Genomic DNA, 71,431 nt, shown 5'->3' with positions numbered 1-71,431 from the left:
ACATGTACCCTAAAACTTAAAGTATAATAATAATAATAATAAAAACACTGCTGCCAAAACCTGGAAGGTCTAACCCTGGATTGATGTTTCTCAACTGAAAATATATTAAAAGCTACTCTAAATGGAAATCTGCCCCAACCAGAGACTTTAAACTGAGGCTGTCTTGAGAGTCCCAAGAAACAGTGTCTTGAGGTAGACAGCTCTCCCAAGAACTTCAGACCAAGTAGATGACATCACGAGGTGGTTAATTTCCACCCAAGATGCTGGAACATTACCCTGTAGGATTTCTTTGCCAACGTCCTATTCTTACCCTTTTTACTGTCCTTTGCTGTGTCCTCTTTTTTCTCTGTCCCCTCCAGCATCACCTTCACTCTCTGCATAACTTCCTCCATTGCAACTGCAGTTTTCCATGATGAGGGTTGCTTTGTGTAATCTCCTCTTCCTCTTCACCCAAGTTATTCTCCCTCTTAACAATTCCACCATCTCTGCAAGGACCCCAGAATCTAAGACATTCATTCATTCAACTCATCTCAACCTCAGTCTCACAACCCTGCTTTTCATTGCAGGCTGTGTGTTTCCTTCCCTTTGGCAGCCTGCAGTTTTCCCTAAGTTCCTATACCTGTCTCAGATTTAAAGGCATCCTTTTGCTATCACTCAGGTTCCTTTAGCTTTTCTCCACAGCACCTTTTTAAAAATTTTTTTAATTTTACTTAAAGTTCTGGGATACATGTGCAGAACGTGTAGGTTTGTTACATAGTATATGTGTGCCGTGGTGGTTTGCTGCACCTATCAACCCATCATCTAGGTTTTAAGCCCCGCATGCATTAGGTATTTGGCTTAATGCTCTCCCTCCCCTTGCCTCTCACCCCTGGACAGGCCCTGGTGTGTAATGTTCCCTTCCCTGTGTCCATGTGTTCTCATTGTTCAACTCCTACTTATGAGTGAGAACATGTGGTGTTTGGTTTTCTGTTCCTGTGTTAGTTTGCTGAGAATAATGGCTTCCAGCTTCATTCATGTCCCTGCAAAGGACATGAACTCATTCTTTTTTATGGCTGCACAGTAATCCATGGTGTATATGTGCCACATTTTCTTTATCCAGTCTATCACTGATGGGCATTTGGTTGTTTCCAAGTCTTCAAAAGGAAGCTTTTTTCAACTTCAAACTTTTCGAAAAGGACAATCTATGCTTAACCAGACTGGCTTATTCTCTCACCTCAACTACTCTATTACATCCAAAGTTTTCCAGACACTAGATGAGCCAAAGGGTCTATGGAAACATGTTACAAGTTTAGGCAGAAAGAACCCCAGCCCTAGAGGGAGGCTGTGACTTTCCTTTCTCATCAGGTTTTCAAGAAGGCTTAGAACAAGAGGCTAAGAGATTGGGAATAAACCAAAAAAATCTTGATTGCTGCAACAGATCATGTATGGGCAACTTTAATGCCTAGAGCCACTGCTGTGTGGGCCACTCAGTTCACTGGAACTCCTCCATGTTCCATGTTCTGCTACATGAAATAACCATGACTATGGACAATCTTACCAAAACCACCACCATCATTGCCAAAGGATGATAAGTACTTCTGCAAGCAGAGTGATCCTTCATAATCAACTGGCATAGGACATGATCTTGGCTTCTCGAGGGGGCACCTGTGAAATGATCAGAAGCAACTGGTGTACATATGTTCCCAGAAACCTCTCTGATGTCTCTGCCATCATGAAAAACAGGCTGCAAACTTGGAAATTTGTCAGATTTCTACTGTCATCCTCATTCCACTATATGAATACACTTTAGACCAAGGGCTAGGAATCTTCTTGACTGGCTCCTTCCAAACCTCAAATCTCAAATTTTGGTTTTACTCCCTTATTCTACCTTTTTTTTTTTTTTTTTTTTGAGACAGAGTCTGGAGTGCAGTGGCACAATCTCAGCTCACTGCAGCCTTTACCTCCCAGGTCAAGTGATCCTCCCACCTCAGCCTCCCAAGTTGCTGGGACTACAGGCACGTGCCACCACGTCCAGGTTTGTTTGTTTGTTTGTTTGTTTGTTTGTTTGTTTTGAGACAGAGTCTCCTTCTGTTGCCTAGGCTGGAGTGCAGTGGAGCGATCTCAACTCACTGCAACCTCTACTCCCCAGGTTCAAGCGATTTTCGTACCTCAGCCTCCCAAGTAGCTGGAATTACAGGCGTGCGTCACCATGCCCTGCTAATTTTTGTATTTTTAGTAGAGACCGGGGTTTTGCCATGTTGGCCAGGCTGGTCTTGAACTCCTGGCCTCAAGAGATCTGCCCACCTTGTCCTCCCAAAGTGCTGGGATTACAAGTGTGAGCCACCGTGCCTGGCCTTTTTTTGTATTTTGTTTTGTAGACATGGGGTCTCACCATGTTGCCCAGGCTGGTCTCGAACTCATGGGTTCAAGCAATCTGCCTGCCTCAGCCTCCCAAAGTGGTGAGATTACAGGCATGAACCACCATGCCCAGCCTTATTCAACTTTTCAAAACTATTATTTTTATCCTATTCTCATTAAGTGCCTAGTCTCAAAGTCCTTCTGACAGCTGTCAGTCTGATAGCATGCTCGACAGATAATACAGTCGTCCTTCAGTAACAAGAATGTGAAGGCTAATACACTCATGGACATTCTTTGGAGAAAATTCAACCTCACAATGCCTCTTATTCCATCCCTAATAGAGTTTCAGGATAGACTTTGCACTTATTAATACATCTGGCTGTATGTGAGTTGTCAAAGAAAAACACTTAAAACAACAGAGGAAACAGATCAAGGGTTCACAGTCATGCATTGCTTACCGTCTGCTTAGTCTTGACCAAACTTGAGCCAGGCTTCTCTCTCTCCTACAGGCCCCCAAACTCTGATTGTCCCTAAGCCTGTGCAAACACACGAAAAGGAGGAGTGTGCCCCTGCTTCTCAGCCTTTCCTGGGAATGGGCCAATCACGGTGGGACATTTTCCTGGCAGGCCCCACTGGACATTCCCTCTTATTTGTGCAGCTTCCTCTCCACAGATTCTGCTTATCTCTGCCTGCCTCCTTACCCTCTACAAGAAAAGCCTTTTTTTCCTGCCTGGTTTTCATCGCCTTGGAGACCTTATGGTCACAGCATACTCCCTATTGCAATCATCCCCCTCTCCCTGTTGCAATAGTCTCTTCTCCTTCCCCACAAAAATCTTTTTGAACAAAAGTTTCTCCTTAATAAGCCCTGATTTGTTTTTCTTTGACAACTCACATACAGCAAGATGTATTAATAAGTGCACAGACCTCTCCTTCAGCAGCCAGTGGGTAATCTAGGACTATGCAGTTATCTTACACCATGGCCCCCATGGTTGGACAGTACAGCAGGATTTGACCAAGAGCTCTTGGTTCTTGGGCCATCATCTAATTCACGTAGACAACTCCTTGGACACAGCTATCTGCATTTCTTTTTTAAATTGTGGTGTGGTGTCCTGCACATATGCTGTTCCTACTGCTCCTAAAATTAGTGATTCTAAGGTGGTTAGTTCCAGGGGAGGTATTTGGAAAGCTCGTTTATGGCATCAGAGAATTGCAGCCAGCGTGGTTTATAGAGGCGAGTCCTCAGAGAATTCCATTGCTGAGTAAAAATCTACTGAAATTTTGAGCCAAATCCAAATGCAGGAAATATTTTACAGTGTCAGATAAGCGGGAGCTTGTAATAAGCCCTTTGATTCCCTTACAGACCCACCAGGGTCCTTCTCCTGCCTGCATTCTCTATGTTCCTATGAAGGGAAGTTTGTGTGGCTTAGGACAAATCCAGGTGGTGTTAATAGGAACTTATAATGTTACAGGGAAACAAATGTGCATGTTATCCACCCCATATTCAGCACCTGGGTCAACTCAGTTGGTTATGGGCTCAGCCCACCATTGTCCACATATTTGCATGAGATTAACCTCTGGATATTGCTGTTGGATGTCTATAGCCAGGGAATTAGGCTCATCTTGATGAGTGAGGTTTGTTGGGGAGCTTGGCTGGGAGAGAGAAATTACACTATGTGGATTAAAATCAGGTTGGCAGAAGTAAGCACGCAGTTAAATTTGCCATTTGTGGATGACTGTGGCTAAGGCTATATATATGCATGCTAGGTTTGGTGGGCAATTATTATGTTCCTCTTCGTTCTGATTGGTGTGCATTGGTATTCAAGTTTCTTGCCAATTGCCCATATTAAATAGCATCTTTGTACTTCCATGGGTATGGGATAAACTTTGCAGGTGTTCTGAGCATTTTTTTAAAAGTTGTTAATTTAGCCCCATACCAAAGTAGATTCTGTACTAAGGGGCACTCACATATGGGATCTTCACAGGGGCATCCAAGTTATTTCAAACATAGACATCAATTGTATTCTATGTTTGAGCCATATCTGTCCTGTGTTTAAAAGATTGGGAATTCCCAATTGTGGGGGACAGTTGCTCCACTCCTTTCATCCTTGGGGAAACTGTTCTAGGGCAGCCATTTGTACAGTTTTTTTTTTAGATGGAGTCTCACTCTATCGCCCACGCTGGAGTGCAGTGGCGCCATCTCAGCTCACTGCAATCTCTGCCTCTTGTGTTCAAGCGATTCTCTGGCCTCAGCCTCCCAAGTAGCTGGGATTACAGGCACCGACCACCACATCGAGCTAATTTTTGTATCTTTAGTGGAGATGGGGTTTCACCATGTTGGCCAGGTCTCCAACTCCTGACCTCAAGTGATCTGCCTGCCCCAGCCTCCCAAAGTGCTGGGATTACAGGCGTGAGCCACCACGCCCAGCCATTTGTGTAGCTTTAATAGCCTCCGGGTTGGCCCCTTGGGAGCAAGTGGCGTAAACAATTAGTTGCCGATTTGAGTGGAGAAAGTCCCAGGTAGAGAGCAGTTAGATTTCTCCATGGGATCAAATGTGGCTTTTTTTTTTTTTCCTTTTTTAGAGAGAGGATCTCACTCTTGCCCAGGCTGGAGTGCAGTGATGTGATTACAGCTCATTGCAGCCTCGAACTCCTGGACTCAAGCAATCCTCCTGCCTCAGCCTCCTGAGTAGGTAGGCATAGGCGGTGCCGCCATGCCCCACTAATTTAAAAAAAATTGTAGAGACAGGGTCTCACTTTGTTGCCCAGGCTGGTCTCGAACTTCTAGGCTCAAGCAATCCTCAGCCCGGCCTCTCAAAGTGCTGGGATTACAGGGGTGTGCCACCTTGCCCAGCCCAAATATGGTTTTGGTAAGAACTGTCTTTGCTGTAACACCCAAGAACTTTGATGGCTCACTGTGGGCAGCCACTGTTGCAATTGTTGCAGAGCATAGAGCCCATTTCCACTGAGTGTGATGTAAAACTTGCTGTTGGGATTGTGAGATTAGGTTAGGAAAGAATTCCTAAGCTGGTTGTAATCCCTGGTATTGTAGACATGCCTTGGTGCAGATAACATGGTGTAACATGCATCGCTTTTCTGTATATATTGAAGAGGCCAGGGAGAGGCTTCATGGAAAGATGCCCTTGGCCACTTGGTTAGTGCAATTTCTTAGCAAGCGGGGCTTGTACTGGAAAGGGACAGAGATCATTATGAGAAGCAGAAAAAGAGGCCAGGAGTTGTAAGGGTGTACACTGGTGGCAGGGTTTATACTTATCATCATCCCAGGGATTTGTAAGAGCTAGAATTTGATTTCTGTAATCCTTAGGGCTTACTGGTATTGGCTGGATTCAGCATTTTTACTTTGATTGCACCAGTCATGAGCATCGTGGTTGCACTGTCAGATCCACAGTATCTCCGGGCATGCCTTCAATGAGACTCCATAGGTATGGCCCATTGCCCTGTTGGATGGCAGTTGTTAATAATGGTTTTATTGAATTTGAAGCAAAAGTTGCGCTATAGGACTTACAAGGCACCCATGATTCACAAGTGATAATCTGAGTCTGGCTTAGTTGAAATGGGTGTTGATTGCAGTAGCAGAGAGAGGAGAAGGCATGCTAGCCTCAGGGTTGATGTCTGGTTGTGTTAGTAGGAATGACCAGCTCAAATAGCCAACAGTGTGGTTCCCATCATCCCCAGATGCCCTGTGTCATGTGTTACCCCATGGGGTACATGTGAAATAGTATTTCCAGACATACCTTGGTCAGCAGTAGGGTGTAGATGATCAGGGTAGGGTGTTCCATCAGTGGATGTGTACTTGACACTGGTGAGGGTATGAGCTTCTCAGGTAAGAAAAGGGCACAGCAACAGAGTAGGGGTTAAAGTCAGAGGTCACCTGTGGCCAGGAGTAGGGATTAGATTGTCCTTTGGGTATTGCTCAAGTGGTATTAGTGGTTCAGAGGTGATGAGTGCATGTCCTGGGTGTGGGGAACAGGTCCAGGTGTGTCCCACGGTACCTTCAGTGGAGGACATGGGCGGCGGATGAGGGCGTCTCTCTCCGCAGATGGTGGCAGGTGGTTTGCTGCTCCACCGGGTGAGGAGACACAGGCTGAGGATGGTTCTAGTGGGTGGTCCTTGTCAGATCCTCATTGGGATTGAAGGGAAGTGGCTCGGCCCTGCACTCTCCAGGAGGCAGAAGGTAAATATGAAAGTACCAGATGAAAGTTCCTTTGCTGTGGGAACTACATCAAGGCTCCTGAGTCTTGTGAAAGCCGGTAACTATCTCTGGTGTGGGCGTGTACACCGGCAGGGGTGGCAGTGTCCTGTTGGCAGTCTCCTCATTTATCGTGAATTTCAATATGGTGTAGTTATGGCATAGGCATGTGAAATAATGATCAGGCCTATGGGCAGTATTTTTTTTACCACTTGGTGGGGCATTTTCCTACAGGTTCTCTCAATAGTCCTTGTTTTAAAAGCCCACTGTGGGTGGAGCACATTGGCTCATGCTTGTAATCCCAGAACTTTCAGAGGCTGAAGTGGGAGGATCACTTGAGCCTAGCTGGTCAAGACCAGCCTAGGCAACATAGCAAGACCTCATCTACAACTCTTTTTTTTTTTTTTTGAGACAGAGTCTTGCTGTGTCCCCCAGGCTAGAGTACAGTGGTGTGATCTCGGCTCACTGCAACCTCTGTCTCCTGGGTTCAAGCGATTCTCCTGCCTTAGCCTCCCACGTAGCTGGGACTACAGGTGTGCGCCACCACACCTGGCTAATTTTTGTATTTTTAGTAGAGATGTGGTTTCACCATGTTGGCCAGGCTGGTTGCAAACTCCTGACCTCCGGTGATCCACCTGCATCGGCCTCCCAAAGTGCTGGTATTACAGTCGTGAACCACCGTTCCCGGCCTCCAATTCTAAAAAAAAAAAAATCCCATCATGTCTGTCTCTGATACCTGCCTCTTTAGGGTGATGGGGTAGGTGGAAAACCCAAGTAATGTGATTTTGTAACATCCACTGCTGCATTTGTTTGCGGTGAAGTAGGAGCCTTGATCTGATCATACACCTTGTGGCAAATCCAAATGCTGTAAAAGCTGATGTGCTAACACTGCAATAACGTAAATAGAGGCTGCTACCTTGCATGGGTAAGCCAATAGATGACTGTGTAGGCATCCACCGCTGTTCAGGCATATTTCACGGTTCCAGCTGCTGCAGGGAGATGCCCAATGGAGTTGAATTGCCAGTTTTAATGTAGCCCTTCTCCTCTCCAAATGTTTCCTCCCACGAGGTGGTCCCAATGTCTGGATTGCTGACACCTGGTACGGTCCCTATGACTTTGTTTAAATGTCCCTCCACTGGATCAACTCCTCTCTTAACAACATATTTTCACAACCTCATGGTGCCCAAGTGCCTTGACCTCATGTGTCCATTTGTAGAAGGGGTCAGGTGGCTTGTCTCCAGGGTCTGAGGACTCGCCCTCCTTCGCAGCCCTGCCTGCTTGGCTGGTTGGGTTAGCTCATCTTCAGCATGGTATCGCACCTCCTACACATCTTGTTTAATGTGAGCAGAGGTATGGTACACAACCATGGGCAGAGCAGGGTGAATTTGGCAATTTCCACCCCTGCCCCTGACCCCATCTCTTTATCCCAAATGTCTGGGCCTTGTATTTTCAGCCTTGATTCTGTTAATGCCCCAACTATGTAGTCAGCCCATTAGCCTCTGACCTGGAGTCAGTGAAACACCTTGGGAAAATATTTGCCAAGAGCATGGTCTGTTGCTAGGAGTATTGCACGCAGCTCAGCCTGCCCGCACTGGGGCCCCTCCCCGACAAGGAAAGTGGACTGGTGGCCTGGGGTGCGGGGCTGCGGGTGTCTGGCTCTCGTATTCCCCATGTTCGCTCCATCTGTAAAGAAAGAGCATTGCTTTTCCTGTCTTGAGAGTGCTGTGGCCTTCCTCCCTTTGGCTCCCCTTGAGCAAGGGGTGGAGGCATTTCTAGGGTTTCTAAAGTTCGTGTCACAGTCAGGGCACGTGGCAGTTTGCTCATGGAGGTTGTGGCACTCCAGGAGGGCCGAGTTTAGCTGGAGCCAGTGGAGCTCATTTCTATTTTGATCAGGGTTTTAGGGGGAGCTTCTCCCACTGCACGGGGCATACTAGGAATCTCAGCGTGTAGGGTGATGGGCTATGTCCCAGGAAGGGCTTCCATTTCCAGAAGTGCCCAGGGCGCTGCCAGGTGGTGCCTTTCTCATGGCGAATACCTTTGGGCTGAGGCTGCAGCCGCCTACAGCTGAAGCCCATGGGTAGGTGCTCGCTTGTGCATTTGGGGCAGATGCTCCAGGAAGCAAATTTGGAGGCGGCTGGACCTTCTCACTGTGAGTCCTGCCCTCGGGGCAGGTCAGGGAGCTGAGGTAACAGCCTGCATGCGTTTATGTGGCTTCTGTTGCTCAGGTCCCACTGGAGAGTGGAAGAGGTAAGGGGGACTCCACAGATAGCGCCCAGCAAATATTGGAAGTGGGGGATGTGGTGGCGCCAGAATCCAAATACATCTGCTGCAGTTGGGCGTGTGGGAGGCTGCAGTTCTGGGAGCTTGTCTTTTTTTTTTTTTTTTTTTTTTTGAGATGGAGTTTCTCTCTGTTGCCCAGGCTGGAGTGCAGTGGCGTGGTCTCGGCTCACTGCAAGCTCCACCTCCTGGGTTCAAGCAATTCTCCTGCCTCAGCCTCCCAAGTAGCTGGGATTACAGGCGCCTGCCACCACACCTGGCTAATTTTTTGTATTTTTAGTAGCGATGGGGTTTCACCACGTTGGCCAGGCTGGTCTCAAACTCCTGACCTCGTGATCCACCCACCTCGGCCTCCCGAGTAGCTGGGATTACAGGCATGAGCCACCGCGCCCAGCCAGAGCTTGTCTTTTACAGGATCAGGTACAGTTTGCCCTTCTGAGTTCTACACGTTGCCCCCGAATTCAACAGACCCGGAGGGGCCATGGACCTTTTAGAGGGGCAGTTGTCCATCCCCTCGCAGTGAGGTGCTTGCTCAAGACTGCGACCACCTGTGGGACAGCGCCTTGGTCCCTTTCAGTGACGAGGATGTTGCCAATGTGATGGCAAAGCCGAGCTCTGACGGGGGTGCAGGCAGCACTCAGGTCCTGTGTGCAAAGCCTGTGTGCAAATCCCGTGTGCAATCGTGGTGGGGGGCAGCTACTGAACCACTCCAGAGTCGACCAGTACAAGGTGTCTTGTTGGCCCTGAAGGGGAAGGCGATTGTGGTGAGTCTCCTGGGACATTTTCACAGAACAGAACATGTCAGCAGACTCTTCAACTCCAAACTATTTAGCCAGGTTGTTTTGAATGTCGTCTTAAGGCAAAGATGTCTGGTAGAAGTGCTCTAAGCAAGGGGATAGCCTTGTTTAAGGCTCCGTAGTCTGGAGTTAGCCTCACACATTAGTAGTGGCTTTCAGCACAGCTCGTACTGGGGAGCTGGAAGGTGAGATGGTAGGAGTTCGTTCCCTTTCCCTAACCAAGTGAGCGCAGCAGGACTTGCCTCCGCTGCTATGGGGTGTGTGGAACCCCACACCAGCAGGGGAAGGGGCTTGGTTAACTGGCTCCCACCTGTCAGTGGCAGCAATAGCACAGGACCCTTAGGCCGTTCTCTGAGGTCACCCGCTGACTGAGAGGGCCCGTTCCAGCGATGGGAAAAGGGGCAGATTGGGGACAACAACCAGGACAGAAACGTCTTTTAGCAACCCTGGGCCAACCTGAATAGGGAAGAGGGTGATGATGCTTTCCTGGTTCCTCTTCCCAAGCGGGCCACCTCCTGGGGAGGGCCCTTTAAAGCTTGAATGTTGCCTGGGATGAGGGAGATTCCAGCACCTGTATTGGCCTGTGGTGTTGATTTGCTGAAGGGCAAACCACAGTTAATGTGGAAAAGGCTGATTGTCTGCCAGAGGGACCTGCTTCCATGACCACGGGATCTGTGTGGGGTGGGTCCCTGTCACTGGCAGAGATCAAGGCAGGTGTTGAAGGTGAGGCTGCCTTGGAAGCAGAGGCCTGCCATGGCTGTCCCCTCACCCTGGCTCGTATTGTGTTGTTGCACTGATTTATCAGAGCACATCCAATTTGGGATCCTCTTGTCCCTTGAGGCTCCATACAACCCGGGATGGTGAATTTTACGTGTCAACTTGCCTGGGCTACAGGGTGCCTAAACAATGGATCAAACTGTCCTGGGTGTGGCTGTGAGTGTGTTTCTGGGTGAGCTTAACCTTTCTCTGGAAGACTAAGTGAAGCTGACCTCCCTCCTAGATGTGGGGGGCCCCACCCAGCCAGTTGAAAGCCTGAGGCAAACAGGACTGCTGACCCTCCGTGAGTCAGAGAGGACTCCTCCTGCCTGAGTGCTGGGGCTGGGACATCAGTTTATTCCCGCCTTGGAGCATGCGCTAAAACGTCAGCTCTTCATTGGCCTCAAGTCTGCTGGCCGTCACACTGGACCTGCACCACCCACTCTCCTGGGTTCCCAGCTTGCCAACTACAGGTCTTGGGATCTGTGGGCCTCTGGGCCCATGTGGGCCAATTCCTTACGATAAATCCCACATATCTCCACATAGACGTAGACATATCGCCTCCTATTGGTTCTGTTGCTCTGCAGAACCCTGACTAATAGATGACCTCTTCCGTGCATCTCAGGGTTCCCGCTCAACTGGGGGCCTGGCTGGTGGTGGTTTATTTGCACTATGAGGGGGCGGCCTTGCCGGTGATGTTCCTTGTGATTTAGGCCAGGTGGGGCATTGTTTTCATAACTGCAGGCAACACTGGGCTGTGAGTTTGTCCTCCATGAGATTCTATTCCATCCAGGGCAGCCATGGCCTGGTGGATTGTTTAGCCTTAGCCATCGCTGACAGAAATCAGGACTTGTACTTGTCAGGTGCTCCCTGAGAAACTACTGTGTGGGCTCAGCACTCCATTCAGCCTCCTCAGACTATAGAGTCCTCATGCCCTGCCATCTGTCACCAGATAATCCCACTGGAATGTGCAGAGCTGATGGAGGACATCTTTGGCCTCAGCTAACGTTTTCCACCGCCATTCTGCCCAGGGGGTTGTGAGGCCTCGTGTAGGGTGGGCAGCTTTCCAAGCCACCAAAATTCACAAAAATGCAAAATCCATACTGACCAGGTGTACATGGACTGCAATGCAAAGCCTCCTGGGAGTCACTCTCAGCTTCTGTACTAACTGTGCAGAATCCTTTAGTAGGGAAGCCACTTTTCCATACCGTCCTGGGGCAGCCAAGTGCTTCACTTCAGCCCCTGTCAGGTGGAGCTTGCTGTGCTCTGTTCGATACATTGTCTGTAGCTTTTTTCTTTTCTTTTCTTTCCTTTTGACGGAGTCTCGCTCTGTCGCCCAGGCTGGAGTGCAGTGGCGTGATCTCGGCTCACTGCAAGCTCCGCCTCCCGGGTTCACGCCATTCTCCTGCCTCAGCCTCCCCGGTAGCTGGGACTATAGGCGCCTGCCACCACGCCCGGCTAATTTCTTTTTGTATTTTTAGTAGAGACGGGGTTTCATCGTGTTAGCCAGGATGGTCTCGATCTCCTGACCTCATGATCCGCCCGCCTTGGCCTCCCAAAGTGCTGGGATTACAGGCGTGAGCCAGCACGCCCGGCCATCGGTAGCTTTTTCATTTGGTTCCCTGGCTAGGTCCTTACGGACAGGCAGGGGCTCCGGGTGAGACAGAGGGTGTCTCCTCCTCCAAATGAGAAATGGCCTCTCCTTCTTGACCCTCCCCTGTTGTCTCTTCTGTTTTTTTGACTTTGCTGTTGGTGACTGGCAAAGGAGAAGGTCAAGTTCCTCACTCTCTCATGGTGGTATTGTGTCGCGTCATCCTCTAGAGGGCGCCAGTCCTCTTCTCCGGGGTCTTCTACGCCTTCTGGTCTCCTCTGATGAAAGAAGATTATATGACCACAAGGTGGCGTAGCACAATAAGGGTTATTATTATTCTATGCCCCGATCATAGACTAGAGTAGACAGCCAGGCTTAATGTGGCTACTATGAATGAGAGACCTACCCTCTGGGCCGTGTCCTGGCGAGAAGCGCGCAAGCCCAACATGGGTCCCCTGGTTTGGATTCAAGAGGACAGCCACCTCCTTTGGAGTCCTGGTTGGGACAGCAATATAAACGTCTTTAGTCACGTGAAGTAACAGTTTTGCCCCACCTCAACAAATTTGGGGTCTTGATATTGCTCCGGAAAGGAACAGAAATGATGTCATCTGTAATAGCAAATTCAAATGCGACAAGAACAGAGGCATGCTAGCTGTTTACAAAAGCGCCTCCCCCAGCTGTGCTTAGGGGATCCACGTCAGCCCGACATCGCTGCTTTATAGCCATGTTCACGTGTCATATGCGTCTCAGGGTACCCAAAATCACAGGGCCAACTCACGGGGCTCCTACCACTCTAGCCAGTCATGGGGTCAGGATAGCCTACCCTCAGTCCAGAGATGTGTACTCCCCCAACCTTTTGTGTTCAGACCCACAGGCCTTATAGCGCCCTGTGCGTGCCCCAGCATTTCCCTGCCTAGTGGGGCTCCAGGCGGGCAGGGTGACCTCCTTCCCCAGGCAGTTCCACACCTGATCCCAAAAGTCAGTTCTAATGAAGTGGATTCATTCAAATACTGGTGTTACTGCTTGGCCAGGCTAGTGAGGCACAGAGAAAACCCACAAATGTAGAGTATGTGACACAGCACAAAGCAGTCCCATGCCAAACTGATGCAATGGCATTCCAAGTTTAGAGTTCCACCGCTTGAGACCATCCAGGATTCTTTTACCAATTATTTGTCCTACTGTCTCCTATCTATTTCATGATTACCAGAAATCCTTCCCTTTTCCTCTTTGTCACTTACAGGGAGTTTGAGCGATTTAGGGCGCTGATGAAGGAAATAAATGACCACAAGGTGGCGTAGCACAATAAGGGTTATGGGGTGATTCTGTGACAGGTTTGCATGAAGTCCCTCACAGCCCGAGCCTGTACAGAGGTTATGGCCACTGGTCAACTATTCGGAAGGGCAGAACGACAAGGGAAGTGCTGGGGCATCAAGACGGGGGCTTATTTGTCTAGGTGATGTCATTCAGCAGCAAAGAGAAAATTCTCTGGGTCAGAGAACTCTGAAGGGCAGCAGCAGCAGCTTTGGGTATTTTATGGCCTGGGGCCTAACTTATCTATTCCCCAAAGATGAAAGATGTAGTACCAGGTTTTCTGGGGTATGTAAAGCAGGAAGACTCTCAGTGGCTAAAAATCTATGTGTTTGGGCTATTTATGAAATATTTGGGTATGTAAAAATTTGTTTGGTGCCAGCAAACTTTTGAGTTAAGGGGTCTCAGCCTGCAGTGAAGAAATAAACAACCTGGGGGTCAAACATAGAGGCCATCTTTGGCTTACTTATATAACAGTAAAGGCATAATTCATTCTATCTGGTCCTTAGAAATTCTGGCATAAAAGTTTAAGGGTAGAGAGTTATAGTAACAAGATAAGGATGCCTACTTTTGTCACTTCTATTAAAGATTGTACTCAAAGTTCTAGCCAGATAAATTTTCAGGCAAAAGAAAGAAATAAGAGATGCCCAAATTAGAAAGAAAGTAAAACTATTTCTATTCCCAGATGGTATGATTTATATATATATAGAAAATCCTAAATAATCTGCAAAAAAAACAACTGTTAGAACTCATAAACAAATCCTGCTAAATGGCAGGATGCAAGATCAACATACAACTATCAATTGCTTTTCTATACACTATCAATGAAAAAGCCAAAATGGAAATTAAGACAACAATTTTGTTTACGATAGGATAAAAAGAATAAAATACTGAGAAATAAAGTTAGCCAAGCAGATGCAAGACCTGTACAAAACATTGCTGAAAGAAAGTAAAGAAGGCCAGGTGTGGTGGCTCACGCCTGTAATCCCAGCACTTTGTGAGGCCGAGGCGGGTGGATAACCTGAGGTCAGGAGTTCAAGACCATCCTGGCCAACATGGTGAAACCCCGTCTCTACTAAAAATACAAAAAAAATTAGCCAGGCATAGTGGCGGTTGCCTGTAATCCCAACTACTCAGGAAGCTAAGGCAGGAGAATTGCTTGAACCTGGGAGGCGGAGGTTACAGTAAGCCAAGATCACGCCACTGCACTCCAGCCTGGGTGACAGAGCAAGACTCCATTAAAAAAAAAAAAAAAGTAAGGAAAACTAGATAAAAGGAAAAACTAAATAAAAAATAAAACTAAATAAAAGGAAAGTGTTCGTGGATAATTAAGGAAAACTTAACATTGTTAAGATGCCAATACTCCCCAAAGCAACCTACAAATTCAATGTAATCTCTAACAAAATCCCAAATCCCTTTTGTGCATAAAGGGGAAAGCTAATCCTAAAATTTATATGGAGTTGCAAGGGTCCCTGGATAGCCAAAACAATCTTGAAAAAGAAGAACAAATTTGGAAGACTCACACTGCCCTATTTCAAAACTTACTGCAAAGGTACAGTAATCAAAACAGTGTGGTGCTGGCACCAGGATAAACATATAGATCAATGGAATAGAATTGAAAGTCCAGAAAAAAAAAACCCATGCAGCTCAAATGATTTTTGATTAGGGTGCCAAGATCATTTAATGGGGAAAGAATAGTCCGTTCAACAGATGCACTGGAAAAATAGATATCCACATGTAAAAGAATGAAGTTGTACCATGACCCCATACCATATATAAAAGTTAACTCAAAATGGATAAAAGACCTAAATACAAGAACTAAAACTGTAAAATAACTAGAAGAAAATGAAGGAATAAATCTTCACGTCTTTGGACTTGGCAATTGTTTCTTAGATATGATACCAAAAGCATAAGTAACAGAAAAAAAATGAATAATTGGACTTAATAAAAATGAAAACTTTTGTGTATCAAATGACATTATCAGGAGAATGAAAAGACAACCCAGAGAATGGGAAAATTATAATCTGATAAGGGTATCCAGAATATATAAAGAACTCTTACAATCTAATAACCAAAAAATCCCCAGTTAACACTGGGCAAAGACTTGAATAGATATTTTTCCAAATAAGATATACATGATATACACATGGCCAATAAGCTCATGAAAAGATTTGTCATTAGTCATCAGGGAAATTCAAATCAAAACCACAATTAGATACCACTTTACATCTGCTAGGATGGCTACAATAAAAACCAACAAAACAACAAGTGTTAGAGAGGATGTGGAGAAATTGGAACCCTAATACACTGCTGGTTGGAAAGTAAAATGGTGCAGCCACTGTAGGAAACAGTTTGGTGGTTCCTCAAAAAGTTAAACACAGAAATACCACATGATCCAGCAATTCCACTCCTAGTTATATACTTAATAAAATGGGAAACAGGTAGGTATTCAAACAAAAACTTACACACCAATGTTCATAGCAGCACTATTCATAATAGCCAAAAGGTAGAAACAGCTCAAATATCTATCAACTGATGAGTGGATAAACCAAATATGGTATAGTATATCCATACAATGGAATATTATTCAGCCACAGAAAGGAATGAAGTACTGTTACTGATTAACCTTGAAGACATTATGCCACGTTAAAGAAGCCGGACACAAAAGACCACAAAGTGTATGATTCTACTTATATGAAATATCCATAATAGGCAAATCTATAGCACCAGAAAGCAGATTAAGTGGTAGCCAGGGGCTGGGGGGAAAGGGGAATAGGGAATGATTGTTTAATGGGGATGAGGTTTCCTTTTGGGGTGGTGAAGACAGCCTGGAATTAAATAGTGGTAATGGTTGCACAATACTGTGAATGTCCTAAATGGCACTGAATTGTGCAATGTAAAATAGTTAAAATAGTAAGTTTCATGTTATGTGTATTTTACCACAATAAAAAGAAAGGTGTTTATATGGGGTACAAGATGCGTGAATGGTGGCCATGAAGCAGAATGAATGAAAGAAAATGGCAGTGTGACTGAATGGCGGGAAATTGGGGGCACCGTGGGAGAGAATACATGTTAATGATTGGTAGAGTGGGAAGGAGTAGGAGCCATGAGGGGCAGAGTGAGCTGGAAGGGGAGTGATGCTGTTACTTTATATCTGAGTGGGTCCTGTGCTCCTGGAAAGCAGTCATGGTTACAAAATTCTCACAGCCCCTGGCTCCCTTTGGGGTTCCAGCAAAGGGCTAACTGCAAAAGTCCCTGGATTACCTGCTTGGGCTGCCATAATAAAATGCCACAGACTGGACGGGTTAAACCAGAAGTTTATTTGGCATAGTTCTGGAGGCTGGGAGAAGTCCAAGATGAAGGGGCCAGCTGATTTGGTTCCTGGTGAGGGTTCTCTATAAAGAAAGCCATAAGGCTTGCAGACAACTGCCTTCTTACTGTGTTTTCACATCACCTCTTTTTTGTGCAAATGGAGAGAGAGTGAGCAAACTCTTGGACGTCTGTTTTTATAAGGGCACTAATCCCATTAGACCAAGGCCCCACCCTCATGACCTCATATAGCCTTAATTACCTCCCAAAGGCCCCATCCTCAAATACCATCACATTGACAGTTTGGGCTTCAACGTATGAATGGGGGGGGGGGGGGGGAAGGGGCGCAATTCAGTCTATAGTAGTCCCTAATGTATTTACACATTCTGAGATAAGACCTATCTCTATCTGTCCTGATTGATGACTCAAGGATGACTCTTTTGCTTACCTGCCTCTATACAACCCGAGGTCTCTTTCCTTGTCTTTGGGATGTTCCTCATTAAGAAAAGTTTTCCCTATTGCAATAAGCTGAAAGGGCTCACCTGTGCATTTTCTTTCAGGTGATCAATTGGTAGAATATGATTAATAGGGGAGAGTGTTTGAGGTCCGGAACCTGATCACTGTCTGTCTCCTGTTTATTCCCCTAGGCCTCAGGGAGGCCTCATAGGACTGGGACCCTGGAATCTCCGCCCTCTCAAATCTCTCTGCAACAGTTTCCCAGGAGGAGGATGGAATGTAGTCCTGGCGGGGTCGCGATCAGATCTGTCTTCTCACCTAGTCTCCGACTAATATTCCACCTCACCTGGGCCCCTTTATCCCTGGGCTTATGTCTCCAACTCTCCCTGCGCCTATGTTTACCAATGTCACTTTCTTCACGTTTCTTTCTCCGTGGGCAGATTGTACCACACCTCCCTATTTGCACCAGTGGTATCTCCCACAACGGACTGTACCAACCTGAGCCTTCGCCACCGCTAGCTTAATAGTATCTATCTCCCTACTGTTATTTTCTTGAGAGGAGTACCAGCTCCACACGTTCTCCCCATCTCCCCACTGATACTGACCGGTGGAGGAATGTATTATCACCGGCTCTGCATCCTTTTTCCCCGGTAATAGGTACCAGGGATGTCCGTACCATTTCAGGCGTCCCCCGTCTCCGCAGTGGTATCTCCCGGCGGAGGGGTCTGTGGTCCTGAACTCAACATTTTTACATACCCGTTCTCTTGAAACCCCCCCAAACACGCCCATAATTTGCCCGTCACTAGCTTTGCACAAAGGGCCCCACTTTTATCGCCAAGTTTTCAAAGTCCTCTCGGAGTTCTATCTTTTCCAAACTTTAAAAGGCATATTACTCTCCTGTACGGAATGGTAAGGGCTGTAAAGATGCCTGCTCCCTTGACAAGCTGGTTTACTGGCACGGCCATTTTTCTTGCCAGCCAAATACGTACAATCATTGCAGTTAAGGAACAAAAAAGTTTTGGTGTTCTATAGCACTGCTTAATAACTATAGTTAGCAATAATTTATTGTACATTTTCAAATACCTAGAAGAGAGGATTTTGAATATTCCCAACGCAAAGAAATGATAAATATTTGAGGTGATGCACATGCTAATTACCCTGATTTGATCATTACACATTGTATGCATGTATTGAAATACCACTCTGCACCCTACAAATATGTACAATTAAAAAAATTTAATCATTAAATTAAAGAAAACCACAGAACAACTTTGGCTGCTAGCACCGACGGCTTTGGGAACGGTACTGCGCATGAGCAAGTATAGTGACTGGCAGTACCTAATTAATGCAGGATAAAGGTCGGAAAAAGGTGGCTGTCAGAGGAAGTTGTGACTGATTTTGGAAACACAAGGGGACCTTGCCTGAATAAGCATTCGGATCTTAACATCAGAGCAGGGTATGAGGCGGGGCAGAGAGTTTACATCGAACGGAAGTGAGAGGGCTGGTGGTCTGCGGACAGAGTCGTCATTTAACCTCTTTGTGCCTTAGTTTCTCTAACTGTAAAATAGGGATGATGATGTTAATGATAATAATAATAATACCTGCCTTGTATGGTTGTTGTGTAGATCAATTGAGTCAATATAAGTGTTTACAACAATGCCTAGCACATACGTAAGTCTTATATATGAGTTTAATATTATTATTATACTATTATTAATACCATAAAATGGATACATATAAACACATAAAATGGAATAGGGAAGTAGAGCAAAACCAAGGCCAGGTTGAAATGTCTATATGTAGATCATAGGATTCTACATAATTATGTTGAGCTACAGTTATTTTTCTGAGCTTCCTAGAAGCCACAACATAGAGGGGGAAAAAAGCTCATTTGCTTTATTTATCTCACCCATACAGAGAAAGTAAGCCACTTCCTCAGAAGCAAAGATTTCTTTGATAAGACAGTTCTCTGATGCGTCAGCCAAGTCCCTTATCAGCAATCTTGTGATAAATACAGAGATAGGATTGCTCTGCTGTGACTTAAAATATGTCTGCATGTCAACCAAAGGTGTCCTGCTAAAGCAGAACTAAAAATATGTGACTCTTCAGGAAATCAAAGCCATGTCTGCACAAATAGCTCTTATGTTCTGGCTCAATATATGGACCTTGATCATCAGGAAGAATCAGTAAACCTCATGCCCTTCAAATTCTTTTCTGATCTATATGTAGTTTTTCCACATCTGGGGTTTCAGAACAGCCTGAGCAACCCAAAGGTCTGCCCTTTTCCTTTTTAGGCTCAGAATTCATGATGTCCCTAAGCATGTTCAGTACTTTCCCTTCTGCCCTTTTTAAGAAAGTCTATATTATTTTGTCATTTTTTTCTCTTCCTACAGAAGTGATTTAGAAGTGGCACACCAAAAATCCAAACTCTTGAGGAATATACAATCTGAAAGGGGGAATTCACTTATAATCTCATATCACCACTCATTCCAAATAACCAATTTCTGATGAATTTGGTTAATTTCCACCTATACACCTCTCTCTCCCCCTTGTTCTTTCTCTTTATATTTACATACACATATAAATATATACGTATGTAAATGTCTTCCTTTTGCTAAAATCTGCTCATTATGTAAAACTGTTTTGCCATTCCATTTGCCCAGAATAGTATTAATAATGGTCATAGTGGTAATGATAATGATAATACAAATGATAATGATAACAAAAGTGACACAACAAGAGCCGACATGTAGTGAGCTCACACTGCACCTGACACCATACTAAGCATTATATATGCATGATCACTTTTAATTCTCACAATGACCTTAGGAAGTAGGTACCATTTTTATCTACCTCTTACAGCTAAGGAAGCTGAGTACCAGAGTGGATAAGCAGATTGCATGGGCTTGCACAGCTGCTCACTGGCATAGCTGGAATAGCCCCTACTTAATGAACACTTGTTGATGGAAGGTATTTCAGTATCAGGACATAGAGATATTTTTAAGAGATGCTTTTTTTTCTTGTATGCATGTACTACGATTTATTAATCAGCCCCATATTGAAGGACTTCTGTGTAATTTCTGCTACAGTGTGGCAGTGATCTCTCTTGTCGTCTTTTTCTTTAACTTTTATTTTAGGTTCAGGGGTACATGTGCAAGTTGGTTATATAGGTAAACTCATGTCACGGGGGTTTGTTGCACAGATTATTTCATCACCAAGGTACTAAACCCAATGGTTATTTTTTTTTTTCATCGTCTCCCTCCTCCCACCCTCCACCTTCAAGTAGGCCCCAGTGTCTGTTGTTCCTCTCTTTGTGTCCATTAGTTCTCATCATTTAGCTCCCACTTATAAGTGAGAACATGCAGTATTTAGTTTTCTGTTCCTGTGTTAGTGTGTTAAGGATAATGGCCTCCAGCTCTATTCATGTTGCTGGCCTCCAGCTCTATTCATGTTGCTGCAAAGGACATGATCTTGTTCTTTTTAAAATTGTTATTATTATTTTTTTGTAGAGACGAGGTCTACAGATGAGGTCTTGTTATGTTGTCCAGGCTGGTCTTGAACTCCTGGGCTCACATGATCCTCCCACCTTGGCCTCTCAAAGTGCTGGGATTACAGGCATGAGCCACTGCACCTGGCCTGATCTCATTCTTTTTGATGGCTGCATAGTATTCCATGGTGTATATGTACCACATTTTCTTTGTCCAGACTACCATTGATGGGCATTTAGGCTGATTCCATGTCTTTGCTATTGTGAATAGTGCTGCAGTGAACATATGCATGCATGCGTCTTTGTGGTAGAACAATTTATATTCCTTTGGCTGTATACCCAGTAATGAGATTGCTGGGTTGAATGGTAATTCTCTCTTTAGCTCTTTGAGGAATTGCCACGCTGCTTTTCACAATGGTTGAGTTAATTTACATTCCCACCAACAGTGTATAAGCATTCCCTTTTCTCTACAACCTCAGCAGTACCTGGTTTTTTTTTTATCTTGTCATCTATCTTTGTACACAGTGGTGAGCATTTCTAGAGTGTCTGGTTCAAAAGGTGGGCACGTTTTGAACTTTCATAGACATTGCCAAATTGCCTTTTGAAAAGTTAGTACAAGTTGACACCCCCCACTAATAATGAATGAAAATACCCTTTCTAATCTTCTTGTCATGGTTTTAATCCTTGCCATTTTTTTTTAAATTTTTTTAGTATTTATTGATCATTCTTGGGTGTTTCTCGGAGAGGGGGATTTGGCAGGGTCATAGGACAATAGTGGAGGGAAGGTCAGCAGATAAACATGTGAACAAAGGTCTCTGGTTTTCCTAGGCAGAGGGCCCTGCCGCCTTCCGCAGTGTTTGTGTCCCTGGGTACTTGAGATTAGGGAGTGGTGATGACTCTTAACGAGTATGCTGCCTTCAAGCATCTGTTTAACAAAGCACATCTTGCACCGCCCTTAATCCATTTAACCGTTTCTGGACATAGCACATGTTTCAGAGAGCACGGGGCTGGGGGTAAGGTTATAGATTAACAGCATCCCAAGGCAGAAGAATTTTTCTTAGTACAGAACAAAATGGAGTCTCCTATGTCTACTTCTTTCTACACAGACACAGTAACAATCTGATTTCTCTTTCTTTTCCCCACATTTCCCCCTTTTCTATTCAACAAAACCGCCATCGTCATCATGGCCCGTTCTCAATGAGCTGTTGGGTACACCTCCCAGACGGGGTGGCAGCTGGGCAGAGGGGCTCCTCACTTCCCAGATGGGGTGGCCGGGCAGAGGCGCCCCCCACCTCCCAGACGGGGCGGCGGCCTGGTGGGGGCTGCCCCCCACCTCCCTGACAGGGCTGCTGGCTGCGCAGGGGCTGACCCCCCCACCTCCTGGACAGGGCGGCTGGCTGGGCAGGGGCTGACCCCCCCACCTCCCTCCCGGACGGGGCGGCTGCCAGGCGGAGATGCTCCTCACTTCCCAGATGGGGCGGCTGCCGGGCGGAGGAGCTCCTCACTTCTCATACTGGGCGGCCAGTCAGAGACGCTCCTCACCTCCCAGACGGGGTGGCGGCGGGGCAGAGACACTCCTCAGTTCCCAGACGGGGTCGCGGCGGGGCAGAGGCACTCTTCACATCTCAGACGGGGCGGCGGGGCAGAGGCGCTCCCCACATCCCAGACGATGGGCGGCCGGGCAGAGACGCTCCTCACTTCCTAGACGGGATGACGGCCGGGAAGAGGCGCTCCTCACTTCCCAGACTGAGCGGCCAGGCAGAGGGGCTCCTCACATCCCAGACGATGGGCGGCCAGGCAGAGATGCTCCTCGCTTCCTAGACGGGGTGGCGGCCAGGCAGAGGCTGCAATCTCGGCACTTTGGGAGGCCAAGGCAGGCAGCTGGGAGGTGGAGTTTGTAGCAAGCCGAGATCACGCCACTGCACTCCAGCCTGGGCAACATTGAGCACTGAGTGAGCGAGACTCCGTCTGCAATCCCGGCACCTCGGGAGGCCGAGGCTGGCAGATCACTCGCGGTTAGGAGCTGGAGACCAGCCCGGCCAACACGGCGAAACCCCGTCTCCACCAAAAAATACGAAAACCAGTCAGGCGTGGCGGTGCGCGCCTGCAATCCCAGGCACTCGGCAGGCTGAGGCAGGAGAATCAGGCAGGGAGGTTGCAGTGAGCCGAGATGGCGGCAGTACAGTCCAGCCTTGGCTCTGCATCAGAGGGAGACCGTGCAAAGGGGAGAGGGAGACGGAGAGGGAGGGGGAGGGGGAGATGGAGAGGGAGAGGGAGAGGGAGAGGGATGAGGGAGAGGGATGAGGGAGAGGGAGATGGAGAGGGAGAGGGAGAGGGAGAGCTAATCCTTGCCATTTGATAGTTGAAAATATCTCATTTCTTTTGTGTGTGTTTGTCAATGAAATTGAGTATCTTTTCATACGTTTTTCTTTTCATATTTCTTTTGTGAATCATTCTTTCCCAAATGCTACTCTTTTTCCTGTGGGATTTTTAAATCTTTCTCTTACTTTTTTTTTTTTTTTTTTTTTTTGAGACGGAGTTTAGCTCTTGTTGCCCAGGCTGGAGTGCAATGGCACGATCTCAGCTCACTACAACCTCCCCCTCCCAGGTTCAAGTGATTCTCCTGCCTCAGCCTACGAAGTAGCTGGGGTTACAGGCATGCGCCACCACACCCAGCTAATATTTTCTGGATTTTTAATAGAGATGGGGTTTCACCACGTTGGCCAGGCTTGTCTTGAACTTCTGACCTCAGGTGATCCACCTGCCTTGGCCTCCCAAAGTGCTGAGATTATAAACGTGAGCCTCACGCCCGGCCTTTTTCCTTTTTTCTTTTTTTCTTTTTTTTTTTTTGTTTGAGACAGAGTCTCGCTCTGTTACCCAGGCTGGAGTGCAGTGGCGCAATCTTGGCTCACTGCAACCTTTGCCTCCGGGTTCAAGCCATTCTCCTGCCTCAGACTACTGAGTAGCTGGGATTATAGGTACGTGCCATCATGCCCTGCTAATTTTTGTATTTTTAGTAGAGACGGGGTTTCACCATGTTGGCCAGGCTGGTTTCGAACTCCTGGCCTCATGTGATCCACCTGCCTCAGCCTCCCAAAGTGCTGGGATTACAGGCATGAGCCACTGTGCCCGGCCCTCTTACTGTTTTTTAAAACCTTGTATGGAAAACTAACTTAGTTAAAAATGTTTTGGGTCAGACCTTTTATTGAAGCAGAACATACAGAGAAAAGTGTATAAAGTATATGGTTTAATGAACTTCTGCCAAGTGAAAACACCTTTGTAACCCATACCTGTATCAAAAAGCAGGAAATGACAAGCCACCCAGAAGCCTTCATCATGCCACTTCCAATCACTATCTCTTGATTCACAGCTAACGACTTTCTGATTTCTATCACCATAGATTATTTTTGCCAGTTCTTGAATGTCATATAAATGGAATTATACATTATTATTCTTTTGGGTCTGGCTTCTTTTACTTACCATAATGTTTTTGAGATCCATCCTTGTTACCTTATGTGTCAGTAGTTTGTTCTTTTTCCATACTATTCACTATTCCTTTTGTATAAATATAACACACTTGTTAATCCATTCCCCTGCTGGTGGATATTCCATTTTAGCTATTACAAATAATGCTTCTATGAGTATTCTTGTGCATGTGTTGGTGAACATATGTGTGCATTTCCATTGGATATATACCTAAGAGTGGAGTTGCTGGATCCTAGGTTAGGTGTATCATCTACCTCTTGCAGATGAGATAAATTAGATAAACTAACTTAGATGTTAATTTAGATGTTCAGCTTTAGTAGATTCTACCAATCTGTTAAGTGCCTACACCATTTTACTTCCACCAACAATGTATGAGAGCTTCAGTTGCTCTACATCCGGCCAACACTTGGAAGGAAATTGGAAGGGTAGCAGATCCAGGATTTAGGGGGAGAAAGACTCAAATAGAATGCAAATAGCTGGGCCTGGTGGGGTGGCTCACGCCTGTAATCCCAGTACTTTGGGAGGCCGAGGCGGGTGGATCACCAGGTCAGGAGTTTGAGACCAGCCTGACCAACATGGTGAAACTCTGACTCTACTAAAAATACAAAAATTAGCCGGGCGTGGTGTCGGGCGCCTGTAATGCCAGCTACTTCGGAGGCTGAGGCAGGAGAATCTCTTGAAACTGGAAGGCGGAGGTTGCAGTGAGCCGAGATCGTGCCACTGCACTCCAACCTGCGTGATGGGAGCAAAACTCCATCTCAAAAAAAAAAAAAAAAAAAAAAAAAGAATTCAAAGAGCCTTTCAGGAAAGCTGAAGGTTGTTGGTCTTAATTTCAGTTTTCTGTTGGCATATAGTGGTATCTCACTGTGGTTTAAGTTTGCCTTTCTCTGATGACTAATGATGGTGAGCACCTTTTCATACATTTATTGGCCATTTGGATATCCTCTTTTGTGAATTACCTGTTCAAATCTTTTTTTCTGTTTTTTCTACTGGATTATCTATCTATATTTATCTTATTGTTTGTAGGAGTTCTTTATAGTTTCTGTAGTATAAAAGTCCTTTGCTATATATAGGTATTGCGAATATCTCAGAAAAGCCCTTTTTGAAATGGTTAAAGAGTAGCTTCTCTCTGAAGAATATTTTCTTTATTTTAAAAAGTATTATCATTTTAATTTTTATCCAACCAATTGAATAGAAGCATTCCGTTACAGGGATCGTGTCATTTGATGATGTGTCTTGCGGATTTCACCCAGGAGTGGTGGAATTGACTGGATCCTCCTCAGAGGACCTTGTGATTCTAGAGAAATATAGAGAGATATAGAGATGTGATACTACAGAACTACAGCCTTCTGGTCTCTGTGGGTGAGGATGGCTTCTCTGAGTAATTCATGGTATATCCAGTAGAATAACTTTCCATCTCTGAAGTGCTTCAATATTTTGACCTCAGGTTCTAGGGATTAAAGATGCTTAATCCCTCCTAGACTGAACAAGGTGTTTCTATTTTCATCTCCTATGTGAAATTTAGCCTCATGAATATGTGCCTTCCTAACTTTTTGAGGTCCCAAAGCCCACACAGACGTGCCCAAGTCTTGTATCATTTTCCGTTACAGGGTATCCCGTGACCAAACCAGATGTGATTGCCTCTTTGGAGGAAGGAGGACTTTGGATCACAGAGAGAGAAGTCCCAAGTTTGAGTTGTACAGCTAAGAAAGAAATGAGCAGGCCAGGCACAGTGGCTCACGCCTGTAATCCCAGCACTTCGGAAAGCCAAGGCGTGTGAATCATTTGAAGTCAGGAGTTTGAGACCAGCTAGGCCAACATGGTGAAACCCCTTCTCTACTAAAAATGCAAACATTAGCTGGGTATGGTGGCCATGCCTGTAGTCCCAGCTTCTTGGGAGGGTGAGGCACAAGAATCGCTTGAACCCGGGAGGCGGAGGTTGCAGTGAGCCGAGATCGCACCTCTGCACTCCAGCCTAGGTGACAGAGTGAGACCTTGTCAGAAAGAAAGAAAGAAAGAAAGAAAGAAAGGAAGCAAGCAAGCAAGCAAGCAAGCAGATGGGAAGTCATGAGAAGGATACTGCAGTGGGTCAGTGAGGGCTGGACATCTTTGAAAGCTCAGAAATATCTTCTTTTTTTTTTTTTTTTTTTGAGACGGAGCCTCACTCTGTCGCCCCAGGCTGGAGTGCAGTGGCGGGATCTCAGCTCACTGTAAGCTCCGCCTCCCGGGTTCACGCCGTTCTCCTGCCTCAGCCTCCCGAGTAGCTGGGACTACAGGTGCCCGCCACCATGCCCGGCTAGTTTTTTGTATTTTTAGTAGAGACGGGGTTTCAACATGTTAGCCAGGATGGTCTCGATGTCCTGACCTCATGATCCGCCCACCTCGGCCTCCCAAAGTGCTGGGATTACAGGCGTGAGCCACTGCGCCCGGCCAGAAATGTCTTCTTAAAGGATATGAACTTCTGTTGCTAACTGTAAATTGTTAGTTTTGTGAGCTATTCTCTCACAGTAATGTTGGAGTGAGATGGTGAAGAGCTAGCCTCACCACAATCTGGCCTCGTCCTTCTGCTTATTCTCTTGGTCACCTCATTTGTTTCCAGCTTTCCTAAAAGGCTATTTGCGTTCTATTTGAGTCCTTCTCCCCACAAATCGTGGATCTGCTACCCTTCTAATCTCCCTTTCCCCTGTTCATGGCTCCCTAAACCTATTTTTACCTTCTCTCCCCTATTTTATTTTTATTTATTTATGTATTTTTGAGACACAATTTCACTCTGTCGCCCAAGCTGGAGTGTAGTGGCATAATCTTGGATCACTGCAACCTCCGCCTCTTGGGTTAAAGTGATTCTCATGCCTCAGCCTCCTGAGTAGCTGGGATTACAGGTGTGTGCCACCACGCATGGCTATTTGTGTGTGTGTGTGAGTTATTAGTAGAGATGGGTTTTTGTCATGTTGGCCAGGCTGGTCTCGAACTCCTGACTTCAAGTGATCCACCCGCCTTGGCCTCCCAAAGTGCTTGGATTAGAGGCATGAGCCACCGTGCCCAGCCTCTCCCCACTTTTAAAGTATTTTTCTTAAACAATCAAATTCACTTATATTTATCATCACTTTCCCATTCCAATTTCTATTAGAGCAACTTGGGTTTGTTTGTTTGTTTGTTTGTTTTCTCAAGCTCAGGGTGTAGGAAAGAAATGTACTTGGAATTTCTTTCTGACTGGTATATAGGCTTGAAAGAAAAGTCAGTCCCACCAGAGACCTACTTCTGACAAAGCTGTATTCACAGGCTAGAGTGTGGATTATTATTATTCTTTCTAGAAGCCTGGCAAGCTGATGACCAGCTAAAGAGGCACCTTTTGTGGCCTTGAAGGTATGAGGGCTGTCAGTTGGAAGCCAAACCTCACCATAAATCTAGATGCAGGTATTAAAGGAAACCCAATTTAATTAATTAAATAAGCATAGTCCTTGGAAATGATACTCAGGAAAAATGTCTCCAGATTTAATACCAAACTCTCATAGAAAAATTAATAAAATCTACTATTATTAAAAATCGCTGTTTTGTCATAATGGAGAATAAGTGCCATACAAGAACAAAAGGGTTTATCAAATTATAGGAAGTTACAGATTTAAAGATAGCCATTAAAAAACAACAATTAAAAATATACTTTAGGCCGGGTGTGGTGGCTCACGCCTGTAATCCCAGCACTTTGGGAGACTGAGGCGGGTGGATCACCTGAGGTCAGGAGTTCAAGACCAGCCTGCCCAACATGGTGAAACCCCGTCTTTACTAAAAATACAAAAATTACCCAGGCGTGGTAGTGGGCGCCTGTAATCCCAGCTACTCGGGAAGCTGAGGCAGGAGAATCGCTTAAACCCGGGAGGCAGAGGTTACAGTGAGCCACCGCACTCCAGCCTGGGTAACAGAGCGAGACTCCATTTCAAAAAAAAAAAAAAAGAAAGAAAAAGAAAAGAAAAAAGAAAGGAAAGAAGGAAAGAAAATAAGAAAAAACAAGAAATCAGTACCCAAAGTGTTGGCACTCTTTATGGACCCACAGGGAGATGTGAGATTTGATTACCTAGGCTGGTTGGGGTGCAAGGCGGGGGAAATCCAGTTGGCATTAAGGAAGGGGGCTCCGGCATTCCTTGGCATGCAGTGGCAGCTAGCTGTTTTCATGCTCATCTGTGATTATCCTGGTTGAAGTGAACACTTCAAGGTCTCAGGTGCTTGAGTATCCACCCCAATCAAAGAGTACAAAGAACATGAGGGACTGCTTCCTTATGGGAGTGGCTGCTTCCAAAGGTGCTGGCCATTGCAAAGAATGGCAAATTGAAATTCCTAAATTCTCTGCTCAAGACACAAAGTGACACTCAGGCACTCTGTAAGAAGAAATTATTACCACGTGTGTCCATTGAATGTTTTGCCTACATTCCCGCTCTGTCATTTTAAACTTCAGACTTTGATCATGAAAGAGGGGCTGGGGGCTGGAAGAATGGTGTTATGTGGGAGGATGTGGGGAAACGTACCTTTAACTCCTGATTCCCACTGAGCTTCCTGTGTAAGCACAATCCTATTAGATTCATTCTCCCCTGAAGAGACTGTATCTGCCTTAAATAAAGACCCTTTTTTTTTTTTGAGACGGAGTCTCGCTCTGTTACCCTGGCTGGAGTGCAGTGGTGCGATCTCGGCTCACTGCAACCTCCGCCTCCTGGGTTCAAGCGATTCTTCTGCCTCAGCCTCCTGAGTAGCTGGGACTACAGGTGCATGTCACCACACCCGGCTAAATTTTTTTTTGTATTTTTAGTAGAGATGGGGTTTCACCATATTGGCCAGGCTGGTCTCGAACTCCTGACCTCATGATCCACCTGGCTTGGCCTCCCAAAAGTGCTGGGATTACAGGCATGAGCCACTGCACCCCACCGAGAGTGATTCTTTTTAAGGGAAGCCAATTTTCATCTCTCCCATCCCACTCCTCTATCTCCAAACCTACAACTGTCTTATGTACCAAGCACTTTATGCGTTTTACAAATATTAATTCATTTAATCCTCCCAATAACCCCATCAAGTAGTTACTATTATCATCCTTATTTAACAGATGAGGAAACTGAGGCTCAGAGAATTTAAGTATCTCTTCCAAGGCAACACAGCTAGTAGGTGGTAGAGATGGCTTCTGAACCCAGGAGAACAACATGCTCTTGATTCACAACACTATCCTCCCTTCCTTCCCCACTCTGAGTGATCTGGTATTTCTTAATTAGAGCTTTGAATACATGGAGGAAGTGACGGAATGAGGGTACCTCCAGGCATTGAATAAATGAAGAGAGTCAGACATCAGAGCATCTTTTGCATTGTTTATAGATACCATCCTTTATTAAATGCACAAGAGAAAGAAATGAAAGGAAGATAAAATCTGTCTCTTCGAATCTGAGTCATGGATGAATTTTTGGATCAATTTTCACATGCATATCACACCCCTTGAGCCATTCAGATAAATCATGGCCAGAACAGTGTAGCCTCCAAGAAGTCCTGGGAAATGAAGGAAAGGAGAGAGGATGAAGTGGACAGGTTGATGGGGTGGCAGTGACACTATCCCTGGCTGCCCATGGCCTGGGCCATCCCCATGAACTTACCAGGCAGAAAGCCCATTCTGTGAGGACACAATCTGCTTGGCACACCTGATGTCATCCAGAATATGGCGATTGAGCAGGTCTGAGGGGGAAGAGAGGGACATGGTGGTCTGGTGCACTGGGGATAGGATAACAGTGAATGGAGGGCCCAAGGGTTTTGGGTTCCTTGGGGCCTGAAGAACCTCAACCACTATGTTGACTGATTCTTGATGACCTTGATTCTCTTGTCAGTTGGTTATGAATGATCTTAATCACCATGTTAGCTGGTTCTGTACAACCTTAACTCATGTTGACTGATCCTGGATGATCTAGATTGTCATGTTGGCTAGTTATGAATAACCCCAACCTCCATACTGTCTGGTCCTGGACAACCTCAACCTCCATTTGGGCTGGCCCCAAATAACCTCAGTCTCCATTTTTTCCTGTCTTGGACAACCTCAACCACCATTTTGGCCAACACTGAACAACTTTAACGGCTATTCTATTTTGTCCTCAACACCACCAGTCTTATCTGGAAAGTTCTGTCATTTCTGCATGGAGGTTATCTGTTTCTGTTTCTAGAACCAGACACTCTGCTTCTTTCCTCGGGGCCTGGGTAACCTCAACCCCAAATCAGGACAGTTTCTAACTCTGTTCCACATGGAGGTAAGTTTCCTGTTTCCTGAGTCTAAGAAAACTGCAGTGTCCATTCTGGGTGAGGATTGGGAGCTCTGAGCTCTTCTGTCCTAAACAACCTCTCAGGATAGTCTGGGTAGGGGTAGAGGATGGTGTCTTTAATAGCTCAGGCAACTTTTCTCCTTTTCCCATCATTTTTCTCTTGTTGCAGGAGATTATGGCTTAAACAACCTTGCCCTCCATGTGTGGGAGAGTAGGGCCCAGCAGGGCTTCAGTGGGTCCCCCAGTGCTGACTTACCATGACAATCCATGTGGCAGAGGTTCTTGGTGGGTGTAATGCCATTGTCACACCACCAGGCAGAATTCAGTTGGAAAATGCCATATTCACTGCTGCCATCAGGATTGTGGTCCACGAAGGCGGTGTCAAAGCCACTCTCATAATGAGCCATGCACAGCCCTGGGGCAGGGAGAAGGGAGGCAGGGAGTAGGTATAGAGCTTGGGAATAGGGAAGGATAGGATGGGGGGAGGACAGGGATGGTTGTCATCTCAGTTGTGAGGGTGGTGATCTTGGTTTAGTGGTGGTGATGTTGGTGATTCTGGTGAGACATCAGTGATGGTGGTAGCGATGGTATTCATGATGGTAACAGTGGTGATGATATTGATTGTAGTGATGGTGTTGATGGCAGAGATGGAGGTGATGGTTGTGAAGGCAATAATGGTGGTGGTGTTAGAGTTAGTTAAACTACTCAGCATAGTCAGTCAGGGAGTGACTCAAGGGATCATGCCCAGGCCTGGAGAGGTGATAAAGGACAAGAAGGGGCCTGGGTCTGAATGTGGCGGGTGGCTCAGGGTTTGGATGGGATTTGGGGCAACTGGATTCTCACAGTCTCCAACGCCGTAGCCCTTGTAGCCGTTCAGCCCTGCTCTCTCCAGTCTTGCCGCCAGCTCGCAGCGTTCATAGATCTTGGCATCCACAGTGACAACCATCAGCGTGGCCAAGGTCACTACCACAGTGCCCCAGGCCTTCATTATGGCACCTGTAAGCCCTCCCAGGTGACTTGCTCCAGACTCACCCTGTGGTGTTCGGAATTAGGGGCATTCTGGAACTCTGGGCTCTATGAGCAAAGGTCTAAGTGGTAGATTCTGGAACGCGCAACACAGAAGCCTCAACATCGCCCAACACTGTTGCATTGGGGATTAAAGGCCCCACCTCCCAACACTGTTGCATTGGGGATTAAGTTTCTGACATCTGAATTTTGGAAGGCACACATTCAAACCATAGCACTCATCCTTGGTACCTTGTTCACCTCTCTGCACTTAAAGTGCTGTTCCATCCTAATTTACTGGAATGTGCCCCACATTTCATATTACAAATGGCATATTACATATACATTCTTATGCTTGACTGCTTTTTCAACTTCATTCTCATTCTGCCTTTTGTTCCTCCATTCACTTACACTGCCTTTCAGCCACTTATATTCACCCATACTGGGCCTCATATTATCGCAATTCCTCACAGTCTACTTAGCATTACCCAAATTCTTTCATGTCATATTCCTTCTTCACCCCACTCACTCTCACTCAGACTCATTTCCTATCTTTGCCTCTATTTCCCGCCCCTGCATCAAATGACTCTGGCTTACTCGCACGTGGCCCAGCCTTCAGCTTCTTTCATTGACCCGGGGCCTCATTATTTCCCCCCTTCACTCCCCCTCTGCCCCTCCTTCACCTCTATTCTCTCAGATGCTGTCCCAGGAACACCCCCATTTCCTGGAGCTCTGTCCCTATTACTCCCAAACACTAGCTGAAGTTACCCACATACACTTAGCCTACGCTAAGTGAGCCAAGATCGCACCACTGCACTCCAGTCACTGTTCTTTCTCAGTTTTCTCTTCATTGTTTCCATTTACTCTTACTCTGCCTCTCACTGCCTCATTCCTTTAAATCTATTCCCACTGTAACCCCTATCACCCTCTTCTTGCTCATATTCTGCTCCTGATTCATGGCTGCCATTCTGCCTCCCAGTACCCGCATTCTGTCACGCTGTGCCTCAAATTCGTTACTTTTGCTCACATCGGGCTCCCCATGTTTCCTCGCTTTACTCACCCGAGGCCATGAAGCCTTCATCCACTCTCTGCCTCACAATACCCACGTTCACCCATCCTCTGCTCTTCACTTTCATTCCCTCTCACTCTGCCCAACATCACCTCCATTCATGTGCACTCTTCAGCTCATTCACATTTGCCGATTCCCACTGGGATCCCTGTGCACCCACGTTCCTGGGCTACTACCCTGTATAACGCCCATGTAATCCCAGTCATCTCTAGTCATCCTTCTCCCTCGTAGCACCCACACTCAAACTCGGCCTGCTTCACATTCTACCATGTATCCATCTCCACTCTTTTATTCTGTCCCTCCCGCACCCCATTCTTCCCTTTCCATCCCACATTACCCCCATTCACTCCTACTGTCTCCCTAAATTCCCCTCTCTTCATTCATCTTGTGCCTCATAAAACCACCATTCATTCACACTCTAATCCTCAGTACTCACATAAACTCCACTCACATTCACCCCCTTCAGTTGCCCCATTCATTCAGAGTCTGCTCCCACTTTCACCTTTTTTCCGCTGAGACTGTGCCTCATTTCCCATCATTTACTTAATCTCATCATAATCTCAAATTCATTCATAATTGAATGCATGCATAGTCATTCCCTCACTTTGGCCCACATCCACTCCACTCTGGTGTTCATTCACCTCCATTCCATTGCCCTTTGCCTCTCCTTGCTCTCATTTACTCCCAATTTGCCCTTCAGTCACCATTATTCATGCCCCTCACCCACCAGTCCCATGTATCTCCTGTTCACTGACACTCACATTGGCCAACACAGAAGCATCTGATGGATTGCTCAGGATTTGATCTGGCTGCACGCACCAACCCCACCACAAACACCAGTGGCTTCAAGAGGAGGGAAGCAGATTCCTCTTTTGGAGGCAGGTAATCCAGGGCTAGTGTGGTAGCTCCAAGGTCACCAGAGACCTGGCTCCTTCTGTGCTGTTGCTCTGTCAGCCTCACCTGCTGCTTCTGGTCCAAAATGACCGCTCACAATTGGCAAGGCTTTTGTGGTCTTGATAAAATGTATCATAAGAGCAATTGTAATGATGACTCGCCAGCCACGTGGGGGCTTCTCTCATTGTCTTTGGGTGGGAATGTCATATCATGCAGACTCTGTGGTGGGACCAGCCACCTGTCAGCTTCTCACTCTCCTTCACCTAGCCACCTGCTGCTTAGGTTACTGTATGAGGAGGTCACACCTGTAGGGAATGACGGTAGAGGATACCCAGGACAGAGAGTGGGAGTCCTCGCTCTGCAGCAGCAAAGTTAGCCTCACATAGCTTGTGCATGCACACTGTGGGCCCTCAGATAGTTTCTGAGGGGCTGTATCACTGGCTCCTCTGCCCCCCAACTCCCACCAACCCTAAAAGATTTCCTCCTTTGTGTAGGTGTGTGTGTACAAGGTGGTTGGAGATGACGTTTAGGTGCTAGAAGGGGCGACACTTGATGGGCCCTAAAGGACCAGCCCTTTCTATTTTCTACCTCCTAATGCATTGAGAGAGTGGATAAATTGTATACCCAGGAGGTGCTGATGTGTCAGGGAGCAACAGATGTGAGTTCCTTTTTTACTTTCTTTCTTTCTTTGTCTTGTCTACTGGGAAGCTCCATTCCTTTTGTTGTTGTTGTTGTTTGTTTGTTTTTTGTTTTTGAGATGGAGTCTCACTGTGTTGCCCAGGCTGGAGTGCAGTGGTGTGATCTTGGCTCACTGCAACCTCTGCCTCCCGGGTTCAAGCGATTCTCCTGCCTCAGCCTCCAGAGTAGCTGGGATCACAGGCGTGCTACCAAGCCCGGCTAATTTTTGGTGTTTTTAGTAGAGACGGGGTTTCACCATGTTGGCCAGGCTGGTCTTGAACTCCTGACCTCAGGTGATCCGCCTACCTTGGCGTCCCAAAGTGCTGAGATTACAGGCGCACGCCACCGTACCCAGCCCAATATATGTGTATTTTTAACGTTACTATATAATGCTAGATTGCTTCAGACTGGTCTTTACAGATCGGATCCTTCTTATGGTTTCCCATATGTCCAGAATGAAATATGAGCTCCCTGGCCAAGGAGGCCCTACAGCACCTGGCCCCAGCCTACACCCCCTACACTCCCAACACACTGACACTGTCTACTCATCCAGAAAAAGCAACCTGTTAGCCACCACTTAATATACCCCTTCACCCCCGGTGTGTGTGTCCCACATCGCCGTTTATTTTTCAGCTTGTTTGTCTGCATACCGACCCACCGTCCTTCAAACGCTACAACGTAAACTCCCAGTCCTGGCCACTGGATGAAGCCAGTGGCTTTTCCCTACCTCCTACTCTTTGTGCACGCAGAGCAATTTAGCCACGCATCCCGCCTTCCCGTTATTTTACACCTGCAACCCTGTTGCTGCCCTCCAAGTTCAAAGTGCGAAATTGCCGCCTGCTAGAATCTTTTCCTTAGTTGGGCACTTCCCCTCCCCGCCCTGCCGTAAGAAAATTGGTGTCTGAAGTCTTAGGAGTGCCTGCCTCTGCATAACTAAGTAAACAACCGCTTTGCGACGCAGCCCCAGCAGCAAAAGGACACGGTGGGCACGGCCATCTGGCCTGGAGCAGTGACGTCACCGGCAAGGCTACCTTCCCTCTGCGCCTGCGCTGCGGCCCCATGTTGACTATTGGCGGACGGGGTCTCAAAGGCGCCACTGAGCGTGCGCAGAACCGACCCCTGCAGCCCTTTAGGCTGCGGTGCCAAAGAGTCGGTCCCGAAGCGGAAGTGCTTGTTGGGGCCAGGCTTTGTAACGGTCTCCTGAGCAGCGAGCAGAAAATCTGTTATCGAGAGAGAGTGAGGTTGAGGGGGCAAGTGCTAGGGGTCGTGGGCTGAGTGATGGGGAGTTCTGTGGGATGAGTGAAGTGGGAGTTGGGGGTTGAGTGATGGGGGACCGAGAGGTCAGTGGACGAGGTTCTAGGGGCTCACTGGTGAACAAAGTTATGGGGGCTAAGCAGGATTAAATGGGGCTTATTAAACTTTGACTTTTACACGTTTTCCAGCACAGTGACCTGCCCCTAAAGGTTCATGCGCATCCCTCAGACCCCTCTTTAGACGCGCCCCGCTTCTCCCTCTGCCCTCTCCCCTTGCCCAAGCCCCGAGGTGGGGGCCTGGTGTGAATGCTCCGGCCGAAGTGAACCTGCACCCCCGCACCCGAAGGCCTCTTTCCGGCTTCTGGGCAAGGCGGCCCCGGTGAGGTGAGCAGAAGGAAGGAGAGGCACCTGCGAGGTCTCACCTGACCCCGGGCCTCGCCCAAGTTGGGGGCGTGGGAGGAGGGGTAGGTGCGGGGTCTGAGGGAGATGGGGGTAAAATGTAATTGGGATAATAGTTTTAGAGTGTAGTTTTTTTTGGCATTTAATAAATAACATTTGAATATATAGATTAATTCTGAAATAGAGAAAAAGAAAATCAACAGGAACTAATTCTTCCCCCACACATTTAAATGTCCGTTTTTAGACATTTTTGGTGTGTATAGGGGTATGCCTTTTAAACATTTAACATATAACTTTAAAATGGATTCCCGCAGTTTTAAAACCTACTTTGTAATTCACCTTAGGATTTTTTTGTACACCTTTTAAAAACGTTTAGTTGAGATACATATACCACAAAGTGCATAGATACTGTACAGTTCCATATAACGCTTTTAACAGCTTTGTAGCATTTTATCTTTTATATTTTGTTATTATTAATCCCTTATGGGTCATAGAGGATCGTTTAAGTTTGGCATTATTGAAATCAATGCTGAGACGTGGGTACGTGCAGAGAAATTATGATACATTATGATAAATTATTTCCTTAAGGAAAATACCTACAAATACACTTTATGGGTCAGTACACAATTTAATATATGTGTATATAAAACCTTTTGTGTTCAATGTTCACATGAAGAGTGAATAATACACAGATTGTTAAAATCACATGGTTGCCCAGACTCTTCCAGAGAGCAGTCTGATGGCCAGCTGATGTGAGGGGATTGCTAGGCAGCTAATTCTGGGCACTGAAAGTCTGATGGGGTCTCCTCATCTGCTGTACTCTTCTCCACTTGTTCCAGCTCGGCCGTCACACATCTCTGCTTTTTCCCAAGAAGAGCAGGAAATGGCCAAACCCCAGGTAAGTATGTTGTCTGTTTCTTCATTCCTCTATTTTACTGTGGATGTGACGAAATATGTGGAAATCCCTGCCATAAAATAGGAAAGTATTTGTAAATAAGGATTGGATCAGGCAAAATAAGAGACAACAGATCAAGGCCAAATTAGAATGTAGAGGTGTGCAGGACTCAGGGTGTAACAGATATTGATGTTGGGCTGTCAGTTTCTCTTTGAGCCTTCTGGTAGCCAAAGGGAAACATAACCAGTACCTTGGCTCACCTTACTCATCAGGAGAGAGCACACAGCCTTCATGGGAAGTCAAGGTTGCCTGGAATTGTGTTTAAAGGTATTTCTTTGCTGGGTCTTCATGTGGATAGTGCAGTTGCCCTCAACCACAGCCTGGTGACAAATGCTTTCCTGCAGATATGTGCTACAGCTTTCCTCAGTGAGCTGGAGACATCATGTCAAAATGTAACTTGGGAATGAAATCTCTTAGGGAACCTGCTTGTCTTTCCAATGATTTTCCTGAAGCAATTTCTTAGTCGGACTTTGAATTATCTTTTGTCCAAGAGACAAAATTTTTTCAGATACCTGCAGCCCACCATATTTTTTCTTTCACTTTAAACATTTTTATTTTTTAAATTAACATACAGTGAAATTGATTTTTGTTAGATTGGTGTAACTAATCTATAGGATAGATAATAGTTTCATCACCCCAAAAAAACTCCTTCATGCTACTCTGTTAATAGTCATGTCTTCCCCAACCTGTAACCTCAGGCAGCGGTAGGTCTGTTCTGTGTCACTGTAGTTTTGTCTTTTCAAGAATGTCATATAAGTGAGGTGTCATGTATTATGTAACCTTTTCTTTCTGAGATGATTGATTTACATGCAATTGAAAGAATAATACAGAGAAATCCTGTGTACTCTTTTCCTAGGTTCCCCCAATGATAACATCCTGCAAAAACCATAGTACAATATCAAAGTCAGGATGTTGACATTGATATGATCAAGCCCCATCATCGCAAGGATCCCTCAAATTGTCCCTTATAGCCACAGCCACTGCCCTTCCTCCCCCATACCCATTCCTAAACTCTTGGCAGCTACAAATCTGTTTTCTGTTTTGGGAATTTTGTCATTTCAGGAATGTAATAGAAATGGATCGTATGGTATGTGACCTTTTGGGATTTGTTTGTTTGTTTCCACTCAGCACAATTCCCTGGAGATTCATCAAAGTTGTGTGTGTCAGTAGTTGTTTCTTTGTTATTGCTGAATAGTAGTCCATGGTATAAATGTACCACAGTGTATTTATCCATTCACCTGTTGAAAGACATTTGCGTTATTTCCAGTTTTTGGCAATTATGAGTAGAGCTACTTTAAACAATCATGCACAGGGTTTTGTGTGAACATAGGTTTTCATTTCTGTGGAGTAAATATTGGATTACTAGGTCATATGGTAAGTGTATGTTTAACTTTTTAGGAATCTGCCAAATTATTTTCTAGAGTGGTTGAACCATTTTTCATTTCTCCTAGCAATGTATGAGTTCCAATTGTTCCATATTTTTGTCAGTACTTGGTATTGTCAGTATTTTTTATGTAGTCATTTATCTCATAATGATTTTAATTTGCATTTCCTTAATGGTTAAAGATGTTAAGCATCTTTATATATGCTTATTTATTTTTGGTCTATCCTCTTGATGAATGTCTGTTCAAAAGTTTCCGCCCATTTTTCAATTGGATTTTCTTGCTGTTGAGTTTTAAGAGTTCTTTATATATCCTTTACACAGGTCCTTTGTCAGATACATGGTTTGTAAATGTTTTCTCCAAGTGTATTGCTTGTCCTTTTCCTCTCATAACATTGTTGTTTGCAGAGCAAGAATTTTTAATTTGGAAAATTTCCAATTTATGAATCATTTATTTATGGATCATGCCCTTGGTGTCATGTCTAAGAACTTTGCCTAACACTAGGTCATGAAGATTTTCTCCTATTGTATAATTTTATAGTTTTAGATTTTACATTTAGATAGATGATTCCTTTTGCATTAATTTTTTTTTTTTGAGATGGAGTCTCACTCTGTTCCCCAGGCTAGAGTGCAGTGGCGCCATCTTGGCTCACTGCAACCTCCACCTCCTGGGTTCAAGTGATTCTCGTGCCTCAGCCTCCCGAGTAGCTGGGACTACAGGCATGTGCCACTACACCTGGCTAATTTTTATATTCTTAGTAGAGACAGGGTTTCACCATGTTGGCCAGGCTGGTCTTGAACTCCTGACCTCAGGTGATCCGCCCACCTCGGCCTCCCAAAGTGGTGGGATTACAGGCATGAGCCACCGCGCCCGGCTCTTTTGCATTAATTTTTGTATAAGGTATGAGGATTAGGTCAGGTTTCATCATTTTGCATACGGATTTCCAATTGTTCTAACCCCAATTGTTGAGAATTTTTTTTTGCTTTATTATTTTATTATTTAATGTTTTAATTTTTTTTTGAGATGGAGTCTTGCTCTATTGCCCAGGCTGGAGTGCAGTGGTGCGATCTCAGCTCACTGCAACCTCCGGCTCTCAGGTTCAAGCAATTCCCCTGCCTTAGCCTCCTGAGTAGCTGGGACTACAGGCATGTGCCACCACACCTGGCTAATTTTTGTATTTTTAGTAGAGACGGGGTTTCACCATGTTGGGCAGGCTGGTCTCGAACTGCTGACCTCAGATGATCTGCCTGCCTCAGCCTCCCAAAGTGCTGGGATTACAGGCGTGAGCCACTGTGCCCAGCCTTATTATTTTAAATTGACACATAATAATTATACATATTTATGGGGTATACTGGGATGTTTTGGTAAATGTCTACAATGTGTAATGATCCAATCAAGATAATTAGCATATCCATCTCAAACATTTATTTCTTAGTATTGAGAACATTCAAAAATTTCTAGCTATTTGAAAATATGCACTAAATTGTTGTTAATTATGGTCACCCTACAGTGTTGTTGAATGCTAGAACTTATTCCTCCTATCCAGCTGTACTTCTGTATCTGTTAACCAACCTTTGGCTACCCACCCCGCAACCCTTCCCTGCCTCTAGTAACCACTGGTCTTCTATGAGAACAACTCTACTTGTATGAGAAGAATTTTTTAAGCTTCTACATATGAGTGAGCACAGGCAGTATTTATCTTTCTGTACCTGGCTTATTTTACTTAGGATAATGTCCCCCAGGTTCATCCATTGTTGCAAATGGCAGAATTTCCTTCTTTTTTTTTTTTTTTTGAGATGGAGTCTTGCTTTGTCACCCAGGCTGCTTGGCTCATTGCAACTTCCGCCTCCCAGGTTCAAGTGATTCTCCTGCCCCAGCCTGCTGAGTAGTTGGGATTACAGGCACCTGCCACCACGCCTGGCTAATTATTGTATTTTTAGTAGAGGCGGGGTTTCACCATGTTGGCCAGACTGGTCTTGAACTCCTGACCTCAGGTGATCTGCCTGCCTTGGCCTCCCTAAGTGCTGGGACTATAGGCATGAGCCACCGCTCCCGGCCTGAATTTCCTTCTTTTTAAAGGCTGAATGATATTCCATTGTGTATATATGCCACATTTTCTTTATCTGTTCATCCACTGATGGAAACTGAGGTTGATTCCATAACTTGACTGTTGCAAATAATGCTGCAATAAACATGGGATTGTAGATATCTCCTTGACATCCTAATTTCAGATCCTTTGGATGTATACCCAGGAGTGATATTACTGCATCATATGGTGATTCTTTTTTTTTTTTTTTTTTTGAGACGGAGTCTCGCTCTGTCACTTAGGAGTATAGTGGTGCGATCTCGGCTCACTGCAACCTCTGCCTCCTGGGTTCAAGCAATTCTTCTGCCTCAGCCTCCCGAGTAATTGGGATTACAGGCGCCCGCCACCACGCCCAGCTAATTTTTTTGTATTTTTAGTAGAGACAGAGTTTTGCCATGTTGGGCAGGCTGGTCCTGAACTACTGACCTCAGGTGACCCACCCGCCTCGGCCTCCCAAAGTGCTGGGATCACAGGCGTGAGCCACCACACCCGGCCTCCTCTAAGCACGTCTTTAGCTGCATCCCACACATTTTCATATGTTGTATTTTCATTTTTGTTCAGTTTGAAGTATTTTCTAATTTTCTTTGAGACTTCCTCTTTGACCAATATATTATTTAGAAGAATGATGTTTAATTTTCAAGTACCTAGGGATTTTCCTGTTATCTATTACTATAAACAAATTCATTATGTTCTAAGAACACATTATCCTTTGCGTGATTTCAGTTCTTTTACACTTGTTAAATTTGGGTTTCCGACTCATGATATGGCCTTTCTTGGTGAATGTTCCATGTGCATTTGAAAAGAATGTATATAAAAAATTAGCTAGGTGTGGTGGCACGTGCCTGTAGTCCCAGCTACTCGGGAGGCTGAGGCAGGAGAATTGCTTGAACACAGGAGGCGGAGGTTGCAGTGAGCCAAGATCACGCCATTGATTGCACTCTAGCCTGGGCAACAGAGCGAGACTCTGTCTCAAAAAAAAAAAAAAAGAGAAAAGAAAAGAATGTATATTCTGTTGTTTTATAGTGGCGTGTTTTGTATATCTCAATTGCATACAGTTGGTTGATGGTGTTTAGTTCTATATTCTTGCTGATTTTCTGTCTACTGGTTCTATCAGTTACTGAGAAAAGAGTATTGAGTATACAGTTATTATTGCAGATTTGCCTGTTTCTCCTGTCAGTTGCATCAGTTTCCCTTCATATATTTTGAAGCTCTGTTGTTAGATGCATACACTTTTAGGAGTGTTGTATCTTTTTGGTGAATTAATTAATTCTTTTTTTTGAGATGGAGTCTTGCTCTGTCACCCAGGCTGGAGCGTAGTGGTGCAATCTTGGCTCACAGCAACCTCCCCCTCCCGGTTTCAGGTGATTCTCCTGCCTCAGCCTCCTAAGTAGCTGGGGTTACATGTGCCTACCACCACGCCCAGCTAATTTTTGTATTTTAGTAGAGACGGGGTTTTGCCATGTTGGCCAGGCTGGTCTTGAACTCCTGGCCTCAAGTGATCTGCCCGCCTCGGCCTCCCAAAGTGCTGGGATTACAAGTGTGAGCCACTGTGCCTGGCCGGTGAATTTTTTTATCCTTATGTCATTCATTATCCTGGATGAGTTTTGGCTCTGAAGTCTACTTTGGCTGTTATTAAATATGGTCACTCCAGTCTTCTTTGGTTAGTATTTCAATGGTGTACTTTTTTCCATTCTTACTTCTATCCCACCTGTATTATTATATTTGAAGTATGTTGTGTTTTTTTTTTTTTTTTAGCAGGATCTCCCTCTCTCACCCAGGCTGGAGTGCAGTGGCATGATCTCAGCTCACTGCAGCCTTGACCTCCCGGGTTTAAGTGATCCTCCCACCTCAACCTCCCAAGTAGCTGGGACCACAGGCACACACCACCACGACTGGCTAATTTTTTGTAGAGATGGGGTTTTGCCATGTCTCCCAGGCTGGTCTCGAACTCCTGAGCTCAGGTGATTCGCCTACCTCGACCTCCCAAAGTGCTGGGATTACAGGTGTGAGCCACCGTGCCCGGCCAGTATATTCTTTTAGACAGCATGTAGCTGGGTATATTAGTCTGCTCGGGCTGCCATAACAAAGTACCATAGATTGGGTGGGTTAAACAACATAAATTAATTTTCTCACAGTTCCAGAAGCTGGGAAGTCCCAGATTAAGGTACTGACTGATTTGGTTTTAGCCTCGGGCACTCTTTCTGGCTTGCAGATGGCCACCTTCTTGCTGTGCCCTCCCATGGCCTTTCCTCTGCTCACACACACAGAGAGCAAGCTCTGATGTCCATTTCTCTTATATGTACACCAGTTCTGCTGGGTTAGGGCCCCACCCTTATGACCTCATTTAACCTTAATTGCCTTTATAAAGGCCCAGTCTCTAAATACAGTCACATTGCAGGTTGGGGCTTCAATGTATGAATTTGTGGAGTGGGAGTACAATTCAGTCCATAACAGTTGGGTAATATTTTTTTAATCCATTTTGAAAACTTCTTCCTTTTAATTGGTACATTCAGTCCATTGACATTTAATGCAATTATTGATACTCTTGGATTTAGGTATTTACCACTTTATTATTTGTTTTCTGGTTTTTCTCCCTTTTTATTCCTTTGTTTCTCATTTTCTGCCTTCTTTTGGGTTATTTGAACATTTTCTTAGATTACATTTTTATTTGTCTATTGTGTTTTTTACTATATCTATTTACAGAGTTACATAGTTTTTTTTTTGGTGGTTGCCCTGCAAATTACCATATATATTTAAGTTTACACAACATGCTTAGCATCAATATTTTACCTCTTTAAATGGAGTGTGTGAACCTTACCATCTTATAAGTCCCTTTTCCCTCTCCCCTTTATGTTTTTGTTGTCTTATGTATTAATATTACTTTCACATACATTGAAATTTCTACCAGAAAATGTTATTTCTCTTCCAACTGTCAAATGTATTTTAAAGAACTCAAGGATAATCTATTCTATTTACCCAGATTTTTACCACTTTGATGTTCTTCCTTCATTGTTCACAATCTTAAGTTTCCTTCTGATATCAATTGCCTGTTATGAAGAACTGCCTTTGGCAGTTGTTTCAGAGCAAGTCTGCTGGCAACATAGTCTTGGTTTTCCTTCCTTGAGAATGTCTTCTTTCACCTTCATTTCTGAAGGAGATTTTTACTGCATATAGATTTTTCAGTGGACTGTTGTTTTCTTTTGGAACTTTCACAATGCTGTTCCACTTCTTCTGCACACCCTGGTTTCTCATGAGAAATCCACAGTCATTTAAATAGTTGTTCTCCTGTAAATAATATGTTGTTTTTCACTTGTCCTTAGTTTTCAGCAGTTTGGTGATAATGTGTCTGAGTGTGGATTTCTTTGGGGTTATCCTGTTTTGGACTTGCTGAGCCTCTTGAACATATAGATTTTTGTCTTTTGCCAAATTTGGGGAAGTGTTCAGGAATTATTTCTTCCAGATATTTTTCTGTACTATCCTCTTTCTCCTCTCCTTCTGGAACTCTGATGGCATGAATTTTGGACCTTTTGGTATTGTCCCAGAGGTCCCAGAATCTGTTCATGTTTCTGCAGTGTTTTTTCTATTTTTGGGATTAGGTAATTTTTATTGGTTTACCTTGAAGTTTACTTGCTCTTTTCTCTGATATCTCTGTTGTGTTGGGTCCATCAATTGGGGATTTATTTCAGTTATTATCTTTTTCAGTTTCAAAATTTTCATTTGGTTCTTTTTTTTATTTTTGAGACAGCGTCTCGCTCTGTCGCCCAGGCTGGAGTACAGTGGTGCAATCTCAGCTCACTGCAACCTCTGCCTCCTGGGTTCAAGCGATTCTTCTGCCTCAGTCTCCCAAGTAGCTGGGACTACAGGTGCACACCACCACACCCAGCTAATTTTTTTGTACTTTTAGTAGAGATGGGGTTTCACCATGTTGGCCAGGATGGTCTCGATCTCTTGACCTTGTGATCTGCCCGCCTCAGCCTCCCAAAGTGCTGGGATTACAGGCGTGAGCCACCGCGCCCGGCCTCTTCTGCTGGTCTTATAAAAGAAATGGAACTCTTTCTCATTGCAGATGGAACAGTTGCACACAAACTACTCAGGAATCTAAAAAAAATGTGAATATAAAAAGGCACAGTTGGCCAGGTGCAGTGGCTCACGCCTGTAATCCCAGCACTTTGGGAGGCTGAGGCAGGTGGATCACCTGAGGTCAGGAGTTCAAGACCAGCCTGGCCAACATGGCGAAACCCTGTCTCTACTAAGAATACAAAAATTAGCTAGGTGTGGTGGCAGGTGCCTGTAATCTCAGCTACTCAGGAGGCTGAGGTGGGAGAATCGCTTGAACCTGGGAGGCGGAGGTTGCAGTGCGCAGAGATCACACCACCGCATTCCAGCCTGGGCAACAGAGCGAGACTCCATCTTACACACACAAAAAAGTATGATTGGTTAAATCACCCTCTGGAGAGAAGGGGACTCATCTTCACAGTTTGCTAAATGTCCCTAGGGAAGTTTGTCTCTCATTCTTTCTCTTTCCACCCCTTCCTCTGATTCCCTTTCTCCTCCCTATGTATTTATATCGAATTGGTCATTTTTCCGCTCTGTTGTTCCTGGTTCTTTCTTGGTGCTTTGAGATTCATTCTTTTATCACTTCCCTTGTGTTAGAAGAACTTCCTTTAGGCATTTTCTTAAGAGTAGGTCTGCCAGAGACAAATTCTTTCAGTTTTCCTTCACCTGAAATGTCTTAATTTCCCCTTCATTCCTGAAGGATAACTTTGCCAGATATAGAATTGGTGGTAGACAGTCCCTTTTTGTTAGCACCTGAAAAATATTATGCTACTTTTTTCTAGCCTCCATGGTTTTTGTTGAGAAATCTGCTATCATTCAAATTGTTTTTTTGTTGTTGTTGTTTATTTTTTGTTTTGATTTTTTACCTATAGGTAATGCATTGTTTTTCTCTGGTTGCTTTCAAAATTTTTTCTGTTTCTGTAGTTTTCAGAAGCTTAATTTTGCCATGGCTTGGCATGAATTAGGGATTTGGTCAGCTTCTTGAATCTGTAGGTTTATGTCTTTTGCCAAATTTGGGAAGTTTTCAGGTATTATTTCTTCAAATACTCTTGTTACCACCTTCTGTTTCTCCTCATCTCCTTCTGGAATGGCAATGATATGAATTTGGATCTTCTGTTATAGTCCCATGTATCCCTGAGATTCTGTTCATTTTTTTTTTCAGTTTTCTTTTTCTTGTTTTTCAGATTGAGTAAATTCTATTGATCTTTTCTCAGGTTCACTAATTCTGTCCTTTGTCATCACCACTAAACTATTGATCTCATTCAGTGAGTTTTTATTTGCTTGTTGTATTTTTTGGTTCTATAATCTCCATTTTGTTCTCTGTTTTATAACTTCTGTTTCTTTGCTGAGATTTTGTTTTTATCTCAGAAGAACTTGTAATCATGGGAGCATTTTTGTGTTGGCTGCTTTAAATCTTTGTAAATTGTTACTGGGCTGAATTGTGTCCTCCTCAAATTCCTACATAGGTACTAGAATTAGTGCAGAACCTCCAAGTTAAGGGCTCATTCCCACAAGACTACCTCCACTTCAGATGCCAGCCACGAGTGGGGTGCCCAGGCTACCTGTGTTTCTGCCTGGTTGACTACAAATTCAGAGATTCTCATGTACCCTTCAGGTTCAGTAATTTGTTAGAACAACTCACAGAACTCAGGAAAGCACTTATGATTATTAGTTTATTATGGTGGATACAACTCAGGAACAGTCAAATGGAAGAGTTCTACAGAGCAAGGCATGGGAGGGTACAGGGTTTCCTTCTGTGCCCTCTCTGGGTGTGCCGCCCTCCCAACACAGTGTGTTCACTGAACCAGAAGCTCCCTAACCCTGCCATTGAGAGGTTTCTATGGCAGTTCCATAACATGGGCATGATTGATTAAATCATTGGGCATTGGTGATTAACTCAGTCTGTAGCCCCTGTTCCCTCCCTAGAGGTCTGGGGGTGGGCCTGAAAGTTCTAACCTTCTAATAATGTGCTTGGCTTTAAATTCTAACCCCATCCTGGTGGGGCACCAGGGAATGTGGTTGTGGGTGTTTACAAATGTGCCTTTCAGAGAATTCTTCTTTATTCTGGTGAGCAGCTTAGTGCCTGTGTCTGACCCATGACCAGGTGTCCCTCTCCCAGGAAACCTGTTTATTCTGGCAGACACCCTTGTGGCTCTTGTCTGATCTGGGTCAAGCTTATTCCTACCAAGATAGCCACTCTCTAGGAGAGCCCTGACTGGGAGAGAAGTTAGGTTTGGGTGTGTGGGGCAGGTGAGACACAGAGGAGGCAACTCAACAGAACACAGAAAGTCACGGAGGTAGCACATTCCTCACAGGTCCAGACGGAAGAGGGCAGCACACCTCACAGGGCCAACGGGACACAGAGAGCTGACCATGACACATGTGCTCAGCCAGCGAGTGGGGACAGAGAGGGGCACGGGGGGACAGACCTGTGGGGTGAAGCCTTTTCATGGAGAGTTTTAACTGATGGGTTTGGAGCAAGCAGGTGCAAGTTCCATGGAGTCACGCTGTGACTGGAAGGTGGTCAGTGTGGCATATCTGTGCAGTCCATGTGGGGTGTGGGGATCAGAGGGGCGAGTCAAGTGGGTTGTGTCTAGCTGTCCCCTAGGGAGGTGGTCACCAGTAGGTGGTTATATAAGGCTGATATCTGAGTCGACCACATTTAGGAACAGGGAGGAGATGGAGGACTGGAGACTGTGTCAAAGGTGACTGAGTCCTGCTTCTTGTTTGAGAAAGTCCAACTTATATTCAAAGTGGATGCTAAAGCAACATAAAATTCCAGGAATTCACTACACAGGGGACAAACAGTGCTTCCTTGGCTGGGTGCCTGTTGTGTCCAGATTTTCCCCTGCTGCATCTGCATGGTGTCTGTTCTTTGGGTGAGAGAGCCAATTTTTTGGCCAGCAGGGATGAAGAACATTTCCTGGCTGGGTGCTTGTTGTGTGGGGATCCCCCTGCCGTCCTACCTGACTGCCAGGTGTCTTGAAGTGGAGAGGGAGTGTCTAGATAGGGGAAGGAAGTCTCAGGCTCAGTGGAGAAGAAGAAGCACTTCCGGTGGCTGCTTATTGTCAGCAAGGCTCCAGATTAATCTCCTTTGCTGGTGTCACAGGCTTGTCTGGTGTTGTTGGAAGGACTCCTGCTGATTTGGGGGAAGACAGAGACTACCTAGGCTGTGTTCTGTTGCTAGGTTGGGGGTTTAGAGACACAGGCCTGGGTTGCCTTCCGTTGTTGGGGTGGGGGGATCATAAGATGTCCTGCCACTGTTTAAGTCCTTGGGTCCCTAACCTGTGTGCTTTCCACTTTCCTCCTTTCAGAGTCCTCTTTTGGTTGTCTCTTGCATCACTTTCAGGGTTTATAGTTGTACTTAGTGGGGAAGAGCAGGGAAAGAGGAGTCTGTGCCATCATGTCAGGACTAGAAGTCTACCATTTCTATCTAATATCCATTTATATGGAACAAGGAAGGCTTGTAAGTATAGTTTGCCACCTCGTGGTTTTCACTCAGTGTGGTAATTTAACAAATACTCATCAAATGAGTAACCAAAGTGTGGTCACCTTTTCCTTCTTAACAGTTGCGGAAGATTATTGTATTAGTCATTTCAGGCTGCCATTACAAAATACCAGAGATTGGGTGGTTTAAACAACAGAAATCTGTGTTCTCACAGCTGTGGAGGCTGGAAGTCCAGGATCAAGGCACCAGTAGGGTTGGCTTCTGGTGAGGCTGCTCTTCCTGGCTTGCTGAGGGCTGTCTTCTCGCTGTGGCCTCACATGGCCTATCTTCTTTGGGTGCAGAGAGAGAGAGAGGGACCTCTGGTGTCTTTTTCTCTTCTTATAAGGACACCAGTCCTCTTGGATGAGGAACCTACCCTTATGGCCTTATTTAACCTTAATTACCTCCTTAAAGACTCTCCCTCTACATATAGTCACATTGGGGGTTAGGATTTCAACATACGAATTTTGGGGGGACATAATTCAACCCATAACAATTATAATTCAAGCATAAACCATCATTTTTCTTTTATTTGTTCCCTTATTGATAGAATTTTGGGGTGCTTCCACTTTTGTTTTATCACAGAGAGTTAGGAAGGGAATGAATGTGCATGTCTGTATTCTTGTGGAGACATTTCTGTAGGACAGATTCCTATAACTGGAATTTCTGAAATGAAGAAATTGTTTTAATTTTTAACAGGACTTGCCAAATTCTCTTCTAAAAAGGCTTAACAAGGTCATGCTGTCACCAAGAGTGCAACAGAATGCTTGTTTCTGAATATTGTCCCCACAAGCATATATTATCAGTGTTTTTATACCTTGCCAATCATATAATTGATGGATGATTGCTCATTTTCATTTATTTATTAATGAGGTTGACCAAATTTACACATGTGCTAGCCACTTCCTATAGAGAAGCTGCGAGAATAGTTCAATGAATGATTATATAGCTTTCATCTAGATTCACCAATTTTTGACCTTTTCCCACATTTATTTTTACTTTATTTCTGTATGTATATGTGTATGTGTGTGTCTGCATACACACATATGTATGCATTTATTTTGGGGGTGACAGTTTGAGAGTTAATGGCAGACACAATAGCATAATGACAGCTTACTCCTGCTACCCACTTCAGATAGTCTTTATGTTAGTCATCACTGTGCAGACCCTAATGAGGCTGTATGTTGAGCCCTGTGTAGCCCAGTACCTGTCCATTAATTTTTTAGTGAGAAGCCCGTCAGTCTCTTAGAGACCCCGTTATTGAGTAACCAGACGCGGATTTTTGGAGGAAGGCTCTTGCCCATATTATTTAGGGGAGGGTGCCTGATTTGTATTTTTATTGATATTGTAGATATCAACAAAAATATATTTGTAGATGTTGGTGATTAATTTTTATTATTTTGTCAGTTGCTGTTTTTTTTAATGCCTGAGAATTTGTCAGCTATGATTTGGATTTTGTTGTGGACTAGTTGACCTGACCTCCTGATGAAGGCTACTCTGGCTCAATAATCAGCAGGAATGGCATGAACAAACCTAGAAATTTGAATTAATGATCATCATTCTCCAGTGAAGGTGCCTGGCCTAGGAATACAGATATTTGTAAGAGTGGGGCTGGCCAGTCTCTTTAGAGATTATAACGTTCTGGCTATATATTCCAAGTCTGATGTGGGGGCAGATTTCTCCTACAAAGCCTGACAGCTGAAGTCTTTGTAATTGTCATTGGTCAGGCCTTAATAATTAAAAATCACACATAGAGTTTTAGCCAGGAGCTGGCCTCCTCAATTTCTTAAGAGCAAGGACATTCTCCTATATCATTAAATTACACTGAACACACTCAGAAAGTTAACATTGATATAATACTATTATGCAGTGTATATTCTTTATATTTTAATCTGGAAGACTTCCTCAGCATTTCTTTGTTTTTCATGTCTGTGACATTTTTAAAGCACATAGGCCATCCGTATTGTAGAACGTCCCTCACTTTAGATTCCTCATGGTTTGATTGAGGTCATGCATTTCTGGTAGGAAAAAAATGTAAGTGATGTATCCTTGTATCACATCAGGGGCATATGATGTCAATTTGTCTTTTTTTTTTTTTTTGAGACGAAGTCTCACTCTGTTGCCTAGGCTGGAGTGCTGTGGCGCCATCTCAGCTCACTGCAACCTCCACCTCCCACATTCAGGAGATTCTTGTGCCTTAGCCTCCCAAGTAACTGGGATTACAGGTGTGAGCCACTGCGCCTGGCTAATTTTTGTATTTTAGTAGAGATGGGGTTTCACTATGTTGGCCAGGCTGGTCTTGAACTCCTGGCCTCAAGTGATCTGCCCATCTCAGTCTCCCAAAGTGCTGGGATTACAGGTGTGAGCCACCACACCCAGCCCAATTTGTCTCATTTTTTATGATATTAACTTTGATCACTTGTTTCTCTCACTAACCACGTTTCTGTGCTGTAACATTACTATTTTTCCTTTGTAATTAATAACTAATTTGTGGATGATACTTTGAGGTTACATAATTGTCCCATTCTTCATCAAACTTTTCACCAATTAGTATTATTATCCATTGATTAATCTTGCCTGAATCAGTTATTGTGATGGGTGCCAAATGACAATTTTCTAACTCTTATTATTTCTTCTGTATTTATTGTCATTTTACTATGAGGCAGACCTTCTTTATCTCCTTTATTTATTTATAATCTGGTATAGAAAATTTTTATTTTTATGGGTTTTTATTTTAGTCAGTGAATATTACTGTCATTATTTATTTCGATGCTCAGTTGTCCCTGAGTTGGCCAGTGAGAGTCCCTTTAAGCTGGCTTTTGTGTCGTTTTGAGACATCCCTATAATTTTCTGAACATTTTCTTTAGAAAAAAAAAGTTATAAAGAAAAGTGGTTTATTTGGCTCACAGTCCTGCAAGCTGTACAAGAAGCATGACACCAGCATCTGCATCTGGTGAGGACTCAGGAAGCTTCTACTCATGGCAGAAGGCAAAGAGGGAACAGGTATGTCACATGGCAAGAGTGGGAGCAAGAGTGGGGGAGGGAGGCACCAGACTCTTTAACAACCGGATCTCGTCTGAACAAATAGAGTGAAAAGTCACTCATCACCAAAGGAATGGCACCAAGCCATTCATGAGGGATCCATCCCCATTACCCAAGCACCTCCCACCATGCCCTCCCTTTAACACTGGGGATCATATTTTTTTTTTTGAGGCAGTCTCTCACTCTGTTGCCCAGGCTGGAGTGCAGTGGCGTGATCTCAGCTCACTGCAACCTCCGCTTCCTGAGTTCAAGCGATTCTCATACCTCAGCCTCCTGAGTAGCTGGGATTACAGGCATGCACCACCACTGCCAGCTAATTTTTGTATTTTTAGTAGAGATGGGGTTTCACCATGTTGGCCAGGCTGGTCTTGAACTCCTGACCTCAAATCATCCACCCACCTCAGCCTCCCAAAGTGCTGGGATTACAGGCATGAGTCACCACACCCAGCCAGGATCACATTTTAACATAAGATTTGGAGGGAGAGATAGCCAAACTATATCAGTCCTGAAAGTGGAATTTTAAGGCTTTGGTAGGTTTGGTCCATTTCTGAGCTCTGAGCGTTTTCTTATTTTCTGGCACAAGATGTTCCAGCCTTCATCTTTAACTTTACTTGCCCTGGAATCAGCCATTTCTCCAAGGAGCTCTGGTTCCTGTTAATGGATAATTATATTTAGAAACCAAAATCTGGGTGCTAGCTGTGCTCATTGCTGCTGGGGCATTGTTACTTCTAGGCCCTTTCGGTGAACAGAGATGTGTGTATGTACATATATATCTACATCTGTATGTCTACATCTATATGTGTACACACATACACCACACACACATACAAACATACTTTGAGTTCATACAGCATCCTGGGAATCTTAGTCATCCCTCGTTGCATATTTGCATCTCCCTTCTTTAACAGTGAGAGCATTGGTTCCTAGCATCAATAATTCATTCATTTGTTCAGTCTACAATATACAGAAAGTAGAGTCAGAATTGCTGCACCCACATCACTGTGGAAAACCAACCTACTGAATATAATACACAATTTGTTTTTATGCCTTTTATCTTTAGACTAAGGATAATGTCAGGATCTCAACCTCTGCTTTCTTATTGTTTCCATTTATTTGTCTGGTCGACCATTGCCTATCCCTTTACTTTTAGCCTTCTCGAATCACTTTGTTTTAGTTGTATTTCCTGTATACAACATACAGCTGGATCTTGCTTGTGAGTCAATCTGGAGATCTTCTTTTAATAAGCCTTCTTAAGGCCTAATAACATTAATTGATTTGGCTGGTATGTTTGGTCTAAACTCTGACATGTTGTTTTATTTTATAATCATTATGTATATTAAGTTGCAATGACTTCTGTATTAGTCAAGGTTCTCTAGAGGGACAGAACTGATAGGATAGATGAATATATGAGGGGGATTTTATTAAGGAGTATTGACTCACACGATCACAAGGTGAAGTCCCACAGTAGGTTTTCTGCAAGCTGAGGAGCAAGGAAGCCAGTCTGAGTCCCAAAACCTCAAAAATAAGGAAGCCAACAGTGCAGTTTTCATTCTGTGGCCAAAGGCCCTGGCAAACCACTGGTATACGTCTAAAAGTCCAAAAGCTGAAGAACTTGGAGTCTAATGTTTGAGGACAGGAAGCATCCAGTATGGGAGAAAGATGAAGGCCGGAAGCTCAGAAAGCCAGCTCCTCCTACCTTCTTCTGCCCGCTTTATTCTAGCTGCCCTGGCAGCTGATTAGATGGTACCCACCCAGACTGAGGGTGGGTCTGCCTTTCCCATTCCATTGACTCAAATGTTAATTTCCTCTGGCAACACCCTCACAGACACACCCAGGAACAATACTTTGCATCCTTCAATCCAATCAAGTTGACACTCAATATTAACCATTATAAGTCTACCCCTTATCAACTTAAAACTGTACACATCTCCTGAAATCACACATAAATCTTCAAGTAAAGACAATAATAAGGTCGTAATTATGCCTAACATAATACAGCTATCCCTCGTACAACTGGAAGCACACTAATTCTTAGCCTAATTGCTGTTACATAAAGTTAACAACACTTAAGTGCTGATATGAAGTCAATAAATCTTATGTCACATGATAAAGGAAAAAGGAAATAACATGAAGATATTTTCTTAATACAGGTGTAAACATGCACAGACATATTTTTAACAAAATAAGGAGGAAATCCTCATGACAATTACAGTCCTCGTTTCTGCAACTGCTCATGTGGTCATAGCTGATATTGATAACTTCCTTCTTCTACTATCCATTCTGTATTCCCCTTGCCTTCAGCAAATACCTCAATGGATTGTGGTGTTTTACCCAGTAGAGTGACCCAAACCTTCATTCCTGAAGAGTCTGGGCCATTTGTAATCCTGCCTGGATTGGGTTGGTGTAGTTTCCCATTGACTTTAATCACAGGGCATGGTAATACTAAGAGATGCCCTAAGGGATCTCCTGTATTCCACACATACTCTTCTTTACCTCCGTTGTGGAGTATTAGACTGATTTCATCTTGATAGTGTGGGTCAGTCACCCCAGCCAACACTATAACTCTCTTTGTAGCCTGTTGACCTACAGGTAGGAGGAGCCCAAAGTAGCCAGGTGGCAGTCTTAACTTCCAGTTTAATGGAATCATTGTTGTGTCTCCTGGTGGCAGCATTCCTCCCTCTGGAACTAAGATCTCTAGGCTGGCAGAACATAATGTTGCAGGAACAGGAAGCAAAAATTTTGCTAGTGGGTCACTAGGGGTGATGGTGAATGGTGCCACTTCCACTTCCACACCTTGATTCAACTTAAGGGTTCTCGGTATACACTCAGGTTTAATAATTTGGTAGAATGACTCATATAACTCAGAAAAGTACATGCTTATGATTACAGTTTTGTTATAGCAAAAAGATACAAGTAGAACCAACCAAAGGGAGTGATGCATAGGGTAAGGTCTCAGAGGGTCCCAGCCATGAAGCTTCTGTTGTTCACTTTCATGTCACCCTCCCAGCACATTGAGATGTGACAATATGCACAGTATTGCTGACCAGGGAAGTAGTATTGTTGACAAGGAAAATATAGATATATTTTCAGTCTTTGTAGTTTTTATTTACCATAAATGTAATATATAAATGTAATCATGCAGTATGCAGCCTTTTGAGTCTGGCTTCTTTCACTTAGCATAATACATTTGAAGTTCATCCATGTCGTTGCATAAATCATTAGTTCTCTCATTTTTATTGCCAAGTGGTATTACATTGTATGGAGGATTCCAGGTTGTTATCCATTCACTGGTTGGAAAACCTTTGATATGTTTCTAGGTTTTGATCATTAAAAATGTAGTTGCTATATAAATGTTCATGTACAGGCTTTTAGGTTTACCTAAGTTTGCATTTCACTGAGGTAAATAAACGTGGGAGTGGGATTGCAGGGTTGTAAGGTAGATATACATACATATTCATTCCTGCTTATGACAGGAGAGGTGCAGTTGCTCTACATCCTCACCAACACTTAGTATTGTCAGTTTTTTCCCCATTCTAATAGGTGTGTAGTAGTATCTCATTGTGGTTTTAATTTACAGTTCCCTCATGCCTAATGATGTTGAGCATCTTTTTATGTGCTTATTTGCCATCTGTTTATCTCCCATGGTGAAGTATCTCTTTTGCCCACTTTGTTTTAATTTTGAAAGTTTTTTTTATATATTCTCAATAAAAGTTATTTGCCAGATATTTGATTTGCAGATATTTTCTTCCATTCTGTGTCTTTTTAATCTCTTAACAAGTGATTTTTGAATTTTGGTGTCACATCTAAGAAATATTTGTCTAACCCAAGGTTAAAAAGAGTTTCTTCAATCTTCGAGTTTCGAAGCAGGTGAACCTGCTTCACAACATGCAGTTCATTCATTTTCATTACTATACAGCATTCCATTGAATGATTGTGCCACAATTTACCCATTCTACTGTTGATGGACATTTGGATTTTATCTGTGATCTAGTATTAGAAATAGTGCTGCTATGAACATCCTTATATTTGTTTTCTAGAGCACATATGCCTGATTTTCTCTAAGATGTGTACCTAGGAGTAGAATTGCTGGGTCATGGTATATGCAAACCATTAACCTTTGTAAATAATGCCAAACTGTTACCAAAGCGATTATACCAGTTTATATTCCTGCTAATAGTGTGTAAGAGTTCTCATTTCAACACAATATTATGTTATTTTAGTCTGTTTAATTATAACCTTTCTTGTGGGTGTATAGTGGTGTCTCAATGTGGCTTAATTTTTCACTTACCTGATTGCTAATGGGGTTGAGTACATTATCTTGTGTTCATAGATCATTTGGTTTTGCTTTTCAGTGAAGTACCTATTCACTTCTCTTATCCATTCTTTTGTGTGTGTTTCTTATTGATTTGAGGGGATTATTTTATATATTCTACATACGATACCTTATCCCTCATGAATATTGCCAGCAATTTCCCCATCTGTGGCTTGCCTTTTCATTGTAGTACTTTTGATCTTATAACACTTGTCTTTTCCTTTATGAGGAGTGCTTTTCATGTTTTGTTATAGAATTGTTTCCCTACTCCAAAGCTTATGAAAACATTTTCCTGTATTATTTTATAGACACTTAATTGGTTACCTCTCACATTAGATTTACGATTTACCTGTAGCTGATTTTTATGTGTGGCTAGAGGGGTTAAATTTCATTTTCTCCATATAGATATCTAATAACCCATCCACATCTATTGAAAAGGTCATCTTCTCCCTACTGCTTTACTGTGCCAACTTTGTCATAAATCAGGTGTCCATACATGTTTGGATTCTCTTTTTAGTTCCACTGGACTGTTTGTCTGTCCTTGTGCTGATAATGACATTGTCTCAAGTATTCTCTTACTTAGTTTTTTTTTAACCATGATTTGTGATTCTCCCACAAAGTAGATCACTAACTTGATATGAAATAGGCATCCAATATTGAGTCATCATGATGAACCAGGAACCCAATCAGAAGTTCCCGTGCATTTTATCCTCATCATCTAGTGGTCAGCATTTTAAAATAAAAGGAATGTACCATTACAGGGGCTAGTGACATTTGAAGATGTAGCTGTGGATTTCACCCAGGAGGAGTGGCAGTACCTGAACCCACCACAGAGGACCCTGTACAGAGACGTGATGCTGGAGACCTACAGCAACTTGGTCTTTGTGGGTAAGAATAGCTTCCTTAGGTAATTTTGCAGTTTATGATTATTGCATCCAATGGAAGGCATTTCCTTTCTCAGTTCCCTCTTTTCTCTCCTGAAAAAGTGTTTGTGAGCTCAAAATGCAGGTTAAATGGTTTGACTTTACCATTATGTCAAGCAATAGATTCCTTGTGCTGCCCCCAATATGTAACTTCTTCTGTCTCAGAGGCTCTGAAAGCCAAGGAGGTATCACTGTCATTTCTCATCAACAGGGCAGCAGGTTACCAAACCAAACCTCATCCTCAAGTTGGAGGTAGAAGAATGCCCGGCAGAAGGAAAAATCCCATTTTGGAACTTTCCAGGTAAGTGGAATTTTGACCCAGGCTCTGGGGACATGAAGTTCCACCCTATTAGTCAGAGGTGAGGCCCTCTGACAGGGCTTTCAGGAATATCTTAGGAAAAGGTTCTGGCCCTTGGCACTGTTGGAGGACAGGGACATGAACACCTCAGACACAAAACTGACACTCCCGCTGTCCCCCATACACCAGGCCACTCTCCTTAAGTTGGTGCTTACCTGCAAGTTTCTGCACAGTTCCTTTTGTCCCGTATGAAAGAGTCTTTTAAATGCCACAACCCCCTGGCCTTGCCACTTTCACGACTCTCACCTGTCACCGACTTATATAAAGCCAGGCCCACGTTAGTCACAGGCCTGGACTCTAATGCTCTAATTTCAGATTGAACAACCTGAGTCCAGTCTTCTCATTCAGTTTAGATATTTGTCAGATTTGCTCTCCTAAAACATCTTATCTATTTTTTAAAAGTAGCTTTATTGAGATATAATTCACATATCATAAAATTCACCCTTTTGAAGTACAGAATTCAGTAGTTTTTAGTATATTCACAGAGTTGTACAACCATCACCACTACCTAATTCTAGAACGTGTTCATCACACTGAAAAGAAGCCCCTACTCCCTAGCAGTCATTCTCATCCCTCTTCCCCTCACTCCCTGGCAACCACTGATCTATTTTGTCTCTATGGTTTTGCCTGTTCTGGACATTTTATTTAAATAGAGTCAGACAAAATGTGGCCTTTTATGTCTGGTTTCTTTCACTTGGCATGTTTTCAAGGTTCATCCGCATCGTACCATGTATCAGTACTTCATTCCTTTTTATGGAGGAATAAAATTCCATTGTTAGGATAGAACACATTTTGTTTGTCCATTCATCAATTGATGGAAATTTTGCTTGTTTCAACCTTTTGGTTATTATGGATAATGGTGCTGTGAACATTGATGTACACATTTTTTGTGGTGATATATGTTTTGTTTCTTTTGGGTAGATACATAGGATTGGAATTATACCATGTGGTGGTATAAAAGGAACTGTATGTTTAACTTTTTTTTTTTTTTTGAGACAGAGTCTTGCTCTGTTGCCCAGGCTGGAGTGCAGTGGTGTGATCTTGGCTCACTGCAACTTCTGCCTCCTGGGTTCAAGCAATTTTCCTGCCTCAGCCTCCCGAGTAGCTGGGACTACAGGTGCATGTCACCACACCCAGCTACATTTTTGTATTTTTAGTAGAGATGGGGTTTCACCGTGTTAGCCAGGATGATCTCGATCTCCTGACCTTGTGATCCACCTGCCTTGGCCTCCCAAAGTGCTGGGATTACAGGCGTGAGCCACCGTGCCCGGCCCCACTGGAATAATTCTATAAAGAGAAATTGCTTCTTATCTATTATTTGGCTACCATGAGTTACATATTGTACAGAAAAGACAGGCTCAGTGATTGAGCTTTTCCATTTATTTACTAGTTTTCAAAATAATTGATTTTGTAGCATCATCCAAAGGTGACCACTAAGTTATATCTTTTTGTGACTCATTTATGGACTTATGGCTGTATACATTTCTATGTTTTAATCCATTGTCTTATTTTCCATGTTACACATGACACTGTCCCATCTTTGGCCAGTGGAATCTCCTTCAAGTTGGCTCCTGAGTCTTTGGTAGCTTCCTTGCTTTCTGGTGTTACAACATGTCCCAGGCTCCTTTTGTATATTTCCTGCCTCTGACCTAGAATTGGTGATTTCTTCAAGGGGCTCTGGTTCTTTTTAGTGGAAAATAATGTTTTAAGCCCACGATTTAGAGGTTAGAGAATTGTTTTGAGGCCTTTTCATTGACAAAGCTAGGAACTATTATGTATACATTTTTTACAGAAAAAATATCTCATGTTCAAATTAATATTTCCAAATCAAATTTTGCGCTTAAAGGTTTTTAATTTATGAATCTTACATCTGACAGTAGTATTGTTAGTATTCTTCTTGAGGCTGTTGCTTGTGTATAGCGAGTTGAATGAATTGAGGTAATCATTTTGGTGCCATTGAGAATCAAGACTTTCCAGCATGGTCATTAGGAAACGCAGCAGAAAGAATATTTACTATTTTTAAGGAATCCTTTTATGTTCAGTTTTGCTTTATGATTATATAAAATAGTTACAAAAGATTTATTGGTTCCAAAGTCCAACACAGAAAACAAGGTATATTCAGAAAAGTCCAGCTTCTTTCCCTTTCCATTCCATTCCCTTCGTTCCTTCCTTCCTCATAGGTAACCTTTATTAAAATTTAAAGGTTTATTCTTCCATCACTTTTTACAACATGAGCCTATAAGAATATATATTTATTCATTTCCTACTATGCACAGTTTTTTAAACATTTTAAAAAGTTTTACTTTTAGTTGACACATAATTGTACATATTTATGGAGTATGGTGTGATGTTTTGATACATATATACAGTGTGTCATGATCAAATTAGGGTAATTAGTATATTCATCACATCAAATATTTGTTTCTTTGTGGGGAGAACATTCAAAATCTTTTCTTTTAGCTATTTTGAAAGATACACTATATTGTTAACTATAGACACCCTGCTGTGCAATGTAACACGGAAACTTATTCCTCCTATCTAACTATATCTTTGCACCCATTTACCAACCTTTCCCTATCCTCTCCTCCCCTCTTCACCTCCCAGTGTCTGGTCACTATTCTACTCTCTACTTCTATGAGAGTAACTCCTTTAGCTCCCATATATGAGTGAGATCATGCAGTATTTGTCTTTCTGTGCCTGGCTTATTTCACTTAACATAATGTCCTCCAGGCTTATCCATGTAGCTGCAAATGACAGTATTTAATTCCTTTTTATGGCTGAACAGTATTCCATTGTGTAAATAGATGACATTTTCTTTATCCGTTGATATTCCTTGATGGACACTTAGGTTTGATTCCATGTCTTATAACACCTTTCTTGCTTCCTTCAAACCTCCACTCCAAGTTGTTTTTCCCTCTCTTTTAGCAAATGATCTCATCTCATTCCTTGCTATAAAAGAAGCAAAGTGATGAAACTTATACCATAACACACACACACACACACACACACACACACACACACACACCCCACACACACTTTAAAAACCCTTCAGCTTCCCTCTCCTATGGCTCAAAATAACCTCCAGCATCACCCAGTTTTTCCCTTTGTTTCCTGCCTCAGGTAACAGTGTATGCACAGTTTTATTCACCATTTTTCACTTAATATTCTAGAACATGTTAAATATATAAATATACTCTTTCTTTTTACAGTAATGTGGTGATTCTTAAAAGTCATAATAGTAGTAGTTGTAATAGTAGTAGTGGTGGTAAATGATTTAAAGTACTTCCTGTGTACCCTGCAAGCCCTGTTGTAAGTAATTTAATTCTCTCAACATCCATTTGGGTGGGCACTGTTATAATTCCTTTATGGGTGGAGAAGTAAGATACAAATAGTTTAGATCACTTGCCTGAGGTCATAGACCAAGTGAAAGGTTGAGCCAGGATTTTCTCCTGGGCTAGAGAGCCCAGGACCCTAACCACATGGGCCAAACTGCTTCTTACCACCTAAGAAGGTTCAGATTCAGCAGATCTTTGGTGGAGCTTGGGTCCCATGGAGAGCATTTTGTAAAAAGTTCCTCATGTGATTTTGTGTTCATCTCTGGTTAAGAACTAATGCTTAGCTAGCCAAAGAAAGGAAGTCACAGGAAGAAAAACCACAGCTGCACAATCCATGTTAAAATTCAGTATCACTATAGCAAAATGTTAACACTATTGAATCTAAGTGGTAATATGAGTAGTTACTGTACTCTTCTTTCAACTTTTTCTATGCTTGAAAATTTTCATGTAAAAATTTGGGGAAAAGTAAGAAGAAAAGTAAACTATAAAAAAAGATTTAAAATTCACCATATGTACAAAAAGTACTTGCCATATCTTATTAACTTCAAGATGCCATAGATTTAAAGACATACCACTAAGAAAGAAAAATTGCCACCAGTTAACCTATGACATTGATTGTAAGATGCATCTGGATTCAGAGATGTTAAAATGTGAAATAATGTGCTGCTTGCAATTGATGAAATTAAAGGCAAAGCTTTGCAATTTTAACTGTTTAAATGAGTGATACAGATGACTGACTACTTTAGAAGTTAATAAAAATTTAAGTTATATAGGAAGATCAGAGTAAGCTTTTTAGAAAAGACTGACCTGCCTCTTGAAAGTTATCTAGATTCTGAATATAGCAAAATATGGAACACAGGGCTATGTGGGTGATGGAACATGAAGAAGGGTTTGGAGTACAGAATAGGCAGAGGTTTTAGTGGAAATCGTATAGGCAGGAGCAGAGAAGGTAGTGTTGAAGAACTGTGAATGCAAGCTTTGATGGATACACGGGTGAACCCAGACTGGGCAAATATTTTTAGCTTTTTGTTTTTGTCAAGCTAACCATTCTGTATTTTTCTTTCATTCATTGAGAATGTGGATTCAGTGTTAACTATTGTAACACATGAGTCTGGGAATCATGCTGTTGCATTTCCACCTAGACAGAAATTCTGTAAGTCAGGTACAGTTAAGACTTCATATGATACTGGCCAGGTGTGATGGCTCACACTTGTAATCCCAGCACTTTGGGAGGCTGAGGCGGGAGGATTGCTTGAGACCAGGAGTTTGAGACCAGCCTGGGCAACATAGTGAGACCTTGTCTCTACAAAAAAATACAAAAATTAGCCAGATGTGGTGGCTCGCGCTTGCAGTCCCAGCTACTCAGGAGGCTGAGGTGGGAGGATCGCTTGAGCTCAGGAGGTCAAGGCTGCAGTAAGCTGTGATTTTGCCCCTAAACTCCAGCCTGGCAACAGAGCTGAGATCCTGTCTCTTAAAAAAAAAGTTTATATGATAACTGAAGATCAAGGGTATAAGTTTCGCAGAGTTGATAGAAGTCAGGTATGATGTATAAATAGACGTAAGAAAGACTGAGGTGTCAGGGTAAGATTGTTCTTGGTAACAAAAAGACCAGCAGGTGAGAGTTTAGTAAAAAACTCTCTCTCCAGGAACTCTGATAAAATGAGATTATAGTATCAGCTTTCATATGGCAGAATAATTCTAAAGAAGGTCCGCTCCATAATGTCAAAGCATAAAGGTGGTTTATTGTACTTCTTTCTAGAAGTCTGTCAAGTTGATGAACAGATTGAGAGGCAACATCAGGATGACCAAGATAAATGTCTGCTGATGCAAGTTGGATTTTCTGACAAGAAAACAATTATCACCAAGAGTGCTCGTGACTGTCATGAGTTTGGAAACATACTTCATCTGAGTACAAACCTTGTTGCTTCAATACAAAGACCCGATAAACACGAATCATTTGGAAATAATATGGTAGATAATTTAGACTTATTTAGTAGAAGTTCTGCAGAAAATAAATATGATAATGGATGTGCAAAATTGTTCTTCCATACTGAGTATGAGAAAACAAATCCTGGAATGAAGCCCTATGGCTATAAAGAGTGTGGGAAAGGTCTTAGGCGAAAGAAAGGCCTTAGTCTACATCAGAGAATTAAAAATGGAGAGAAACCCTTTGAATGTACTGCATGTAGGAAAACCTTCAGCAAGAAGTCACACCTCATTGTACATTGGAGAACTCATACGGGAGAGAAACCTTTTGGATGTACCGAATGTGGAAAAGCTTTTAGCCAAAAATCTCAGCTCATTATACACTTGCGAACTCATACAGGAGAGAGACCCTTTGAGTGTCCTGAATGTGGAAAAGCCTTCAGAGAAAAGTCAACTGTCATCATACATTACAGGACTCACACAGGAGAAAAACCTTATGAATGTAATGAATGTGGAAAAGCCTTCACTCAGAAGTCCAACCTCATTGTCCATCAGAAAACCCACACTGGAGAGAAAACCTATGAATGCACTAAATGTGGAGAATCTTTCATACAGAAGCTTGATCTAATTATACATCATAGTACCCATACAGGAAAGAAACCCCATGAATGTAATGAGTGTAAGAAAACTTTCAGTGATAAGTCAACTCTCATTATACACCAGAGAACTCATACGGGAGAGAAACCTCATAAATGTACTGAATGTGGGAAGTCTTTCAATGAGAAGTCAACCCTCATTGTGCATCAAAGAACTCATACAGGAGAGAAACCCTATGAATGTGATGTGTGTGGAAAAACCTTCACGCAAAAGTCAAACCTTGGTGTACATCAGAGAACTCATTCAGGAGAGAAACCCTTTGAATGTAATGAATGTGAGAAAGCCTTCTCTCAGAAGTCCTACCTCATGCTGCATCAGAGAGGTCATACAGGAGAGAAACCTTACGAGTGCAATGAATGTGAAAAAGCATTTTCACAGAAATCATATCTCATTATACATCAAAGAACTCATACAGAAGAAAAACCCTATAAATGTAATGAATGTGGCAAAGCCTTCAGAGAAAAGTCAAAGCTCATTATACATCAGAGAATTCATACAGGAGAGAAACCTTATGAATGTCCTGTGTGTTGGAAAGCTTTTAGCCAGAAGTCACAGCTCATAATACATCAGAGAACGCACACGGGAGAGAAACCCTATGCATGCACTGAGTGTGGCAAAGCCTTCCGAGAAAAGTCAACATTCACTGTACATCAAAGAACTCATACTGGAGAGAAACCCTATAAATGTACAGAATGTGGGAAAGCCTTTACCCAAAAATCAAACCTTATTGTACATCAGCGAACCCATGCAGGAAAGAAAGCCCATGGAAGAGGCCACACTCGGAAGTCAAAGTTCATGGCACATTAGAGAGCTAATCAGCAGTATCTATTATGGACACTGAAAGAAAGTTGTGTCAATTTTACTCACATTTTAAAAGTATATTTTGACTTGTGGTTTAAATATGGGAGTAAATTCAGCCTTTCTTCTTTTCATCTCAGTCATAACCCAAAAGCTACGGGAGAAAAAGCAGAAGTGTAATCTCTGTATCTGACAAAATTAGGAGACAGCTGCAACCCTAATGAGAGGGCTGCCACAGGCAGAGGAAATGAAGCACTGGTGCAGGAGATTTCAGAGTGAGAGTGCTCAAGGCTGCAGGTGCAAGACAGCACTGGTAAGGACTCTTAGCTGAGGTTCGGGATATACCCCGAGGCGCGGAACCATAGATATAACAGTGGTAACAGTGCGTGGGCAGGTAGGAGGTAGGATGTTTCCTAGACCATTTGGGGTCTGAGGAGAAACAGGCTGGGGCCTCGAGAAGGAGTCACTCAGACAAGCCATATTTTTAGAAAGTAGTCTACTGATGGGAGCAACAGTTATGGCATGCTGGGGGAAGAGAAGGGACTTTTCCTTGTGAAGAGCCCTACAGCTGCCCCTATTTACTGACTTGGGAGAAGTAAAGTCAGAAAGAACGAACAGCTGTGGGGGGAAAAAATTCTCAGTTGTCAAAAAAAAAAAAAACTGATCTGCTTAGAATGTGGCCCTGGTTTCTTTTCCCACATGAACCTCCAGCAAATAGCAAGTCCAGGAAAAACTCTTCTCATTCAAAGAGGAATTATTCAAAAGTAATCAAAACCACAAATGCATTTGGTTTTTGGGCCAGCAATTCCACTTCTAGGAATGTACATACTCACACATGTACAAAATGATGAACATACAGTATTCATTAATGCAGCGTTTGTGAAAACAAAAGATTGGAAGCTGTTTAAATGACACCATATCAGGGTTCTGGTTCCCTAAATTGTGGTATATTCATACAGCCTACTCCTGGGTAGACAACAATGAATAAATAAGGAGAACTTGGAAACCATTTATGTAGTGATGTGGGATAACCTTCAGTTTATGTTATTAGGTAGGAAAAATAAGGTTGAGGACAGTGACTGCCATTTGTATATAAAAAGGAGAAAAATGGTAAGTACATAATTGTGAATTCATAAGTTATCTCTGGAAAGAGACATGAGAACCTGGTAACCCTGATTACCTTGGGAGGGGAAGGGGCAGTGGTGGCTGGGGGGATGGAATTGAGAGGGAGACAACTGTATCCTTTCATAGCTTTTGAAAATGTGGGTGTACTATGTACTATGTGGATGTACTACCTTTTCAAAAATAAAACATTTAAAAAGCTATTTTGTTTTACTGTTATAGTAAAGTCACAGTCTAGGTACAGGATTTTATAACATTTAATATAGATATGCTCAATGTAGAGTTTATTTTTGGTGAATAAATTGAAGAACCAAGCAGATAGAACAACAGTTATTCAATCAATTCCAGAGGCACATAGGCATTATTTTCCTGAGGTTGCCAAATGAAGTGATTCTCCGGTCAGCTGGGACCACATTAGGTAACTAAAATAATTGAGACTGGAACATGCATAGTGACATCTGTGAAAAGATCCTGTACTAAAGCCCACCGAGGACTTTCCATATCTTAACGAAATTATTTTTATTACATCATTCATACAAACGCTTTTTACAAGTGCTGCAAAACACGAATCCATAGAGAGGTTGAATAACTTGCTTCTCTAAGGTTGCTCTAGTGCTGGCGATACATATTTTCCAAGGTGATAGACAGATTGAGAGTGATGGTCTGAATGGACATAGTCAAAGCCCACATAACAGGACATTTGCTTCAGAACGAGAGGTCCTGCTTGTGAATTACTGTATTTGTGGCCCTCATGCTTCTGTGGCTTTTCACTGGGGCCATCTCTTTGCTGGAACTGGACAACTTAAGCTGTGAAAAACTAGGGATGGGCAATGTTTGGATTTATCAAAATGGGTGGGTGAGTTAGACCTGAGACCCTGCCTGTGCCCTTTCGGGCCTTCTTTTTACCCTGAGTAATCCTGCAAGGAAACAAGCCGTGGGCTCACTTTATGAACTATTTAAGGTAAACCTATCACATTCAGTGCCTTTCCAGGGAGAGGAAACGTGGGGCAGACTGGCTTGCTCCTGGTGCAGTCTCCTTGAAAGATGCCCAAGGGCACTGGAAATAAAGCTATTTTTCCTTTCTACTTATAGAGAATCTTGCTAGGGTTTCAGGTCCATTGAAGGCCATCCTATAGTGGGGTGGGGGTGAGGGTCAGATCTCACCATTTCAGGTAGATCTTGGACTCCTGCTTCCTGGGACACAAATGGCAAGCTGATGGCCCACATGTGGGTGAATGGAGGTGAGTGAAGCACAGACAGGGGAATGGATGGAGATGAACATCAGCATGTGAATAAAAGGATTGGGATTGGAGGAAGAGAGAGGAGGGCAATGAAGGGCTAAGTGGGGAGTGAATGGAGTAAAGAGGGGCAGAAGGGTGGTGAACAGGGAAGAGTAGGGCGAAATGGGGGAAATATCCAGTGTTGTGAGTTACTGGAGAAGAAACAGTTGAGTGTAAGTAAACATGAGTAGTGTTGGGGAGAGAAGGAGGGAGTAGACTGGCAGTGAGTGGGTGCAGAGTGGAGGAAATTGGGAGTGATATGAGGCACAGTGTGAATGACAGTGGTTAATGGGGTTGGGTGAAGAGCAGTGCAGGAAAGTGGCAAAGCATGGCATGACGCTAATGAATGAAGAGGGGAAGAATGCCGGGCAGTCAAGGTGGGAAGACTGTGCTGGAATGGGAGGCACTCTGTGAGGTGAGTGATGGGGATCTGTGGTGTCAGAGGTTATAGGTTCTTGGGGTCTCAGTGATGCATGACCTTGCGTTGGTGGTGATGGGGAGTTGGGTGGAGGTGGGAGGTGATCCCTGGGGTTTCTGCACAAAGAGGAGCTGCGCTGAAGACCCTGTAGTGACCACAGGTGTATGGGATGGGATCAGCCTGTGTTCTAGACAGTGCTCAATGAATGTCACTTCTGTGTTCCATTCCTGATGTGGTTTGGATCTGTGTCCCCATCCAAATCTCATGTTGAATTGTAATCCCGTGTTGGAGGAGGGGTCTGATGGGAGGTGATTGGATCTTGGGGGTGGAGTTCTCATGTATGGTTTAGCACCATCCCGCCTTGGTACCATATAGTTAGTGACTTCTGGTGAGATCTGGTCGTGTAAACGTGTGTAGCACCTTCTTCCTTTCTTCCTCCTGCTCCTGCCATGTAAGATGCCTGTTCCCTCTTTGCCTTCTGCCATGAGTAAAAGCTCCCTCAGGCCTCCCTGGAAGCAGATGCTTCCATGCTTCCTGTACAGCCTGCAGAACAGTAAGCCAACTTAACCTTTTTTCTTTATAAATTACCCAGTCTCAGGTATTTTAGCAGTATGAGAACAGACTAATACAATCTCCTTGCCATTGTTACTTATATATACTCAGAGGGGGAGAGGGCCCACTGCAAGAGGTGTCCCTGACACCGCCCCCAAATCAGCTCTGTTGTGCCCCCTTGGCCAGCCCTAACTCCCACCCCCACATCTATTTATGCCAGTTACTTAATTTGTCTTACTGCTTTAGCTAAAATGTCTAAAATAAAATTAATTATGGTCCTTCTTCACCTTGTTCTTAGGGCTCCCGAAACTATCCTGGATTCCTAAGATCAGCCCTGTGTCCCTTGATTGACCCTATAACCACCCAGATCAATACTGGGCCCCCAATATTTTAGCCAATTATTTCATATTATTGTCCTATTTCTTTAGGTAAACTCCAAACTTTGAATTATGATCCCTTCTCACTTTATCCTTTGGGGTCTGTTAATGTGAGAAGTTCCCTTGATACAATGATAGTCTTCAATATGCGACCAGGCAAGCTACCCTAGAAGTCTCAGAATAGAAAGGCTCACAGACCAAATTAAAATGCTTTAGTCAGGCCGGATGTAGTGGCTCACGCCTGTAATCCTGGCACTTTGGGAGGCCAAGGCAGGTGGATTGCTTGAGGTCAGGAGCTCAAGACCAGCCTGGCCAACATGGTAAAACCCCGTCTCTACTAAAAATACAAAAGTTAGCTAGGTGTGGTGGCACATGCCTGTAGTCCCAGCTACTCAGGAGGCTGAGGCAGGAGAATTGCTTGAACCCAGGAGGTGGAGGTTGTAGTGAGCCGAGATTGCCCCCAGCCTGGGTGACACAGTGAGCCTCTGCCTCAAAAAAAATAAAATGAAATAAAATGGTTGAGTCACATGGCTTATTAAATCAATTTTTTTGAAAAATGCAAATATATATACATATCCATATATACACACATGTATATACATATGTATACATATACACACATGTATATACATATACACACACGTATATGCATATGTATACATATACACACGTATATGCATATGTATACATATACACACGTATATGCATATGTATACATATACACACATGTATATGCATATGTATACATATACACACATGTATATGCATATGTATACATATACACACATGTATATGCATATGTATACATATACACACATGTATATGCATATGTATACATATACACACGTATATGCATATATATACATATACATATGTATACATATACACGTGTATATACATATGTATACATATACACACGTGTATATACATATGTATACGTATACACACGTGTATATACATATGTATACGTATACACGTGTATATACATATGTATACGTATACACGTGTATATACATATGTATACATATATACATATAGGACAGATATGTATACGTATACATACATATATGTATATATATGTGTATATATATACACGAAGAAGCAAAGAGATGGAGTAAGTTGACAGACTTAGGAGAGGGTACAAACAGGATGAAGGACTACATTTCCTGAGTCCTGTGTTATGCAATATTCATAGACCCTGCCTCTGTCTCTGTCTGTCTCTGTTCCATCAGCCTTATTGGTTATGAGGGCCAGAGTTGAGGTTTGAAAAAGGGCCCCATTCAGACTGAAGGTGCTCAAGGTCAATGACATACCTTGCTTACCTCAGCTTATAGCTTACCAATTAGCCTGAACAGTGATGGGTTTTATCTGTGTTCAGTGGAACAATACTAAGTGTCACCAGTTGGTGGTTAATTTAAGTATAATATAACCAAGGTGGTAGGATACCTTATGAGTTGGTGTTCCTGTCCCTTTCTATCTATAAGTAATATCCTTGTTTGTTCTATCATATTCTATGTATTCTATTTATCTTTAGTGCATCTTACAAGTTACTTGCTTGCTAACTATAACACATCTTATGAATTTTGCCTGTCTCAAAAGCTACTTGTTTACTTATCTATACTTCACACATCCTGTGCATTTTCTTCATGTTTCATAAGTGTCTAGCTTACTTACTATCTATGCTTAGCACTTCTTGTGAGTTTCCTCCTTCACATTTGTTTTCATGACCTCTAGAGGACAAACAATAGCAAAAATCAAAGCTAGTTCTCTAAAAAGATTAATATATGCAAGAAACTCTAGACTGATCAACAAATAAAATACAAATTTTCAAATGTCCATAATAAATGTCCATCACTACAGATTCTATAAACATTAAAAGGACAGGGAATTATGAAAAATATGCCAATAAATTTAAAAATGTCAATGTAATTAATAATACAATTTAATGATATTGTGTTGGATGTATATGAATATATGAATTCATATATTCATAATAATAAATTATATAATCTTAATTTCTCTAAAGAGAAAGGGATTTGAGAAAAATCAACACAATATAAATTCTTAGCAAACTAGAAGTAGAAGAGAACTTCCTTAGCCTGATGAAGGGTGTGTTTAAAAGACGCATGGCAAAACTTAATGGTAACATGGAAAAAATTTCCTCCTGAGATTGGAAATGAGACAAGGACACCTGGTATGCTCACTTCTAATCAACATCGTACTGGAGGTCTGAGGCAGTGCATTAACACAAGAAAAAGAAAATGAGTAATGACTGGAAGTGAATAAATAAGGCTTTCAATTTCTGCAGATGATGTGTACATAGAAAAATCCAAAGCATCTATAGATAAATTGTTAGAATTAATAAGTGAATTTAGCAAAATTGCTAAATATAAGTTCAAACTATAGAAATTGTTTTTCTTTGCATCAGCAACAAACAACTAGAAAACAAAAACAGCTGATATGGTTTGAATTTATGTCCCCACCCAAATCTCATGTCGAATTGTGATCCCCAGTGTTGGAGGAGGGACCTGGTGGGAGGTGATTGGATCATGGGAGTGGATTTCCCCCTTGCTGTTCTTGTGATAGTGAGTGAATTCTCATGAGATCTGGTTGTTTAAAAGTGTGTAGCACCTCCCCCTGTTCTCTATTCCTCCTGCTCCAGCCATATAAGATGTGCCTCTTTCCTCTTCGCCCTCTGCCATGATTGTAAGTTTCCTGAGGCTTTCCCAGACATGCTTCTTGTACAGCCTGTGGAACTGTGAGTCAATTAAACCTCTTTTCTTTATAAATTACCCAGTCAGTTCTTTGTAGCAGTGCGAGAGTAGACTAATACAACACCATAACTTCAGTTTGGGGGAACAGAGAGAAACAACTGATAGGGCCACCTAATGGAGATCCTTGAAAGGAGGAGTTTGGGGTGGGGTGGAATCTGGTTGTATAACACAAGTAGAAAACACCTGAGCCTTTCACAAGAATGAGAAACGGAAGTAGAAGTACAAGTCGCAAATTTGAAAAAGGACAGATCTATAAATGTCTGAGTGCATAAGGAGTGGAGTTGATGACAAGTGGCTGGAGGGAAAGTGAAAAGGGTTAGAGAAAGGGAGGATGACCTAGAAAGGCTTGCTCCAGCTGAAGGAGGCAGGGATCAGATCCTGAGGACAAGGAAGAGAAGCAGGGTTCTTTCTCAAAGCTAAGCAAAGAATGGGGGGAGACGTGGAGATGTCCTTTCATCTGAGGAGCTCATATCCATGTCCTGTAACCACCAGAGACCCACTTCCTTTAAGAAAGACATGGTATGTCAATGGCATGCCAAAGGGGTCAACCTAGACACAATAATCGTAAATACCAAATTACCTTCCCTCCCCAGACACCAGCTGACTGTAATTCTCCAGTATCACGTCTGCACACACAGTCCTCTGAGCAGTGTCCAAGTGCCACTGCTGCCAGGTGAAGTCCTCAGTCTCATCCTCCAATGTCACTGGTCCCTGCATCAACACATGATGGCCCACTGCAGACTGAGGCTTTGAAAGCTACCTTCATTCCTCATCCTCCAATGCCACTAATCCTGCAACAACACATGATGGCTCCATCCCTGGGTGATAAGTAAAAGATATATGGGAACTTCTTTTTCTTCTCTGTTCACACAAAGGATGCTGCACTCAACAGGATATGTTTTGGGCTTATTATAAAGGGTCTGCCACCAATCCTTGGGCTTGAGATACATGTGTGGGCTCAGGTATTGGCTCATCTGTTAACATTATAACTGTAGTGCTGCCTTGATCTCCAGCATCTGAGGACAGCAGGATGCCTTTATTATGAGTACACAAAAAAGTAGAGAGCAAAGATGGCAAAAGATATGTTACGCAAAGACTAACCTAAGAAAGTAGGTATGTTTATACCAATATCAGACACGGAGAAGTGAACCTCCAAATTCAGGATAGCCATGAACTCTATGGAGAGAATGAGGCGAAAGAAGGAAGTTGTATACAGGGAGCTTCAACTGCATTTATCTATAATGGTGTGTGTATATCTATATATGTATGTATGTGCATATATATATGTGTGTGTGTGTATATATCTGAAGCAAATATGGCAAAAAATATATAAAGATCTATCAACACTGGGCAGAGAGAACCTGTCTTAGTCAGCTTATGCTGCCGTAACAGAATACTATAGATTGGGTGGCTTAAACAACAAACATGTATTGCTCATAGTTCTGGGGACTGGGAATTCCAAGATCAAGGCACCAGCTGATCTGAAGTCTGTTGAGGGCCACCTTCCTGGTTTGCAGATGGCATCATCTCGTGTGTCCTCACATGGCTAAGAGAAACAGCTCTAGTCTCTTTCTCTTATAAGCCCACTGTATTAGTCTGTTTTTGCATTGTTGTAAAGGAATACCTGCAACTCGGGTAGTTTATAAAGAAAAGAGGTTTGGCTCATGGTTCTGTAGTCTGTACATGAAGCATGGTGCTCACACCTGTTTCTGGTGAGGACCTCATGATGGAAGGTAAAGGGAAGCCAGTGTGCCACAGGGAGAGAGGAGGAGGTATCAGGCCCTTTTCAACAATCAGATCTTGCATGAACTCATAGAGCAAGAACTCACTCATTATTGCAAGAATGGCACCAAGCCATCCATGAGGGATCCACTTCCATGATCCAAACACCTCCCACCAGACCTCATTTCCAACAATGGGATTACACTTAAATATGAGATTTGGAGGGGACAAACATCCTAACCATATCATTCTGCCCCTGGCCCCCCAAATCTCATGTCTTTCTCA

The 71,431-nt window shown here is 43.5% G+C and overlaps 2 protein-coding genes across 5 annotated transcripts, besides 2 other annotated features; one reads left to right on the top strand and one right to left on the bottom strand.

Moving 5' to 3' along the window:
* Window positions 17,948–17,997: a silencer, noted in NCBI's record as "silent region_20813". NCBI's record gives its function as "represses an Ori minimal core promoter by ATAC-STARR-seq in GM12878 lymphoblastoid cells {active_cell/tissue: GM12878}" and the evidence as "EXISTENCE:reporter gene assay evidence [ECO:0000049][PMID:35858748]".
* SPACA5 (sperm acrosome associated 5) lies at window positions 29,344–34,741 on the bottom strand. Of its 2 annotated transcripts, NM_205856.3 has the most exons (5): window positions 34,660–34,741; window positions 31,130–31,360; window positions 30,543–30,701; window positions 29,633–29,711; window positions 29,348–29,528 (listed from the first exon to the last, which is right to left on the bottom strand). In NM_205856.3, exons 2-5 carry the CDS (start codon window positions 31,272–31,274, stop codon window positions 29,432–29,434), a joined length of 480 nt encoding a protein of 159 aa, NP_995328.2. In that variant the 5' UTR covers window positions 31,275–31,360; window positions 34,660–34,741; the 3' UTR covers window positions 29,348–29,431. The 2 variants fall into 2 exon arrangements, with proteins under 2 accessions (NP_001381227.1, NP_995328.2); NM_001394298.1 differs by lacking the exon at window positions 34,660–34,741 and having other exon boundaries at window positions 29,344–29,528; window positions 31,130–32,089.
* ZNF182 (zinc finger protein 182) lies at window positions 35,088–64,226 on the top strand. 3 transcript variants are annotated; one of them, NM_006962.2, is made up of 7 exons: window positions 35,088–35,168; window positions 35,375–35,569; window positions 36,424–36,482; window positions 50,460–50,553; window positions 55,666–55,792; window positions 56,039–56,128; window positions 61,280–64,226. In NM_006962.2, exons 4-7 carry the CDS (start codon window positions 50,482–50,484, stop codon window positions 62,908–62,910), a joined length of 1,920 nt encoding a protein of 639 aa, NP_008893.1. In that variant the 5' UTR covers window positions 35,088–35,168; window positions 35,375–35,569; window positions 36,424–36,482; window positions 50,460–50,481; the 3' UTR covers window positions 62,911–64,226. The 3 variants fall into 3 exon arrangements, with proteins under 3 accessions (NP_008893.1, NP_001171570.1, NP_001007089.1); NM_001178099.2 differs by having other exon boundaries at window positions 35,088–35,173; NM_001007088.2 differs by lacking the exon at window positions 50,460–50,553.
* Window positions 35,163–35,472: an enhancer, noted in NCBI's record as "active region_29600". NCBI's record gives its function as "activates an Ori minimal core promoter by ATAC-STARR-seq in GM12878 lymphoblastoid cells {active_cell/tissue: GM12878}" and the evidence as "EXISTENCE:reporter gene assay evidence [ECO:0000049][PMID:35858748]".

This window comes from Homo sapiens, chromosome X, assembly GCF_000001405.40.
Source record: "Homo sapiens chromosome X, GRCh38.p14 Primary Assembly".
Taxonomy (NCBI): domain Eukaryota; kingdom Metazoa; phylum Chordata; class Mammalia; order Primates; family Hominidae; genus Homo; species Homo sapiens.
The sequence above is the reverse complement of the archived record's forward strand: the minus strand, read 5'-3'. Positions and strand labels throughout refer to the sequence as shown.

What these genes read in the sequence shown, in the direction of transcription:
- SPACA5 (NM_205856.3), bottom strand. Translation starts at nt 31,274, where the DNA reads ATGAAGGCCTGGGGCACTGTGGTAGTGACCTTGGCCACGCTGATGGTT. An exon ending in CTGCCACATGGATTGTCATG is followed by an intron (nt 29,712 to 30,542) that starts GTAAGTCAGCAC and finishes CTTCCCCCTCAG; the next exon opens with ACCTGCTCAATCGCCATATT. An exon ending in CAGAATGGGCTTTCTGCCTG is followed by an intron (nt 29,529 to 29,632) that starts GTAAGTTCATGG and finishes TTCATTTCCCAG; the next exon opens with GACTTCTTGGAGGCTACACT.
- ZNF182 (NM_006962.2), top strand. Translation starts at nt 50,482, where the DNA reads ATGACACCAGCATCTGCATCTGGTGAGGACTCAGGAAGCTTCTACTCA. An exon ending in AGAAGGCAAAGAGGGAACAG is followed by an intron (nt 50,554 to 55,665) that starts GTATGTCACATG and finishes GTACCATTACAG; the next exon opens with GGGCTAGTGACATTTGAAGA. An exon ending in CCCATTTTGGAACTTTCCAG is followed by an intron (nt 56,129 to 61,279) that starts GTAAGTGGAATT and finishes ACTTCTTTCTAG; the next exon opens with AAGTCTGTCAAGTTGATGAA.